Source organism: Odontesthes bonariensis, chromosome 4 (assembly GCF_027942865.1).
Source record: "Odontesthes bonariensis isolate fOdoBon6 chromosome 4, fOdoBon6.hap1, whole genome shotgun sequence".
NCBI classification, from domain to species: Eukaryota; Metazoa; Chordata; class Actinopteri; order Atheriniformes; family Atherinopsidae; genus Odontesthes; species Odontesthes bonariensis.
In genome coordinates this window covers 21480215-21552303 of record NC_134509.1, presented here as the reverse complement: position 1 = coordinate 21552303, position 72089 = coordinate 21480215, and the positions used below count along the sequence as shown (strand labels likewise).

Genomic DNA, 72089 nt, shown 5'->3' with positions numbered 1-72089 from the left:
ACTTCATCATATTATTATTAACAATATAACCATTAAAGGGAGTTTTTCAGTGTTTCCACAAGTTAAATCTTCTGTGCTCAAACTGCAGCCTCTTCACTGCTGACATCAGAGACACAGAAGTCAATGTGACAGGTGTCAGTGGGGAGAGACTTCTCTTTTCCCCTAAAAAAAACTCCTGGGTAGTGTTACACCTTGTGTTTTTACTGTGACAACAGGAACTGAGGCGTCAACGCTCAGACGACACATGGGAGAAGCTAGATTGTACTTGAGTTGTGACAGCGAGTTCCTTGTGCAACAGATGTAGCTGCATCACAGCAGATGTACAGTGAAGCCAAAAACACAACCGTCATCTGGTGACAGTTTAGATGCATTTTCTGTTTATTTGCTGTATCTGCTTGTATGTGTGAATGCAACAATACGAAACTAGAAACACATGGAGTTCATCTGATTGTCATGAGGTGAAAGGGTTCAATGATGGCTGACCGAGGAACTTCAGAAACTGGCTGTAAGTATGTAGATTCAATGGTGAAGTTGTTTATCCTCTGTTAAAACAGTTGTACAATGAACACAAACTGTGTTCTGGTTTATGTTTGTGTAACGTTACCGCAAATACTGATCATTAACAGTGTTCTAGGCATGAAAACATAACAGAAAATTTTGTTTGAGACGCAGAGATTTGTGATTGTGGATGATCAAGAAGATGAACATGTGTAATCTAGAATGAACTGGCCTTCGTGGGGTTTATATGCAGATATATTAATGATTTAACTAAATTTGGTGTTTAGGCAGATAAATCTTTATCTATACAAGTTCAATATACTCTTCATATAAACTTTAATGGGAAGAGATTATTTTCAGAGGCAGGATAATCATGAACTACTGAAAAAGGAATAGAATAGAGACTCGGGCATCTTAACTCCATGCGCATGTCATGATGTTTCCAAAAACCTTTTCCCCTGCACAGTTTTACAAGTTTGATTGCACTGATGTGTGCTGCGTGCTGTGTAGACCGTGCAGACCGAAGTGCAGACCGAGCAGTCCCCTGCTTCCGAGCAGTAAACGCAGTAACAGGCGTGGCTGTCGGCAGGTGGCAGCACGCAGTGATATGAAGGGAGAGAAAATAGCACCAAGCGATTGTGAGGTCTGACTTTTTCTGGATGAACGATTTTGTGATGCAAATGTATTACTCTTTTGAACGCAGATTGTTTTGAGAAGCAAAACGCTTTATTTTTTAAGCCCCAGCCAACTAGCCGGACTACCTTAGTCAATGCCAAAACGAGGCTGGAACTCGGCTCACAGGACGCAGCAGGGGGTAAGAAAATGTTCAGAAATGATATTACTCGTATGGAATGTCATACAGCTTCATGTTAAAAGAGGCGAACTATCCCTTTAAAACCAGTTACACAACAACTATTGCTTACCGGGACTTAAACATAGCATTTCAGAAGATACATACATCCATCAGCCCGGCAGTACACAGCTGTGGGATTCTATTAAAAACAGACATGAATGGAAATTACTGCATGGGTGCGGTAATACTACTGAAAACCACTGGCACTGATAGATCATCGCTGTCTAACATGCAAAGAAAGAAAATCAAAAGACATAAACAACATCTAGACACACATCCACCTCCTTTGGGCTTATATTCTCTTTGGAAATCATGGTCAGTGAGGGACAGTCTGACTTGTTATCAGCACACAGTTCAAAATCCACCATCAGGGATGAGTGCGTTATTGGGCTCTGAGGTCCCCAGCAAAACACTTGTCAAGTTTAGATCTGATGTTTTTTTTTTTGAGACTCTTTGATTTGCAGCTTAAAAGTTTCACTATTTGAGTGTTTTTTTTTTTTTTTTAAATGACAGCTTCTTCTAGTTACACACATTCGGCGTTGCAGAGCAACTCCAGGAATAAAAGCACGAATGAACTGGATCAAACGTGCTTGCTGGCATCCTCAGTCGGAGGGGCTGACGTTAGACATCCACGCCGATGGGAAGGAACCGGGTTTACGGGCGGTGTGGGCAGCTGCTCACTCAGCAGGTAGGAGCAGTGAAACCACATGGAACAGGTGTGTGTGCCGGGCAGAAAGGGAGCTGATGAGCAGTAGCAGGTGGGGGAAGAAGTTCCAGGCGTTAGCTTTGAAGGTGCAGTCAGACACAGCCAGGGCATTTTTAACATTGTGACCTCTCACACTGCCATCTTTCATGGGCAAATGATAAATCAAAATCAAAGCTAAGATATATTTATCCATAAGATCCTGCTGTTAAAGCCGTTTTTACAGTCACATCAAAAACAAGTTTCCCCACCACATTTAGGATGATTTACAATTCAAAATACATTCAATTATTATATAATCTTCACACTTAACTTCTCACAGTGTTTCTAAAAGGGGAAGATACTTTTCTAATAATCTGGAATGGTGCACTGAGACATTTGTGTGACATTTGTTTGCTTGGGTTGAGTCAACATTTCAGATTCGACCACCTAAGCACCAAAAAAATCTGAACTAAACAGAGCTTAGGATATTTAAAGTCTTTCTATAGTATTAACCCTGACAACATAAAGATGTGTGATGAAGAGGAAATATGAAGTCTCAGGTTGAACAGATTCTTGAATTACTTTTTTTTGTCTTCCTCACTCAAATGTCTGCCGTGGTATCAAGGTTCCACAATCACCACGATTGGCTCCAACACTAGCTATGATGATACAGAATACTGCCAGTAGGTGGAAGATGTAAGGCGCACGGCATCTGCCTTCAGCGGAAGAATGTGACAACAGTCTTGCAGTGTTCAAATTGAACAATGACAAACACCCGAATGACTCAAAATTCATGCTAAATGGTTTGAAAATGCATTTGTTAAACATGAAGAGACATGCCCTTTTCTCAACAACTATCATCAACTCCAAGTAATCATGTGAAGAACTAGAATTACAAAAATATATAGAAATGGAAAAACTTCCATGACATAAACAAGCCTACTTCCAGTGGTTTGGTTTGGATATAATGGGGGCAACGAGGAAATGTGTCAGCAGCATTAGTCACACTCTGAAGCTTCAGACTGCTCTGAAGATCAAACTGAGGCACCGCTGATTGACTGCAAAGGCTGTCATCCACTCCCAAAGAAATGGGTTTGTGATTGCGAAATTCCTGGTTTCCTCTGCAACGGCTGACGGAGACATTCCGCGTAAAACCCACAGAGATCTCAAGGTGGGGGAAGGGCAGATGATCCGATCAAGATGCACGGAAACATCGCTGCATTTACAGCTTTGCTTGAATCCGGTGAGAGGCAGCGACGGTCTTAATACTTTCTCTTCTCTTGTAAAAAAAAAGGCCCCCCAAAAAAAAAGAAAGAAAAGAAGAACTTTAAAGCTGAAACAAACAACAGAGGAGCAGCTGCAGTCAATTTCCTGCAACATGCTGTTTTTATCACAAGGTCTTTTCAGATGCACCAACTGAACTGATGTTGGGAATGACCATGAATCCAAACAAGCCATTCCCCGCTGCACTTGGCTTAATGAGGAGCTACATGTGGGAATGTTAGCTCTCATCACACACCTTTTCCCCCTGGGCTTTTGCAGTATAATACGGAGGATACAGCATATTCTTTTTTGATCATTTCCCCTCCCTTGAGGCCAAAAATACAGAAATTAATCTCAATCATAGCGCGGTAACACACAGGGAAGAGAGATGTCCAGCTGACATATCAAGCCTCTGACATTTGAAATGGGTTCATCATCACGTATGCAGATCTTCTTCACTTCATTCTGCAGTCATTAAAAAAAAAATGGGACAGTGAAGCTTTTTGTAATCATCTGTTCAATGTGCTTTCAAAACAGGGTTCATTTTCCTATAACCAGATGACACTGCAAACATCCCAGCATCATTTTTTCAAAAGGCATCCTGTTTTGAAATAACTTTGTGCAACAAAGGAAACCGAGCAATGACAAACAACAACATGCTCCTCACATGGCTCCGTTTTTCCCGCTAGAGGACTTTATATTGAGTCCAGACTCCTCTTTTTATGACATCTGAAGAACTTGTTGTTTAGGTTTTGATGGTAAAACAAGAATATCTGCGCTTATTGAGAGCGTTTGTGTGCATCAAATGTCCCTGGACCTCATTAGCTGGTGTCCTTATTAAGAGTCTCCTTGCTATACCCTGGAGAAGCCTGGTGAGAGTCCTCCCATGCCTCCCCCCCACCTCCTCCCCGTCTCTCACTCATTCCCTCTGTTTCTCTGACGTGCCCCTTGAACTTCCCTCAGTCTCCAGCCTCACATCAAAGCTTTGATAGAAGCTTCCTCTTTCCTCTTCTCAAGGTGAAGTGCTGGGTACATCTGCAAGTACGTGCTTTTAAGACTGAGATGGCCAAACCGTGTGTTTTGGGGCCCGTTTTAAGCCATTACTTCCGTCAGTGTTGTGATGAACACGGTGCTTCTTTTGTCTCTGTTGCATGTTTGAAATCGTCCAATGTCAGCTTTCCAGGCACCACATCGTTCTCACCCCGTTGCTCCGTTTGGAGCTGGAGAGCCGGGAGCCCTGTTAACAGCAGAAAAAAAGATTTTGTTTTCCTTGTTTAAAGAGATTTGTTATAAATATGAATTTAAATGGATATTTCCCAGAGATCATGAATACAAAACTTTGGTAAATGTGTCAGATGGTTCCATCTGGTTAGGAAGCAAACATGAAGCTAACTTTTAAAATGTTGGTGCATAGAAATACATCATGGTCATTTTCGGGGTAATGGCTGTAATAAGCGGTCTCCAACCTGAGACAAAACGTTTGAGAAAAAGACATACAACCAGTTGTCTTGACCAATATAAAAGGGGTAAACTTTGGAAGATTTGGAATTCTCTGCAGCTGTTGTTACATTTCTTCCAGTTTATTCTATGGAAGCGGAAACAGCTGATCGAGTCATGATCAGTATAAGTTGCATATTTGCTTCATCAGAGCTGATTCAGGAACGATATTTCCAGCTCCTCTAATGCACCCCAACTCTTTCGGAAAAGGCATACATGTGATGGAAACACATGCAGCTTAAGGATCTAATGAAATAAATATCACGAGTTCAGTTGTTTTCATTCAAGTTTTAAGTTGCTTTTTTAATTCAATCTTGTGCAGTATTTTGGTCAACATGTTTGGGTTTATTGTGCCCCATAATTAACCTGATTAGTCCTGTTGATGTTGTAATTTATGAGAGTTTTTACAGGTCTGACCAGTGAGGAGCAGAGACACAGGAATAAAGGAAACGGATTTATTCAAAAGGGGTAACAAAAGGCACTGAAGTAAAAAAAAGGTTGAGAACTCAGATAAGTCCGGGAAGTCCTTCCAGGTGAGTATCCAGTAAAAGGAGAAAACAAAGAACTGACCCGGTGCTGTACAAAAACAAATGTAGGATCTGTGACAGTGGCTTCAGGTAAATGTAACAGCTGAGACGTCTGTTGAACAATAAGAGATTACACAAGGACTCTCAAGAAATTCAAAAGCTCAAAAAATACACTAAAAGGCCGAAGTTGTACCACGTGTGGATATTCAACAATCTGGCGATGAGAAAGCAGAGACTGGAGCTCAGCACACAGCAGCCTAAACAGGTGAGTTGAGTGAGCAATCGGCCACCACCAGGAAGTCCGTGACAGAGCGCCGGGAACACAGGAAGAACTCAAAAAATAAAAGCATGACGACAAAACATATCCTCACAGCTGATGGACAGGAACTGTGTATTTTTTTCCCATGACACCCATCACACCTTTGTGTCTGCAGGTGTGACTCTTTACCCACCAAACCAGAAAAATGACATTTGTAACTCGCATTATTATTATTGTTACTTACTTATTACTCGATCTTATTACTCTTAATTATTACTCGACCCTATGAGAGGATCTACCAGTATTTATGACTTAAACTAGTTGTTTTTTTTAATCCCTAAAGTTAACCAAACAGCTCATTTCTCCATCTAAAGAAACCCAAATGTTAAAAATTTCATAGCGTAGGTCTCTCATCAGCTGTAACAGACAATTCCACCAGTTTTATCCCAAAGATTACCAATGAAAAGAAAGTAAAAACGCATGAAAACATCTTTCAAATCTTTTCAAAAAGTGATGGCGAGCAGTGAGCTCTGATACAGCTGCTGGACTCATCTGATCAGTAGAAAGATACAATACAAGGCAAGTTTATTTGTAGAGCACAATTCAAAGTGCTTTCCAACTACATAAAATCACAAGAAGGCAAATAAAATCATTAAAACATAAAAAATAATCATTAATTAATCAAATTAAAAGCAAAGAGTGCAGATAAAACACTTTCAGGTGTCATATGCACAGCTAAACAGAACTGTTTTCAGCCTGGATTTAAACATTGTCAGAGTTGAGGCCTGTCTCACATCTTCTGGAAGGCTGTTCCAGATGTAAGGAGCATAAAACTGAAACGCAGCCTCACCTGGTTTAGTCCTGACTCTGGGCACCAGCAGCAGACCCCTCCCTGAGGTTCTCAGAGTCCCAGTCGGTTCATATGGCTCTAACATGTCAGAGATGTACTTTGGTGCTAGACCATGAAGAGACTTGTTCACAAGCAGAGCTGTTTTAAAGTCTATTCTCTGAGCGACAGGAAGCCAGTGCAGAGACCTGAGCACTGGACTAATATGGTCTTATTTCCTGGTTCTAGTCAGGACTCGAGCAGCAGCGTTCTGGATGTACTGCAGCTGTCTTACAGCCTGTTTAGAGCCCAGTGAGCAGGCCGTTACAGTAGTCTAACCGGATTAGTCTTTCTAGGTCTGGTTTAGACTCTATTTCTTTGATTCTGACAATGTTTTTTAGATGGTCAAAAGCTTCTAATGCGTAGCAACACAAAGCTAATTTGGTTTGACAAAATAGTGACCAGTCTAATGCCAAAGTACAAAATACATAGCGTTTTGACATTTGAGTTGTTTTAAAAGGAGAGTTCTGTCAGTTCCTTTAGTCAGAATTTGTCCCTGATTCTCCAAACTGAGAGCACTCTGACCGCTGTTCTCCACAGATAAGACATTAATGACTTATAAGTCCCTCGTATCCCTGTAAGGCATTCCTTAATATTCCAACCGTTCTTCACATATAACGAATGTGTTGTTTTTGAATATATAATCAGATTTGGTGGTGGAGCTACACACGTGCCCTGTGATGTTTCAAATCGATTTGAATTCTGAAAGAATTTAAGGTTACAAAAACGTCAAGATGTTGATTGAAACAAACACAGTTGTTACATACTGCATAAAAACATCTTTTTCCAGGACCACTGGGTGAACATCCCTGCCCTCTTGACACTTTAATCAGAGCAGAATGGGGGTAAGACTGTTAATCAAGACATAATTCAGCTCATAAGATGGAAGAAAAACCTGTGTAGGTGCAAGATATACTGTATCTTGAACCTATATATAACTATATATACTATAAGATGAACTAGGGCGGCCATGGCTCAGTGGTTAGAGTGGGTCGTCCAATAACTGGAAGTTCCTGCACCTGAAAAAACAATAATTAAAAATAAGTATATTATATATATATATATATATATATGTTTACATTTCTCCTTATTTGTTGTAATAGAACTTTTTCATAATAACTTATAATGTAACCTAATAACTGTCAGTATCACTGAATACAGCAGGAAATATAACAAACGTCAGTACTTTCAATACAAAAGTGGTCATTAGATAAGTAAGGATCAGGCTTTTTTATTTGGATTTTGGGATTAATTTCTCTAATACAAATGCGGGAGCGAAAAGGTCAACAGATACGGACCCAACCAGATGTTAGGCTGATGTTCTAACAAAGGTTTGGAGCCATTTCCTGACTAATAAGGTGAAGCATGAAGCAACTATTCAAGGAACACATTTTATTCATCAATCTATTTTTGTTCAACAAATGTTTTTTGTTCCATCGCTGAGTTTTGCATATGTTCCTTATTTTTCTTTCTAATTGAGTTTATTTCCTTTCCCCTGAGTTGAGAAATCTATAAACTTCAGTGACCCAGAGAACTCACCACAACAAAACTTAACTAAATGGAAATGGGCCTTATTAGCTTGTTTTTTGGGTGTTTGAGACACACAGACTCGACTATGGTCACCTTTGGCTTTGCAGCATTCTTATAATTGGTTGTAATATTCTCCAAACGTTGCAAATGTCTTCACAAGCTGGTGATGCTCTTTTTTCTTTTCTTTCGTTTGTTTGGGTTTATCTTGTTGAGGCGCAGTACGCAGAGCTTTCAGGGCCACCAAAGAAAGCAGAAAATAACTGAATCAAATCGAAAAATCTAACTCAAATCTCAACCTAGAAACGGGACACCACGTATGGCAACAAACACACGTTCCATGGCAGTGCTTTGCAGGAAATAATGTTAATAAAACATGTGCTGCTCTGCACATATTTTATCTTCTTAATATGAGCTAAAACAGCTCTTTTAGCTCTTTTAACTGCAACCGCCTGCATTTATACTTGCGAGGCAGAAATGCCAACCTCATGTCAGTGCAGCAGAAATAGGTCAAGCACACACACACACATGCACGCACACATAAGAACATAGATAGATGAATTACTCATTCTCTTTCATGGCCTTTGTAGATGGAGGAAGCGGATGCCAATGCTAAAAGATCAAAACCCCCTCTGTGTGAGAAACAAGTGTCCTCCCTCCCAGCAGCCGTGCAGGATGGAGGAAGAGTCGCTCAACAGGTTCACGTCACTCCTCTAACTCTGCAGCTTTTCACCGCCCGGCCTTGTTTGCTCCGTCCTGCCAGGTATCTGTTTTTGGATCCTTTCATTGTTGAAAAGTCTGGGCTATCCGTGCATCATTTTGAAGCTTCCTGTGTCTGTAGAAAAAAAAAAAACAATCAAAGAGAAAAATCAATGTATCCTCAAGCAATGTAAAAGTCAATAGCTTTCATAGGATCTATATTTAGAGCGGGGTGATGTAGTGATTCTCTGTTCTGCCCAGCTGCAGTTTGTCAGATGAAGCCATTTTTACACTGTTTATTCCTCATTCATTATTTCCATTCTTTCTTCTTTGTGAATCAGAGCTCTGTCAATGCTTTTCCTATTTTTCCATTAAACAGGAATGTGTATGTATAGACCATGATGTGTTTATGCGTGGGAGGTGCCGGTGGAGCAACTCTGCTCATGGACTGTGAATAGCTCATGCACCAATTATCATCTCATGAACCTGCACAGGTTCATTTCTACCCACATTTCACAAGCTATATTATATCCTGGACTTATCTAATATTAGTATCACCTAATCTTGATTAATAATCTTACTTCATTTTGCTCTGCAGTTAGAATACATCATGCAGATGAGTCTGTATAATATATACAGAGAGCAATTCTATTGTTTGGGGGGTAAATTGTTTCTTTTGAAGGAAGAAAATCCAATCCAAAGCATTATCGCACCACCTGTGAGGTTTGGCAGGTATACATTGCAGCTCCCCCAATACTCACCAAATTAAATGCATTAACCTATCTCTACGGATCACTCCAGGAAAAGGGAATCCTTTGCAATAACGCGAGGCCTTAAGGCCACATAATGCTGCTGGCTATCTATTTCAAGCTGCAGATTTCCTCCCATCCATCATATGCGGAATATCACATATCATTTCCCTCGTATCACCATCCAGTTACAGCAGAACAGACATGGTGGGAGAAAAAAAAAGAAGAAGAGGAAAATCATCTAAAAACTTTCATCTGCAGAAGTCTCTTTGATAGGAAGAGGTCCAGGGAGGGTAGTCTCCTTCCAAATTATACTTTAGATCTGAAGCCAGTTTATAATTTCTTAGTAATAAGTGTGTCAAATTTTTGAATTTCAGCCAAGTCAGCCCCGGGGCCGTGTAAATCTGTGCAGCTTTTTAGGTTGTGTCCACACACAGAAACGCCACAAATCAGTATGTATTCCTATGCCTTATAGATTTTCATATCTGGTTCAGACTGCACAGTTTTCAGTGTCACTGGATCATTGTATCATGCACACTACACAGCGTGCTTCTCCTGTGATTGGGTGATAATTGGTGGTAGAGGGTCACACATTAACCTCCAACACGGGAAGTTCCAGCTGTCATACAGACAAGTTGCTCTCTTGTCATTAACTCCTGGTGACTCAACATGTTTTGTTCACCTAATTGTTGATTATTACTTTCTATTTCTTACCTTGTGGTCTGTCTTTAGTCTGATTCTTGCCTAAATCTGTTGTGTTTCACGAGTCTAAGAAGGCTGAACCTTCTTCACCATGCTCTCCGTAATGCTTGTTGTACTCCTCTTCCGAGTTTCCCTCACTATGTCACTATGTGCTTTAATTGGCTGCGACTTGTCCCTGACAGCTCATTCACCGACTCCTTTCCCGTCATATGCTCGGCCCCAGATCTGGACTACGTGTGGGCCGTGACCTCCAAAATCCGTCTGTGACATGAAAATCAGGCTTAAAATCCTGTGTTTTTGTAAAAGAACCAGGATTGACGAGATGGTAAAACACTACAGCGTTGTTTGCCAATTGCCAGAGAAGTGAAGAAGAAGAAATATTTTCAGAGTTTAGTTTTCACTGGACTACATCCAGCTTATTATCACATGCAAGCCAAGCACACATCTGACACCACCATTATCAGTCAAGAGAACATGCAAAAAAAACAACAACTCCTGACTGTAGTGTCAGTAGCCAAGTCTGTAGCTCATAACTTCTGGACAACTCTGCAGTGATGAAGAACATCATAACTTTGCATCAACCAGTTCTTTATTCCCATTTCTGAGACACTGAAAACAATTCACATATGTGACTTGTATTAGAACCTGGGGGCAAAGAAAGAAACTTTAATTAAAGTGGTCAAACTGTGGTAAAATCCCCAAAGATATTTCTATTTTACAAGACCAGTCCTGCGATATTAATGGCTGATTTGAATCTGCAGAAAAACACCTGCATACACCGTATGTAACCGATGAAATAAGAAGCTTGCACGTTAGAGTGGAGATTAGCCGAAGCTAAATCCAAGGTCTAGTGAGGTGAAAATCTATGGGACAGCGTTCGATAAGTTCAAGCTGGTCACTGACTACTGACTGGTGAGCAATGCATTTCATTTTCAAAATTATAGAAAGCAACAGAAGGTAAATGCATTTTTACTCTGGTATGATTTAACTTCCTTGGGGGCAGACTCAGATTAGCTTATATGCAAATTTTAGGAACAAAGATGTGTTTTTAGGGGATTAATAACAGCTTCCGAGGGGCTTTAATGACAGAGTAATCACCTCTGTGCCCTGCAGCATACACTTGCATTACAAGTACATCATAATTAAGATTCCCACAAGACCACCTTCTTAATGGGAAAGGCTTTACCTGAAACATTAAATCTGTATGGAGCATATTTGAATTTTCTTACATTTAATTTGGGTAAAATTTCAACAAATTACTAGCCTGGCTGACGCGTCCACATCTCAATGAGATGGTGGTCTGGGAACTAGGTGTGCATTTTCTCGTATTTGAGGCGTGGTTTACGAATGCCTAGAGCCGTTTATTGGGCGCTACGAATGTCTATCAAATGGCGTCTGGTTCTTCCCATGCTGCTTTGCTCACAATTCATAACCAATTGTATCACTTATACCAGATGACGTATGTAGAGCAACAGAAATTTGACGAAGAAGAAGGCAATGAAATCTTTCAACGCCAAACATTGCTCTTTTTTTAAAGTAAACTTGCGTTCTAAGCTACTTAAAACACTTTCTAAGGCTGCATCGAACGGTAACGTTGTGTCCGCTGCCATGTTGGATTAACACTTTACAAGCTTCGGTGTCGCGCATAGACGTCGTCATTGTCTTGCTGCCCCCCCCCGTTCTGTGATTGGTTCCCTAACTCAGGCAAAAATAAGGGCGGTGGTTTCCAGGCTGCCTTTGCAGTGTGAATGAAATCGCGCGCAAAGCAGCATGGGAATTCCCAGGCTAACAAATTACAAAATTAAATTGATTTGAAATTAGCTACACAGAATCATGTAATTAATGACTTTGCAACTCTGCAAAAAAATGTTGTTAACCAAGTTTTTCTTGATAAAATGTTAAGAAAAATGGTTTTAAACAGCTGAATGTGCCGGATACAAATCTTTGCTGCTTCATCTTAATATAGTTCCAAGCTGCAGTCATTTGTGGTCCTTCGCTGCTAATAGTATCCCCTAAATGAGCTCCCATTTCCTCATCTCATCTGAGCGCAGCATGACCCACAGATAGGCCCTTGTAAATTCTCCCCCCATCTGGCTCCTTTTAAGTCTATGTCAGACTGTCCATAATCGCTCCGTCGAAATGGCATCCCGTCACCACCGCTTGTTATGAGGTAGCACAGATCAGGAGGCTGAGACATACCAGAGTCAGAGCAGTCTACCTACCCTGCCAGCCCCCATCTTGTAACATGAGGAAATGAGTTTGTGTCAGGACTATTTTGGAGTTGCTTTGAAGTCTTATTTTACCCACTTTGCCTCCAGGGGGACAGCACAGAAAGCAAAGGGGGGTTGGGTGGTACAAGGTGGGGAAATCTGCTGAAATGCCCTGATAACTCGAATGGTAGGGCTCTCCCTATCTCTTGCCTGGGTGGTCAGAGCACATAGAAATGCATCAACTATTAATTATGCTATGTATGTCACTGCATCACATGAGCATGATTGCACAGTGAGTTTTCATCTTTTCATGGCAGCTGTGATGCTGGTCTTCCTATTGGCATGCATAAACATGTCATTAGGACAGAGTTGCATCATCCTGAGGCCTTTTACTATTCATTTCTGTAAAGTTTACATTACTGTACTCATACTTTCTTAATCAATTGTGACTCTTGTGTGGCTTTAAGCCAAAAATGCTGAATTCTTACAAGTAACAGTGCAAGAAAAACCTCCTTAGGAAAGTTTCCAGGCCAGTGTTGCTGTTTAAATGATTTTTAAATTGTATTAAGGATATAAAAAGACAAACGGAATGGAAAAATTAAAGAGACACATGACATACTCACAACTTGAAGACATATTGCTATTATCGTGTTGTACAAATTCATAGATCAATAGGCAGCAGTTGTTCTGTCGATATGAGCCGGGAGCCGTGGACCCCTCAGTGGGGAGAAGGGGGAGGGTAGAAATCCTCAGGCAGCCAAAACAATGATTTTTATTGTCTCTCTGGCAAAGACAAATATGTATACACTCCAGGTATTATCTTGAAATCGGTTTACACACAGAGAGAGACATTTTCTTTTTATAAAAAAAAGCCTAGAAGAGTCCAGTCGGCAGTACTTTGACCTTGAACACACGTTGGATCAGCGATGGGGCTCGTCTCATAACTTTTATTTGCTGTTAAGCATTTGCAGTGACAACAATAAGAAACTGCCGAACACAACTTGAATTCACACATGCGCAGACGCACACATGCAGCCGCACGTACACACAACCCCTTTGGTGAAGATGGTGGATGCTTCCCACCCCCTGTGGCATCCGGAGCAATGTTCCTGGAGTGGGGACAGCAAGAAGGACATCCCGCAGGGCTGTTTTGGGCGCCATTGCCAGCTCCAGACAACTTCACTATCCCTGCCCTAGCAGGGGGCGATAATCACATCAGGTCCCCTTGACAAGAGGCATTGAATTCAGCTCCGGTCCCCTTAAGAGTCTGGCATCCAGCTGAACATGCTGCTGACGTTACAATGAGAAGGTTTGTTTTCATTTTTTTCCACTCTGTGACATCGCTGTATTTTCTCTCTTTTTTTTTTTTTTTTAAATGCTGCCTCCAAAATGCGTTTAGGAACAGTTTGGAAGTCCGTGCCACCAGGACGAAAATCTGAACCGACAGAATCGAACGTTACTATCATTGCCCAGTGTGAGAAGTGTTATTGTAATGGCGTCTGTCGGGGTTTGTCATGGTGAATTCCACACAATATCAAGCTTTTGTAAATTCTTCCCGGAGAATATTTTCTAAAGGTTTCGATTGGAAAATTATTACTTTTTTTAAAATCGATGTTGTCGGGAATTTCTGCTGATTAGTCTCTGTCTCTGCAGAATTAAAGAACTGACACACTGTCACTATATTGACTCTGGTTTATATTCAAGTTCGAACTCAAGCTGGGCGGTGGTCAGGAAAAAAAGGATGCTATCGCTTTAAGAGGTCCAGGTACTCTCCGACAAACGTTGAGTTTACCTCATTTCTTCTTGTTAGCATTAGTTTTATGATTGTTTTTTGTTTCTTTATTAGTCCTTCTATGTGATAGTTTTGTGAAAATAAATGTGCCACACATATTAACTGGTACCTCTGTCCTTCCAAGGAGTTTTAAGAGGCTTTGTTTACATTTTGTGAACGCCCTTCATTCATATGTCTCTTTTTGGAGAATTGGGTCCACTCATCCAGACCTAAAAAGACAAGGACTGAGCAAAGGCATCTTTTTGTCTTCTGAAATCTATAAATACTTATGACAACCTCAGTGGACTCTTATAAGCTCCTTTGTGGGTCCACAGAGCTCCCCTGCTACCCAGGGAGCTTGGCTTCCAGCAGCTATGCCCCATTCATCACCTGCTTTCAATAGGCTCCACCAAGCCGCCTCCAGCTAGAAGGCCAGGTAGGGTGCCGGGTGGTGTACAATGTTTGGGGGATTAGCAATGAAAGCTTATAGGACCCTCTGTCCCGGGTCCACCATTCACTCCTAGCAGGGGAGGAGAGATCCAGCAGCGGCCAAGGTCAGCATCTCCATCTCGGCAGGAGGTATCTGGGAGAGAACCCTGGGAACGAGCCGTCTGGTTTGTGCTAACCGTAAGCTACTAGGCTAGCAGCACAGCGGGTGTCCACCAAACATTCATCAGTTTGTGCTGTGGATGGCGTGGCTGACAATAGGATAATGAACCGCTTTTACTTTCCTGAAACTTCCCCTTTCTTCCTCTCTCTTCTCTCTGTCTTTTGTTGTCTTTTGCTCTGTTCCAGTCTCATTCTGTGGGATTTGGTTTCCCTTCCTTGAACTGAACAGTATGCTGAGTTGGCAGAATTATAAACTGGTACAATAGCCTTTTTAGTGCGGCAGAAATTTTTCGAGGGAAGGATGTGGGTGAGTGGCTTTGGGGAAACAATGACAATGGCCATGTCAGAATGGAAAGTAAAATGTCTTCCTCAAAAGTTTCTCTCAAGTTACCGTGGTTTCATACAAACCTGACAAACTGCAGTTTTCTGGAACTGTGTGCATATGTGTGTGGATGACAATATGCTGCACTGGCTTTTAATCGATTTCAGTCAGAAGCCCCATGCTGGATTTGCTCTCCGCTTTCTTAATGTTATGTGACGGAGTAGTGATTATGGCCATCGTTTTAAGCTGATTTGGCATCCTGTGGTGCGAGACATTGGACTGAGGAATCCTGATGGGGCAGCTGGTTGTAGACTCACGGATTGTGGCGGGATGGCCCGTACATTCACAGGGATCGCAGGCTGGTCAGATTAGCTTAGCCTGCTCGGGTCTGAGGAGGGCAAAACAAGCAACGAAGTAACGATGATGTGAAATGAATCATCGTCTTGTGCCAGTCGGAAGGCAAGAAAGCAAACATGACCCACCACCCCACCCTTCTACAAACACACCCCTGTTGGGATATTGGCAAGTTGTCATGACGACAGGGATGTTCTGCTGATGAAGTCTCGCTCAGCGCTGTCCAATCAGATCGTGGAGCTACAACCGCAGCGTGAACAGGGGAGGACGCACCTTTTCCAGTTGCACAATGCTGGGAGAGGATAGGCGAAACCCCGGACCACCAACGGTATATTGGCAATCTGAGGGGAGGCTGTCAATGGGCCGCCATGGTTCGACAATGCACAAACAGCGGGGGTCGTGGAAACAGGGGCTGCCAGGTAGGGGGTCTCTATCCTGTCTGATGATGTTAACGCTGTTACTGTTGTATTGTTTATCAATACAAAGTATAAATGAATTATTTATTTTCTTTGTTGCCATGCAGTTGTTGAAAATTGCTGTTATAAATGGGCTTATATGATGTTTGTGAATGATGGACTTAGCTATCGGACTGCTCCAGGTGCACTTCAGCAAATTGGCAAATAACTCCTGCAGGTGGTTTTTTAAAAACATGCGACGGTCACATAAATACAGCAAGAAAAAAGGGGAGTTTGTTGAATAGGGAGGAAATGTCATGTAGCATTAACTTTAATGCAATTTTGCATTCATTTCACGGCGGGCTGTGGACCAAGAGTAGAAGACGCTAATATGGAGAAACAGCAGGAAGCAACGTGAGCGAAAAACTCTCCTGGTGTTAGTTTGATTCAGGCCTTTTATTTCAAACCGCAGGGAGCATTTTTCTGCTCATTTTGTCGCTGGTTGACCCAAAAACAAGCAGGGGATGTTTGTATCTCTGAGAAAGATGGAGGGCTTGGTGGGGGTGCACTCTGTGTTTTTTCCTTTTTTTTTTTTTTTTAGCAAGCACTGCAGGTAGCCATTACGGTCATCTTTCCATTAAGCTTATGATTTCAAACCAACCAAACTGCAGCTGACCACAATTACCATTCTTTTTCTATACAAATCCTGACCCATCCTTGTGATGGTTATGATTTCTTTTTATAGTTCATTTAAGCGCCAACCCTCTGCCCTCTTTTTAAACCCTCTTTCACTCAGCTCCAGTCCCTCTATCGTGGGTTCTCTGTGGGACATCCATTGACTGAGTGGCAGATTTGAGAATCAAATGAAGATTGTCAGCATGATAAAAAACACCTTTATTGGCTCCTGGCTGGATATCAACATGTTTGTCCCTGAAATTTTCACTTCAGGAGGATATTTCTGCAAATGGTGGCTTCACAGTGAGGCAGTCAGCCCAGCTGGATGGGTTTGGGCTCCTCAATGCTGGTTATAAGACAAGGTTAAAATTCTTTATTTAACCCTGTTGACTATTTTCTTGTCACATTCAGTTATTTTTGGGTAATTCAGATAACAGGTTCTTAGTTTCACTTAGGGGAGAAATTTAAATGGATGAAGTCGTCCTCACTTTTACTTGGTACAACAGAAACATTAAGCCATGTCACTGCAAAGCAAGAATTTCACATAGTAGTAGATGCACTATCCATCCATCCATCCATCCATCCATTATCTTCCCCTGGTCCGGGGATCGGGTCGCAGGGGCAGCAGCTTGAGCAAAGAGATCCAGACGTCCCTGTCCCCGGCCACTTCCTCCAGCTCTTCTGGGGGGACCCCGAGGCGTTCCCAGGCCAGATGCACTAGTTTCTATGAATTTTAGAGCGTGAGAAGAGGTTCTATTGTATATTGAAAGTTAATTTTCCCTTGTTTCTCTTTTAGATAAAAGCATGTTTATCCATCTGTAAGACAAAGCAGTAAATCTGGAGTCATGACTTGAAAGTTAACTCAGACACAGTCACTTTTTCCCTCCCTGTCAGCAATATCTGTGAGCCGTTCAAATGAACATTCTCTTCTGTATGAGGCCTGGTCTGCATATGTTTGATATGCCATTTTGAAGCCTATTGGCTGTAGCCGATACTGTACGTCTCCGCCTGATAATGGGAAGCTGGACTCAGGCTACAGGCTGATTACTGGATTATTATGTCAATTGCACTGGTAATCAGCACTCCCTGCAGCACAGGAGAGTCAAACAAATCATGGCTAAGATGGAAATAGTGGGATCAACTGCTGATTGTAACCTTGAGAGCTCAGATAGGGACTCAAAAATTAATGGCTTTCCTCCATGTTTTTCCATTGTTTTGAAGTACTGTATCAACATGGATTTAGGGCTTTTTTTTTTAATGAACACATATTCATACTTCACATCTGCCAGCATGAGCTTCTTGACTGGAGCTTCTCAGTGGGTGTGAATTTTATTTTACTTCAGAAATGGTCATTTGGTTCATATGAAACCAGCCAACCCAGTAAAAAGTTGCTTATTCATGGTTACTTCTGAGGTGGAGGAAAGGGATTTTCCCATTTCTCTGAAGTTCAACACCAAAAGAGTTCTGGAGAGTCTGCGGACAATGATGTCAGGTTTTTGCTTTTGTGATGCAGATGAGTAACATTTTGAAGACTGGGGTCAGATGTGGTGAGCTCTCCAGCATCCTGTTTACTTCTGACCTTGAGGTTTGGGGCAGCATTATGTTGGCCATAAGCTGTACATGTAATTCATGCAGGTTAAGCACTTTTGTGGAAATGTTACCGATTATTAGATTTTTGTTTAAAGTCTCTGGTGTCATAAAGCCAGACTTGATTAAGATGTCAGCAGAGCAACGCTGTGGTTCATTCACAGGCATTTTGTACTCAAATCCCACCAACTTCCAGATTAATCACAACTTCAAACATTCCAAGAAAGATGGAGAAGAGGCTGATGTTTCAAGAGGTTGAAATCAATTACCAGAGACACATGTGTCAGTAAATGTCATCTTGAGGCTGATTGGACCACCCAGACGTAACCCATTTAAAGCCATGCGGTTTCCATTGAAGAAGTTCCAGAGTTGCACCCCAAAGGTCATTCCCCCTGCTCACCAACCCCAAAGATCCAGATCCTCTGATCTACGGCTGGGGTCCCCTTCCGCAAATTACTGCGTTTGAAAAGAACCCGAGCATGGACGAAGGAGAAACAAGGCCCCCAGACTGCTCCAGAGAAAATGTCATTGCTGCCAGTTAGCCCGCCTTCCTCCCAAGAGTGAAGCAGAAGTAGAACAAACCATCTGATGACAACCAGACACTTTTCCGTTCACTCAGACCTTGGGCTGTGAAAATGTCTATTATGGTCATGTAAAAATGGGGGATTTCACAAATTAATTGGCCGTCATTTGTCAGCGCAGAGTAGAGAAAACCGTCTCTGTGAGAAACTGTCAGCCAAGGACAATGAATGCATCCCATTTCTTACCCACCTTCATACGTTTGATTTAATAGAGACAGACGTGGACCACAGACTGAGCTGCAGCAGCAATGCGGCCAGGTTGTAAACACACAGACATGAAGAGGAAGAGCGGGATTACAAACAGGTTTGATCTCCTTGGGGCTGTCCAGACCGGCTGACAGGGGAGGAGTGGTGATTTAGGCTGCTTTTATTCACCGCTCGTCCGTCAACCACTTCGCTCTCGCCGGCAGCGTTGTCATTTGGGCTGTCCAGATACAACTGAAGTCCGGCATTGAAAGCACTACAATGAAGCAAGAGACGGGCAAACAGGCAGACAAACATACCTGGAGGCTGAAGTGTTGGGAAACAGCTGAGACCCACCAATTTGTTAACAGCACAATTTTCAATGGAGTTATAGCATCAACACCCCCCCCACACACACACACACATTTATCTTTCTGTTTTGCTTTCTCCATTGTTCATTATTTTTGAAGCACTGAAAGCGACGCTGGATTAACTTCTTCATCCAGACTGGTCAGAATTATCTTTAATGCCAAACAAATCAAATTGAATTCCTATTGCGATTTTCTCTTTTCAAATAAATCAAACAGTTGTTTTAATTTCAGTGGAATTGAGTTGCATTTATCTTTATCTGGCAATAATATAAAATCCTCTTTGTTCATATACTGCTTGTTTAGGAATGAGCCCGAATAGGCAGATTACGGGATAACGATGGTGGGCCTTTCTTCCAGTGATGAGCCCAAATGTGAGGATGACACGGTCTGAAGATGAAGAGGCGTCCTCCCCAGCCAATTTAGACAGGAGAATTAAAGGTCTCGCCTCGTTAGAAAGTGAATCACGTCCTTCGCGTTAATGTGTGACTTCCAGTTTAATTTCCGGCTATGAGGCAGATGTCTCCTCTGAAAAGATTCATTGTAAAAAAAATGTGACCTCCAGTCTCCTTTAAAGAACTTGTAAAAAGGAGAGTTTGGTGGTGATGTGAGGTTGAAATACATTTTCATTCTTATTTAGAATTGAGCTAAAACTCACTTTTAATGGTTTTCATTCGTAAAAAGCAGAATATATATTTATACATATCAATTAGATTCCACATCTGGTTTGATATCACAACAAATGCCCTCTGACAATGTCGCAGAAGATATTTGACGGAGCCATTTCTCAAACGCGAAACTAATTATCCGAGCCTCTGACAGATTTACGTCTGCAGGCACAACCGCGATGGACCTCTGAAGACTGAGTAGAAAGAAATGAGAAACAATAATGTCCTGCCAGTCAGTGCAGACACACTGACTGGAAGACGTGCGCACACAAACACATGGGAATGCACAAGCGCACATCAAATGAAGCCGGAACATCTGTCAGACACCGGCCCAGTGGTTTGAGGAGTTGAGGAGGGGTCTGGTGAATGCTCTGCTACTCATTTATTTTGCATTGCTGCCCATTGGTTTTAATTATGGTTGGCTCTTTCAAGTTAGGAATAGGCATGCTTCAAAAACACTGATGTCCTTTTTGTGTTTTACCATTGTTTCTGTGGGGATTTTTCACATGGGGCAAGTGTTTGTGTTCACGTGTGTGCCTCTGCCTGCCTCCCTTTTCACCCATCTGTCTATTTGCATTTGAACACACACTTCTGTAATTGATGAGCATTTCTGTGTGTGTGTGTGCATGTTAGCGTGTGCTCTGCCGCCTGCGTATGTGCAGAACCGGACTGCCTCATTTTCCCGGCACAGCTGCAATAGGATTGGATTGATGTGTAACCCAAGCCGGCACTTTAAAGGCCGAGAGGCCCGGACAGACGTGGTCTTGCTAGTAGACCAGATGGGGCTTTATGATGAAAAGAGCATAATCCCCATCCAGGCTTCACTTCCATCACTTGTGAACTACAAAGCCATTCACAGCATTTTATTGCAAGAAATAATCTCTTTTTTTCCAGCAGTCCTAAACAGAGCATGTTTTTTTACGTTTCTCTCCTCATTTTGCTTTATTTCTATCTTCATCTTCCTCTTCTTGCATCCGTCTTTTCTCCACCCCTTCTTATCTCCCCCATCTCCCTTTTACTGCCCATCCCATCCCCACCCAGTCCCTCTTTGCTCTTGAAGACTTGCAAATGTGGCATTAGCTAATATTCTGAGAGCCAGGCAAGCGATCTCTTTTTATCTGCCAGAGCCCTTCTGATTGAGCTACAGTGTGTGCATTGGATATGAGTGCTGTGCCTGGGCCGGCGAGCCCTGAGCCTCTGATTGGTATTCAATATACATGTCACTGCAGGACATGCTAGTTTAGGGATATTGGTTTACTCCGTTTCTTTTGCTCTCTTGCTCTGAGTCTGTATGTCTCCCTCATCCTCTCCTAATTCCTGCCACTGAAGATGTCTTTCTTTGCCTCATAAAGAAGAGAGCAAATTGTACACAGGGTCAATTAATGGGCTGAGCCAGGCATGTACTGTAATGTCGACGGCATACTTTTCCATTTTTCTTTCATCATCAGTCCATGAAATGAGTCCACTGCTGCGTAAAGGACTACAGCCTGTATTATAGAGACCTCACAGAAAACAGCTTTGTTGCCTTCCTCCTGCACTGCAAACCTTACTGTGGAGCATTAATAAGGCATACGTCTCTCAGATCATCACAGCTGTAGATTAAATCATGAAACAGGATAACCGTTTTTCATATGGCACACTTTTCACATGCATCTCTGCGTAGTGTAGCTGCAGCTAAAGTGTTGGCTGCTGTTGAGAGTTTATCCAACACAGTCTCACTGCAGTACATGAAACTGGCCCAAGATCTTTCTGGTGTTACTAATTCTCTTGATTTTCACTATTTTTCCACGTTCATGGACACAAAATCAACTCCTTATAGATGTAGAGACTCACAGTTATGTGTCACAAAGGAGTGTGAGTCACGTGACTGTCAGCCTGGAGAACGGGATCTGTTTTATGTGTGGTTGTGTGAAGTACTTGTGGTTGTGGGTAGTCAGTATCTTACCAGCTGCAGACATCGCTCTCAGTTTGGAGAATCTTGGAAGAATTCTGACAGTGGAACTAAACTAAGACCTACTTGGAATGTGAACACGGAAAAGTGAATTTTTTGCCATCTAAAACAGCTGAAAACCAGAATGTCTCGAATGTTTTTTTTTTTCACACAGTTCACAGCCTCTCAAATTCGGACATTATATGTATTTAATCTAGTACATTTTTTTTTACAGGAACAAATCATCCTTTCCTCAGCATTGTAGGAAGAAACTTATCGAGGCAACTTTTATGTCAGTTTTAGATTATGGAGACATTTGATATAGACATCCACCGAATGGCGTCTATCATTCAGCCCTGAGATTTATTACAGGCGACAGCGACAACACACATCAGTCAGTGGGGTTACATGGCACTGAAGGAATCGGATTGATGGCTAAATTACAATAAGAGTTATTAAGTGCATGTAGACACCTTAGTCTGACTAAAAATTGGATCGGATCGGGTTACTCGCAGTCGAATTAAGACCCCGAGATAACTCGGTTGAAAGTCACACTAAACCTGCTTGTAGGCGCTGAAGCACGTGGTGAATTAGACTTTGCGTTCTGCGCATGCGCGAGATTTTTTCCTGGGGTCGTGAATCGGAAGTCAGAAGAGACGATATTACTGTCGACGAAATGTAGAGGGACGTAGCTTCATCTTGCTCTTCGTTCTCCATCTTTCTCGAATGCCTGAGTTTGTTGTTGTTGGTGGTGAAGAGGTCAACAGGAAGTGGCTCTATTAGGAATAGTTGAAATGGGTACAGCGCAACTATAGCTATAATCAAATTAATCTCATCATGTAGACCCACTGACTGTGAGCTGTACTCTAAAGTTGAATGGACATCTCTGTCCAACAGGCGTGATAGGCACTGGTATTTATTTATTTTTAAAGCTCTCTCTGGTCTCCTGCCATCTTATATTAACTATTCAGTATCTTTTAATACAAGTCTTTATCATACATGCTCAAAGGGCTGGCTCACACTGAAAGTTCCCTCTGTTTGCACTGAATTTGGAAAGTCCAAATTTTTTTTGTCTCGGCTATATTGTAAATGAGGTTTCATCAATATATCCCCGAGTTTAAATAAAGGTTATTTATATATATATATATATATATATATATATATATTACTACATCTTCATCTACTGGATTCCTCAACCTCTCACCCCATCATGGAGAATAAACCCAGTCACACTTTACCCCAACTTCATAGCTACAGGTAAACATAACAACAATGAGAACTTTTCATACGTCTCAACTCCTTTGCCAGTAAAGTAAAGTACATTTTGACGGACTTCACTATCTCTCATTCTTTTTACTTCACGTGATTCTGTTTTTCTTCTATACAAACAAACCTCATTCTTTCAGTTATTTGTTTTTCTGCTTCTGAGGGCTTTCCTGTGAGCGTGGAGATAGATTAGTGAGTTTGGACTTGCTCCTACACGAGTTGAAGGCTGCATCAAAACTGCCATGGCAGATGTAGCATGGCTTAAGACAAGCTAGCAATGATATCCTCTCTGGGACTCACTGGCAGGCAGTGACGTCCACCAGAGCACCTGTGCGTCAGTGGTGGATTTGCTTCTGTGATTTCCAGGAACCAATCCTATCCAGAAAGGGGAGGAATAAATATAATTCATACATGTATGTATGTATGTTTTAAGTCACTGGACATCAAAGGAACTGGGAGAAAACTTATCGTTGGGGGTATTTCAGTGATGGGAACATACTGCGTCTTAGTTTTGAGGATCACCAGACTACTGAACACATAGATCTGTTTCCACATGAAACTTCCTTTTCTACTCTCCCTTTAGAAGAGAGAAAAACAGAGCAGGGTGGTGTTGTCGGTGAGTCAATACTGCACTCCTGCCCAAGACACACTCGCTCCTCTCCTGCTGAAGTCTAAGGGCCTATCTGTTGGTTCCTTCTTGTGGGCCTCGTTCCAGGTTTGCCTTGGCCCCGCTCCAGATGTGGGAAGTGAAGTGTAAACAGTTTACAGATCTGCTGTGGCTGGGGAGGGCCAAAGGCTTTTGCTGGGAGGAATGTAACCTGAACACCACTGCACAGGCAGGCAGCACTGCAAGATGGAGCATTCATGCATATTGTGTCGGGACCTTACAGGAAAGTGACCCGGCAGTTCACGGAAGAACCGGCTGGTGAGAATGGCAGCAGTGATCATGTGAGGGGTTTCTGGCAGAAGCAAAGGAGGCCACTTGGCTTTTACTCTCTATGCAATCACCCTTGACACATTATGGTTTATTATGGGGCTAATCTCTGGTTTATATAATGTATACAAGCATGTTACAGATTGCACAAATCAAATTTGACACATTTTTCAATCCTCTCTCTGACTTTCTGCCATACTTGATATATTTTGTACTCAAACAGAGTGTGGTTACATAATTCCATGAATTCAAATGCACGACCTAACATCTCTTCCTCTTAACTCAAACCATAAAAACAACTCCCTTCTTGCACTGCTGTAATACCGCTACATGTCATAGATGACAGCATATTTGGAACTGGTGTACATTTTTGTTGTACTTTGCAGAACTTGGCTAAAAGCAAAGCCACACTGTGAAGAGACACAACAACCCAGTGTTGGAATTAGATGTGCACAGGGAAAGCGTGGCCAGTATCGGAACAGCATAGGCTGGAAAATGCTGAATTTGAGTCTTGAGGATGGGTCAAACACTAGAAACATTTAAAAACTTGCACCTTTCATACATTTTACCAGTGTTTTTTTCTTTTATGAGACCATCCAACACAGTCTCATTCCAAATTCATGATATACTGCTGCTTAGTCAGGAGCCCTTCACAATACTTTTCAACCCCAGACGTACCATCCCTTTGCTTACAGGGAACTGCTCTATAACTGCATAATGTCAGTTATCCTTCTGCACTGGTAAATGATGAACAACAATTCTGTTGTGCTGACACAGTAACACGTACCTTAAGACTATCCTGTTTTTTTCGCTTCCTTCGCTCTTCTAACGTATCTCTTCGTTAGAGATTGAAATAACTTATTTAAGGCTTAAAAACATCATGTTTTGGCATTAAAGTATACAATTAAATTAATGTTATTGCTCTAAGCTTGGCCGATATTTTCCATGGTGCCATGGCGACGTACCCAGTGACTGTTACATTACCAGTTTTGGGAGGCCAAAAGTGATGCAACGGGTTCCTGGCCGGTTACATCCCACCTTTCCGACAATTCCTTTAATAGCCTATTTAAGCCTATTTTTTTTACCCCAAACATTTTGCAATCATGATATGCCAGCGCAAATGCGCCCTAAAGTTTGTCAGAGAGCAGTTTTCCCTTGTTTTGCGTCTGAATAAGTAAGTGGAACAGTTTCCGGTGCATCTCCACATTAAAACACACAGATTGGTCAGATAATGAAAACAGCAGATGACATCCTTTACAGCCTCAGATTTTACGTGACTTTAAAGCAGAGGAACTCCACAACCTCACAAACCAACTTCAATAATCTATTATCAAAATCCCCTGAAATTTAAAATATCAAAATATGGGTATTAATGTAAATTGGACGAAAAGCAGAAATGCAGTGTCAGTGACCTGTCACAGCAGCCAGCTGGAGCGGTGCTCTCCACAGAGCGTCTTTTGTACGCTGGCATCATGTGCAACATTAATAGTTGCAATTACAGACATCAATGACAGCGGTCCAGTTACATACCTGAAATCACTGACTAATTCCAGCAGGAAAAAGACTGTATCACATCTATACACGTCTTAAAACATGTAAAATGCATAAACAGAAAGAAGGGACTCACATGTTGAGTAACGCACATTTCCTTATATGGAAAGCTGGTGGGATGTCGGTTGCAACCGTTCCTGACCAAACATCAGTATGTGACGAGCTGGAAGTGATAAAAGGCTAGAACATGACAAGTTTCTTTAAATTCAACTTCGGAGGGCTCTATCAGATAATCAAACATTACAAATATCTGAACGATAAGTAAAGTAAGGATGAGTAATATAAACTTATTTTATTAAATTGGTAGACAGCTCCTTTAGAGGTAATGGCCCTGCTCTGTGGAGTATGTAGTAATGGATACTTGTTTAGTGAAAGAAGGGTTGCTGTTGCTAAAGTCAGACTGAATCCTTTTGTTGGGAGGGAGTCAGGATGGGTGTGTAGCTTACACATTTGGACTATTTATGTTATAGTTATAGTGCTATAATTCTTAGAATATTCTATAGTTTAGCAACGTGAAGCTCTTGAGTTTGATTCCTGAATATGCCATTTCTGTTTTAATATTCTGAGAGATTCTAAGAAATGTCAGGGAAGCAAGGTTTTACAAGGTTATGTACTGATGTCACCACACTGATGTATGATTGGATATATACGGGGGTTAAAGTTGTGTCACAGCAGCATCAGCAGTGTTCAGATACCTTGAGGTTTGTCAGTCATCCTGTGAACATGTTGGTTGCATGTACGAGCTGCATGTTTTTAAGTTTGTGCATATTTCTGGTGTTCAGCATTGTTCTTGCTTAGCATCACCTGGTGTCACATGATGTGGGTGTGCTGTTTCTGTTGCCTGTGAATGAATGCAGCAGAGCCTGCTGTTGCTCTAAACCTCAGCACAGGGAAATGAGGTGCTTTGAGGAAGCAGACACATATCTCCAAGGACACATACCACCCAGCAGATCAAAGGAGCTAGAGGACGTGTTTGATGGGGAAACCACACTGGTTTTCAAAGCATTGTAGTCCTGCATCTCACCATCCCATCAAGGCCCATGATAGAAATTCTAATACGTCCGCCTGTCAGTTAATTGAAGCTCCGTTCTGTCCCTCTGGGGATAGCTGGATGGTCTTTAGAGAGCATCTTTGTCCTGCTGCACGGTTGCCATTAATTAATATTCCTCAATCGTCACCTCAGGAACAATATTCAGTGTTTGTGTTTGTGTCTTGTCACCAACCTCTTCTCTTATGAAAACGCACTGATGTTTGACAGAGCAAAAGATCACAGCTGTCCGGATATTCACTCATATCGGCCTACCTTTGGGGAAGATGCGTGTTTGCTGAGGATACGTTTGATTGTCAGTGTTGTTGCATTTGATCATGAGATGGAGGATTCAGAGTCTGTAATATTGTTCGTCTCCATCAGAACATACAGTGGAGGTAAGCAAGATGTTTGAAGGTGACTATAGTTGGCAAAACAGTGTATAATTCACTGTTGATTGAAGAATTCACACACACTCTTCCTGTCAATCCAGAGCCCTCCTCCCCAGAGAGAGGCAATCTTCCAGACAGACAGGAAGTCAGTCTTGTCTGCGCGTGAAGCTCTTCGATGGGAGGAAATGACGAGGGATGGCAGCTGATCTGAGCTCTGCCATGTGTCTGCTTATGGCTGATGTGGTGTACTGTTTAAAATACACACTTGAGCTTTGCAAAAATATACACTGCTCAGCAAAACATCTTTGCATCAGAGCTATCATGTCAAAGATTGTATTAGACATGAACAAACTCGTATGTTTAGCCAGTGAGGGGGATGATGATGATGATGATGCACTCGGCTGACAGTCTTGACAAATCATTTCTTAAACCCTGACAAATGGTATTAAGTGATATCATAGCATGTCTGCAGCTGTGTCCGCCTGAAACACTTGTGAACTCTGTAAATGTATACGATGCTCTAGTAATAGATACTGGCTCTTGTTTGGGGTCTAAAGAGCACTCGGAGCTCTTGGAAAGATCACCGCGGTTCATTGCCATGGTGCAGTGTTTCTATAGTGCCTCGCTGTGTCTCTGTGACCTCCTATCTCCAGACCAAATGACCAGTTAGGGCATTGAAAGGGAAATTGCGTACATTCCTCCATAATCATAAGAGGTATTTACATATGCTCTCTAAATAATTATGTGGTCCAGCCGGGAGCATCCAATGAATTTTTCACAAAAGCACTTTCTGTTATTTACATTCCTAAAATGTAATGTGGTTTACTTATGCAGCTGGATGGCCCAAATCAAAGCATTCATTCCCAGAGACCAAGTGCAGGCAGAAGGAGAAGGAGAGAGACAGGAGGGGGGCTAAGGAGAAGAAGTTCAAAGCCTGCGAGGTCAAGCTTGGGGGTCACTCTCTCAGTACTTTTTCACAGCCTGCGTGAATACATAACCGACAATTGACTTTCTATTCGGGAGGGGCTTCATGAAATATGCAGTTTAATAATAACGGTTATCATGGGTCCTATTTTTGTTTCCACCTTGTGTTTTAGTCCAGAATCATCTAAAGTAAGCTGTGTATTAAATAATGATGGAGCCGCTGCTGCTGCCCATTTCCTTCTGGCTCCTTGTTGTGCCCCTAAATTACAAAATAACAGCCAACCATCTCCCTCTACCTCTCACTCACTCACAAAGCCCCTCCCTGCTCTTATTGGATCAAAGCTTTGACCTGTTTTGCTCGGTGACCTTTCCTGCTCCCTCTGGTGCCTCCTGAGTAGCGACCTTTGCCGGGGCACCTGGGAATTACCTTGACGGTGGCGTTGTCGGCGGCTGTCACCGAGCCCTTGTCTGTTTGATGTCACCTCTGACACGAGCCTCTGTAGCATTCGTCAGAGAGATCTGACGCCCTCGCTGGGCTGTGAATAATGGAATATATCTGCCTCTCTTCGACAAACGTTGTCACCTGTGCTCCCCCATGATGAAATATTCCCATGCTTACCTCCAGGGGTGATGTGCTCTTGCTGTCTGTTTCAGAGAACAAAGCGATGCGTTAGTGGCCAGCCATGGGAGAGAGCTGTCAACAAGGTGGCTCAGCTGGCAGTGCCCAGGGTTCCCACAGGACCGACCGCTGTCTGAAGTGGACAGTCACGAATGCTGAGGGATGACAAGGGATGGCTGGAGGAGCCAAGGAGTCTTCACTCTGAGCAGGCTCAATGGACGCCAGTCAACAGTGAGAGACACCAAGTGATGTTCAGTGTTCTCTCTTTTCCCATTTGTTCAGATTTGTCACCGAGCCCCCACGAGACTCATTACAAGCTTGTGTTTGCATTTCTTCTTGAATCAGTGTCATTGTTTCCGTTTCATTCTGATTTCTCATATTGATTCCATAGTGTTCCCTTTCACAGTGAGTCTGCTTCCGAATAGTTATCAATATCTTGGTTTCTGTTACATTCCACTAATGCTCCAGAAATACAAACCCAATTCCAGATAAAGTTAAGACGGCATGTATGCAATGATTTTGCAAATATCATAAACAACCATCTTATAAACAATCTTTACCACGGAACTAAGAAAACATGTCAGAAGTGAGTTATGTTACTACTTTATGGAGAATATTAATTTATCTTGAATTTGATGGCAGCAATAAGTCTCAGAGAAGTTGGCACAGGGGAAACAAAAGGCTGGAAAAGTAAGTGATGCTAAAAGGAAACAGCTGGAGGAACATGTTGCAACTAATTAGGTTAATTGGCAACAGGTCAGTAACATGATTGGGTAGAAAAATAGCACCATAGAAAGGCAGAGTGCCAGATGGGCAAAACAGCTTCTACAAATTGTGCAGCAGTTTGAGAATAATGTTCCTCAGTGTAACATTGTGAAAAGTTTGAATACTCCATCATCTACAGAACGTGATTTCATCAAAAGATTCAGAGAATCTGGAGACGGCTCTACGAGCAAGGGACACATTGGAGAATCAATACTGGATACAGTGATGTTCAGGCCCTCAGGCCACAGCATAAAAACAGACATGATTTTGTCATGGAAATCACTGCATGGGCTCAGGAACACTTCCAGAAATCATTGTCTGTGGACATGGTTCAGCGTGCCATCCACAAATGCAGGTTAAAGCACGATCATGCAGTGTGAACACTGATCCAGAAATCGACTTCTCCGACTTCTCCGACCAAAGCTTATTTAAAATGGAGGCAAAGTGGGAAACTGTTCAGTGGTCAGACAAATTCTGTAAATGGTGAATGCTGTGTCCTCTGGACTGACGACAAGAGGGACCATCTAGCTTGTTATAAATGCTAGGTTCCAAAGTCTGTATCTCTGATGGTATGGGGGTGCGTTGGTGCCGAGAGAATTGGCAATTTGCACATCTGGAAACTGGACTTAAGACATTGTCAATGTTAAAAGGTATAATTAAAGTTTTAGAATCCATTCAGACAATGTATTTTTCAGGGAAGGCCTTGCACATCTCAGCAAGACAATATTAATATTATATTGCATCTACTACAACAGCATGGCTTTGTAATAGAAGGGTCCGGGTGCTGGACTGATCTGCCTGCAGCCAGTAAGTCAAGAAGACCCGGGACTGTTGAGCAGCTAGAATCCTGTATCACACAAGAATGGGACAACATTCCTCTCACAAAAGTCCAACAACTGGTCTCCTCAGTTCCCAGATGTTCACAGGCTGTTGTTACTCGATAGAGATAGAGACTACTTCTCAACTTTGCAAATCACGTTAGACCTGGCAAAGACTCAAAGAGGTGACTCTCCAGCTGTTCAGTCTGAGGTGACAAACAATAAACTGATGTGACTGACTGTTGTCTTCCTAGATATATGATATTCCCAGAGATGAACGTAATTCGAGGAGCGGAGCGTGCAAAATATAGTCGGAGCGAATTTTAATCAAATGGCTGGAGCGATTGCTCCGTGCCGCTCCAGTTCCCCTCCGATACCGCACACCACGAGTCTAGGGCAGCACAAATCCACCCAGAATTCACCTGTGCCTTCAACAATTGGCAAAACAGTTAGCCCACACTTCAAAAATCGTTTGTTGAGTCATGCAACAAAACCGCTACACATAGGCTACGCTACGCAGTGTGTCCCCGGATGAATTGCTTCTTCTTTAACTCTTTGTGTCTTTTACAGATGAAATAAAGGATTTATACCATGCAGCAGACGTTGTAAGAGGGTCTAGTTTTAGGCAAACCATGATGTTTTCATGACCAGAACCAAGAAGCTTTTAATGCCTAAACCTAACCAGTTGGTAGAGATGCCTAAACCTGACCAAACACTGATCCAAGCATATTTCTACACAAAATTAAGTGTAGAGAAAACTGAGTATGATGGAAGATTAACGTGAGCGAATGTGTAAGAGTTCAACATTTTCATATGTCAGTATGACTGCGACTATTGTTTCTATGGACTGCAAGTGCTGCAGCACAGATGATTGAATGGATAGATAGATGGATGATGTGGCGTTGTTTTAGAAGGAGAAGGATTTGTGTTCTGCAGCCGTGAGAAGCCGCGAGCTGCGGTTTGGCCTGACGCGTTGCTGTTTCCGAAGCTTCCGTCACTCCTCGCATTAGCCGACCGAAACAAAGACCACAGCCAGCTGGCTGATGATGTGACATTTTATCTCATGTATTCAGTTTAAATCAAAATGCCCCTGAGGTTCATTCACATGCTGTAAGGAAGGGTTCTCTCACAGTCCATTTTATCAGTGATTACAAATACACCACAGATGCATATACAGTAAATCACCGTGCAGGAAATAATGATCATTGCTGCGTGGCCACAATGGTTTCCATCAAAGCCACTTTTCTCATGGAGCACACGTGTGTGTCAGGCATCATCTGCTGTGGATTACTGTGGTCTGGGAATGTCTGTGGGCTGATCCGGGCCCCCACCACTTTGTCACCATGTGTCACTCTCACATCTTAGTTCTGTATCAACATTAAGCACCAGCAGTGTCCAGAAACAGGGCCGAGCTCTCTGCCGAGTGTTGTTGATGGTGCATCAGTCTTCCTCACATACAGCCCTATTTTTTCTCTTTGCTAATTTTTTTCCTAAACCCTCCTATATCTTCATTAATTTATTTTCCCCTCTGCCCACTACCTATCTCTGCAGCACTTGCATCCCCCTCTCTCTCTCTCATTCTGCCCCCCTCTAAGCTGGTTGGAAATGCATTCCTTATTCCTTGAATGCACAAAGAAATGCTGGCTGCTCTGGTGTCAGCATTTCTTAAAATGAGCTGCTGCCACCGCTGCTCCAGCTGAAGCCCCCCCCTTGGAGAGAGAAAGCAAGATGAGAGTAGGAGGAAAATCCGCTAAATCCGCCAAACTCTGGAATGTATTTTCATTAAAGCAAGTTTGTTTGAAGAGATTGGGATGGTGGAGGAGAGAGAGATAGAGTATCAGAAGTGATCAGACCCAACAGTGCTAAAAGTATTAAAGAAGCAGTGGATAAGGATATTTTTCATGAGGCGCAGACTTTACTTGGCTGCAGGAGTTCACCACAAGGCTAAAGAAAAAGTGCCTCAAATCCATTTTTTTTATGCTTGTGACCAGGTGAGAAATGGTATTTCTCTGTGTCTGCAAGTTCATGTTTGTGAACGTGTGTGGGGGTGTGTCATCTACCACCAGCTAAAACCATTGTCCCAACAGATCGCCCATTATCCGCTCCACACTCGTCTACAATTGTTTCTCACCCTGGTCAGTATCCAGGAGAGGTAATTACAAACCGAGGAAAGACGGGACTTCCTGGAAGAGGCTTATCAGAACCCAGACACCATCCACTGTCTTAAATGTGGCAGATAAACTGGGATTGACAACACAGAGCTACATTACCCCCGTCAACCTGTGCACAACATGCTTTTCGCTCTTTACTTGCTCGTATGGCCTCAGATTAATGTATGCCAACCCACTTGGCATGTTATTCCTCCATTAAATGACAGACCAAGAGGCTCATTCAATGATAAACGTCCTCCTGTGGCTGTGTCAATAAGCATGTCTCCTGATTTCCTTGAGTGCAATGGTCAGTTTTAACCAAAAATATAGTTTTCTAAACCTAAACTAATCATTGTGTTTCCTCAACCTACCCAGACAAATATGGACACACTTTATAAAAATCCCACAGAATAAAATCAATCTTTGAAAAGGAATTAGAGGTGCAACTGCTCTCCCAAAGATCAGGTTCACACTTCAAGATTTTAAGCTCCTGAGGCAACTGGCAGGTTGATCGGCTGTCCTCGGTGAGTTGTAAGACTCACGCACATGTCCAGTTCTCCAAGCAAACATGTAGGAAGGTAGATAAGAAGCTACCGCTTGTGTTCTCACAAAGGTTTCAGGTTTTTTGGGGCTGTCATTGTCTTTAAAAATGTGTGACTTTAGACCACATAAATGATGGATGAACGTCCACTGTTGGACTTCTTTACTGCACCAGCCAGGAATCTCTGTTGTCATTTCACCATAGGGCAGAAACATCAGCTCTTTCATTATAGCACAAGCCTTTCTGTATATGTTTCAGCACTTTGTTATCGGTCTCAAATAACTCCCTCAGGGTGTATATTATCACCCAACAGCCTGAAACTAGGAAGAAATGTATCAATCAATATCATTCTGTGGTTTTGGTAATCCCTGCCTGTGTGTAATAGGCTGCTGAGATCCACTTTTTCAACAAGCTGACTCAGTCAGTTGAGCACACCCACCAGGCCTTTTTCCCTGCTCCTCCCGGGGTGGTGGATGCACATGGGGACCACCCCTGGATTAAAAAGGCCTTTTGCTTACTTGATGAGAGGAAATGCACTCTTACTTGGCTTAAAATGTACACAAACACATAAAGAGAGCAACACATGTGCATGATTACACACACATGAAAGGAACATCTTGTGGCAGAATATGAACCTAATTGATGACACAAAAGAGAATTCACAAGTTTAAATAGCTGTCCATCACCTAATTTGTTCACACAAAGTAGCACATTGACACAGAAATACAATAAACACAGAGGTGGTTCCAACACGTGGTGTGTGTGTGGGCTTCTCCGGCCACTGGTGGTAGTGGGGTGCAAGCTGATATCTTCATGTGGTGATCCTGCTGCAATGTGCGGGCCAGATGAGGTCGACCGTACATTCAGTAACGCCGCATACAGTAACTCCCAGCAACCCCGCAGAGAAGTAACGTGTCAATCTCCGTCTCCTGGCTGTTGCCAGGGGTTGCGAGAGGGTGATGACGAGTGCTTGAAGGCTGGTGCAGAGAGGGGGCGGGCTTAAAGGATAAGACCGGTTTTTTGACATTGGGCCCTTGATTTCACATTATAACATGATGTTCTACTCACCCCTGCTTGTTGTTTGTCATTTGGAGCTGTTCCGAAGATATTCGCGAGGCGTCTGGCTGCTCTCTTGAGATATTCGGCCATGAAACGGTTTCCTATGGGCAAGCTCATACAGGCACAAACTATGCTGTTTATAATTTATTAATTACTCTACACTAGCACTGATAACGTGGAGGTGCGTCGCTTACTTAAAAAAATCCGGGTTATTGTAATTTTGATTTTTTTGTCGTAAAGTGGGTGTTACTGACGTCATCGTCGTGCTACTGCCACAGACAGCCCACAGACCTGCTGCCTATTTATTCATTCGGCTAAAATTCAAAATTAGTAACCCGGATTTTTTTAAGTAAGCGACGCACCTCCACGTTATCAGTGCTGGTGTAGAGTAATTAATAAATTATAAACAGCATAGTTTGTACCTGTATGAGCTTGCCCATAGGAAACCGTTTCATGGCCGAATATCTCAAGAGAGCAGCCGGACGCCTCGCGAATATCTTCGGAACAGCTCCAAATGACCAACAACAAGCAGGGGTGAGTAGAACATCATGTTATAATGTGAAATCAAGGGCCCAATGTCAAAAAACCGGTCTTATCCTTTAAAGATGGAGGGGAATGGGCCAGTGGAGAAATGTAGGGATGAAGGAGAGTGAGGAGTGAAAGATGAGGAAGGAGAAGGATAAAAATGAGAAGAAAACAAAAGGACAGGGAGGAAAATCAAAGTGAGGGGATGGTGGGTGTTTCTCCTTTCTCCTTTTATTGTTGTTGCTTTGGAAAATAGCTTTAGACTCTGTTCTTGGCTGATAGCACTGCCACTGGCACACGAACACACATTATACATGCACGCACACTCAGAGACGCACACACGCTTCTTTTGCTTGTTCTGCATGGCAATCACCATGGTAACAAAATGTACAGCACACAGTCGAGGTGGGATATTTTTAAGTTTCAAAGGAATGGAAACAACAATAGAGACGACAAAGGAAGGAAGAGACGAGAACTGTAGAGAGAAGGAATGAGAGTGAAGCCAATGAAAGTGCAAGCAGATGGATGTGTGTGTGTCTCCAAGGTCACAGCCCAGAGCCATCTGTGTAGGGAAAGGGGAGAATAAAGAGACAGGAGAGTCGGAGCTGTTGAACTGCAAAAATAAAAAAAATCCCGATACTTTCAATGAATGGAAAGTGTGCTAAAAAGGTAAAAAAACAAATAAACAAACAAAAACCCCACAGCTTACCCTTCCCTTAATGAGGACTTCTTCTAAACAACTGTACACACTAATGTTGTGAGTTGTCAGGAAATTCGGTCTGTACTTAATAATTTCATTGTCTGAAGATTGCAAATCAGAAATAACTACGATCTGGATAGAGTGAACTGACCCTTTAAAACACGATCAAAATGAGGGACTTGTGCCCAGGGGCGTGTCTACAAAGTTTTTGATTGGGGGGGGGGCAATATTTTAAGAAATGATAATGTCTATCATAACTAAAGTGGTTATTCTATCTCACAATGAAAGCTACATTTGACAAAACCCATGGCCGATGGTATTTTTAGGCCGCGGTTTGTAACCACTGGTGTGCTACGACTTTTTTACTACCCTGATAACTGAAAAAGGATTTGTCATGAGCCCAACTAGAAGCTTGGCTATACGTCTACGAGCTTGGCACGGCCGTTGCATGAGGTGATATGGCTTTTACATTCCATTCATTGAATGGAAACTGTGACGGATACATTATTATCCCAGTGAGCAATTAGCAAGATCGTGTTGCAGTAATGATGTAGAAATAACACAGAATTTTCCAGGTTAAAATGCACTGGCGCGGTGACACTGACGTGAGTACAGATGTTTACAGCTGCAGGTGCGGTCAGCAGCCTCCGCAAGCGTTTTCTATTCTTACTTTAGCTTCCTGACATTAGCTACCCGAGCATTGTCCGACTCTGTAATGTTTGATTATTTTAGGGTGACTTAGCATTTCGTAATATTCAGTGTGAAGAGAGGTGACTTTCACAAACCAAACTTAATTTAATTTAATGTCCTTTCATTGCTTTGAGCTGCAAAACTGCTTCTCGCCGTTCACTGGACGCACCTCGCCACGGTAGCATCTTTAACTCCAAACTTGATTAAATGTACGTACTTAAATTAGGAGGAGGTGGAGGTTGGAGGCGGATGGCGACGCTGAGAGTGCAGAATGTGCTGCGTTCACTTGCACTCGGGCTCCTGAGCTTCACTCGTGTTAACGTCACTTAACATTGGATGTTTGTTTGAATTTGGTTGCCTCGGCTTGAAGGGGGCCAGTCAGATTGATGGGATGATTAGTGTCTGTCGACCCCCCCCCAGGCCACCCTGTTGGCCCCGTCCTTGCTTGTGCCACATTTTACGTATAATACATTTTACACATGCTGCTTCTCATATATTCAAATATTCAGGTGCAATGGGCTAAATTCAAACATATGTATCTGTGTGTGTTTGTGAGTTTGCTTGTGTGTGTCTCCCCCCCAACAACTGCTCATCCCTCCTGCCTGGGTGTAGATTTAGCAAGGACAGCTGAGTTAATTTCAGAAGTTGAAGCGGGTTCGTAGGTCAGAGGCCGGTGTAGGTGGCCTCTCGTACTTGGACCACCATCCAGCAGGTGCCAAATAAATCTGAGTCTTGCTGAGTGGTTTGGCCGGCACGTCATCCTTCCCTCCCTCACACTCTGTCTCTTTTCCCCTTGTTTACACACACACAAAAACACACTCATGCATATCCAAGTCAAGAAAAACCCATAAAGCCACATCTGGCCCAGATTTCCTCACTGGACCTGAACAACACTGTCACCTTGAAAACCCCAATTTATTTGTGGGCATCACTCCAGATTGGTTTTCCTTTTTCAGTTCTGGTCTCTCAAAATTTGGTATATCATTAGCTTATTTAGACTGTAAAGAGATTTAGATGTTTCAAATAGCACACAATGTGGCTTATGTACATGCATGTAGGCATGTACGCAATTATGTATGTGCAGCCTCATCATGCTGTTCTACTTTCATCTTTATATAGACTATATAAAATTGTACTTTCCTTAATAAAGTGCAGCCCACTCCTGGTGGGTTCCTATGTTTATTTAAAAATGCAATGAGGTTATATGAAGAAGGGTTACCTGTTCTGTGTGTGCTCAGTTTGTTTTAACATTCTTCTGCTTTGCTGCATCCATGAAATGTTCAGCACATGCCTCAGCATGACGATTCTGCTCTGTTTTCTATGGCGTGATCTTTGTGCCACCAGGTTGAGCGCGCAGTGACACTGATTTGAGGGCACAGATCTATCTGAAGGAACAATAATTTTAGGCGTGTGCGTATGAATCTCACACACGCTCGCTCATAGGTGCTCGGACACGCGCTCAACTCTGACAAACTGCTCGCTCGAACAGCTCTGCTCGCGCTCGGCTCTATCTCTCCGCTCGCTCGCGGCTCTGTCTCTGCGCTCGCAACTCTGTTAGTTATATGTAAATGAGCCACGCCACCAGCCAATCACTGCAGAGTCTGCAGTGCAGACTCAATTGAACTTCTACCATCACCCTAAAGGAATTAAACTAGATGTTATATTTTTTTGTCAAACCAGTAACCATTACAGATTAAACCAATAACACAATTGATCAGTTTAAAGTTTAAAAGTTTAAAAAACTCACTGTGGGTCAGCTGCTATAGTTCATAACTTACTAGGTAAAAACAACCACTTCAATACTTCAAACATTTAATTTCCTAAACTGCTGTAGTTTTATTTTTCGACCGTTTTAGATTTTGATCAAATCAAATTTATTTGTAGCACATTTCATGTACAAAACAATTCTTTTCATTAAATAAAAGCATTGCAGCAGGGAGTGGAAGAAACATTAAAAATACATAAAAGAATATAAAGAGAAACAAATAAAAAAAGTTGATGTTAGGTTTCTTTCTCCAAAATATTTGTGACACCCTACAACAGTAATCAGTAGGCTAACTAGCTAGCACCCAACTACACCAGTTTTAACATGATTACTACAATTCTTCCTCCTTATTTTTTTATTATTTATCACACAAATACCAGTCTGTGATTGGCTGGTGGCGTGGCTCATTTACATATAACTAACAGAGTTGCGAGCGCAGAGACAGAGCCGCGAGCGAGATGAGTGAAGCTGACACCCCACCCACGTGAAAAATTCAGCACTAACCGATCAATCTATTTGCTTGAATTTTTCACGTGGGTGGGGTGTCAGCTTCACTCAGCTCCGAGAGATAGCAGAGAGATAGAGCCGAGCGCGAGCAGAGTGCCGTTCGAGCGAGCAGTTTGTCAGAGTTGAGCGCGTGTCCGAGCACCTATGAGCGAGCGTGTGTGAGATTCATACGCACACGCCTAAAATTATTGTTCCTTCAGATAGATCTGTGCCCTCAAATCAGTGTCACTGCGCGCTCAACCTGGTGGCACAAAGATCACGCCATAGTTTTCATGCTGCTGAAAGCCTGTGAATGCAGCTTTCACTGCGCTGTAAAGCCGAGGTAGCTATGGTTACCTACGAGTCCATCTGACTGAGGTGAGCGCAACCACCGCTGTGAGCTAAATCCTTTTGGCTAGTTTTCCCTCTCACATATTTTCACAACTTGAAGTCTCCAAAGTAACTCAGAAGTTTAGCTGTTGGCTGCGATCAGAGTTATGGAAATTAGCCGAACACCGAGCACATTGATAGGACACTGGAAAAAAACAAAACAGGATTATGGTGTTTGTTTGACCAAATCTGGCGTTTTAAGACACATATTAACATGTTAGTCCAACTAAAAATCAAGTTTCTGAAAAGTGGACAAAAACCCACATATTGTGCTGAGGGAATCATTCTGCATGGATACGCTCAGTTACACTTAAATGGGCGTTGGTGTGCTGTATATGCTCCATCTTTTTGCATTTTTTTTCATCTTGAACATAAAATTTGGGTTTGTTTCATATAGGATCATCTTTACACCCCTTTTAAAGTCCTCTTTTATTTTACATAATGGATTTTAATTAGTACCCTGCCTCTCGCCCATTGACTGCTGGGATAGGCTCCAGGCCCCCCACGACCCGACCGACGGATTCAGCGGGTATAGAAAATGGATGGATGGATTTTATTTAGGCTCAGACAGTCTCATAACTCAAGCTTGCATAGCGCAGTATTTAGCATTTCTACATTTTCTGGCAATAGTTTCCTCTAATGACTGTGGAGCTTTGTCAGTATTTACAAGATTTGCAATGAATTCATCTACAGAGGAGATGAGTGATTTGAAACTGTGTATTTACCTTCTTTGGATTTGGAGAAATAGTTTTTTAATAATTTAGACTATACTATGCTTATAGTTATTCTGTAAGAAAGTGAAGAGGATGGAAAGGTTTTTGATGCTACTGGATATGGAAATAACAACAGGAAGAAGTTTGAAAGTTTGAAATGTTGAATTTTCTGACTAGAGATAAATACAACAACCGTATTTTCTGGACTATAAATCTGGACTCCGGGGGTATAAATCGCATCAGTCAAAAAATACGTCATGAAGAGGAAAAAAAAACATATATAAATCGCACCGGACCATAAATCACAGTTATTTAGAAATTTATTTCACAAAATCCAAGAACAAGAACAGACCTCGTCCATGTTTATAATATGATCCGGTGCACGTTGCGCTCAGTTACCTGCTTTTCAATGAACCCACGGAAACTGTCGACCTCGGCCTGGAAGTCTGCCGGCAGTTCCTGACACACCGGTGTCCCTGCTCTCATAGAGAGGCGTTTGCGTTGCATGAAGCGATAACACCAAGAAGTTCCGCCTGCAAAGTCATTTATATTCATCTCCTTGGCAAGTACCATGTCGTTGAGACGTAACCGCACCGTTGACAAGCCTCTCCCGGCAGTACGTTGTTCAAGCACCCACCTGTGGACTCTTCCTCCAGCTGCGGCCATCTTGCTTTCAGCCCGCGATTAGCTTTCTTTGTTGGCATATAGACAACTTTACGCGACAAACCCTGGGCGGCGCCATTACTCTCCACAATGCACTTCATTTCCGCCGGAAGTAGTTTGCGCTGCGTTTGCCAATGTAAACAGATGATGCTAGCTTGACAGCCCACTCGTAGATCGCTAATAATGTCCTTATGTAACGGGTTGGCTGTTGATTCCACTTCCACAGTGACTGCCAATCATATTTATCTTTATTCGTGTATCAAGGACGCTCACTGGTTGTCAGGGCTCTCCTCAGCACGTAAATATGGGCTGTGATGTAGGCGCAGCCAGTGCACGAGGATTGAGCCCATGGTAGGTTTGTTACACAAAGCACAGCGTTATACTGAAACTGTATTTAATGCGGTTAGCATTATTATTATTATATATTATGCTCAGTAAGATGACGACAGCATTGCATTTGACTAAATGTGTTTTTATTTTGTAATGTTAATGTAATGGTTGTTAGCGATCTTGGCTCGAAGGCTAAGCTAAACTTGCTAACTTTCTCTCATGAAGCTGTGCCGAACGAGTGCTGCGCTGTGACCGTGAGCTGACCAGTCGTATTTCTTATCGTTATTCAGGCAATAAAAGTCCAGTCCTGTTTACATAATGTAATATAACGTTGAATATATTGTTGTACAAAATTGAAAATAAAGGTTGATGTAATTTCATGAGTGCCCTAACTTCCTTAGAGTGTTACAATTTCTTTTAACACAGTTCATTCATAGTAAACTCATACTTTACATTAATAACACTGGATTAATTAATTGTTTTGAGGAAATTAAACAAATGGCTTCAACTAGAAAGATCATGTATTTAATCCTAAAAGGTATTAAAAAGTGAAATACAAAACGACCCCACAAAATTACATCACTATAATAATAATTTACAATATTAACTGTTAAACATATACTATGCACACAGCAGTGGCGGCTGCTGACTTTTAAAACAGGGGAAGACCATATTACGCTTGGTTAAAAGCATGTCAACTACATTTGGTGTTGCTAACTGCTTAGCTGCGAGCATACACGCCCCCTCCTGAAGCCGGGCGTCCTCAGCTCGGAAGCCTGGCTGTTAGTGGCGGCTTCATAACATGATTTCCTCAGTGAACGGCGGCGATTTCAGAACAAATCACTTCATTAAGCTACAGGACAACATGTTGTAGTTATGAAAGTAAATGCAGTATTGGGCATATCTTGTGTTTTGTGAAGAACTGTTTTATCGTCAATTTAACATTGAAGATGTAGAGATTTCGCCAGAGAATGGGAGAGGCTGCCTCCCGTGTTGTCTCTGAATAGCCGCGGCTGGCACACAGGCAATATTCTAAACCTCATGAGGCATTCTGATCAGTGGACTTCTCAGGTTAACTAGGCCAGCACAGATGGTCAATATGTTGTCCAGTTTACGTGCCATGATGGGAACGGTCTGGGATAAAATCTTAAAGATCTTCAGTCTCTGGATTGCTCTTTCCACATGTATGCGGACATTTGTCAAAGCACTCTCTATCTAACCACTCGTTCAAGTGCTTTCTTGAGTTTGTACAGCCAACTACTGCACATGTCGTTCCCGAACCAATTTTTCTCTTAAGGTTTTCCATCCTTTTTCTCACTGCGTCGATATTGGAGCTAGCTAGCAAAACAAACCGGGGCCCGCCAGACCGGAAGTGGAGAGCATCGACGGGAGGAGTTTAGGAAGTAAAGCGGAAACGGGTCAAAAACTTGTCACGGCTGCAGATAACAATGTTTACTCCTTGGTTCATGTCAGTCAGTAAGAATTAACATTTAAAAACATGTTAAATCATATATATTTTGATATGTAAATCACACCGGACTAAGTCAAACCAGCCAAACTATGAAAAAAGTGTGACTTATACTCCGGAAAATACGGTAAGAGAAATGATCACAATTTCATTTACACATATTCACCAAGTTAAATGTATGATAATGGGGCATTTCCAACAATACAATTTAATAAGAAATATACCAAAAAAAAATCGATCCCAACAATTGATTCAGTTGTATTTTGAATAAGAAATATTCAATAAATGACGTGGAGATTGTTAATATTTAAGTAATCACACTGATTGATACTAATGTGTTGGGGAAGGTTTAAAGAAGTAAAGATTTTAGACTTGGACTTTAACGTGCTTATTGGGATGTTGTCATTTGAAATTGACTTTGGTGGAGGATGTGCTCTCTTAGTGCTCTTGTTTTATGATTAAAGTAAGGGGGGTATAGTGCTAATTACATCTGTGATGAGAGATTTTATGTCATTTCTTTTAGTGTTAAAGCTCTAGAAGGGATTTTTACTCAGAACTGTACAGATTAAAACTTGCCCAAACAAACTGAGCGTAAATTGCAGAAGTCAAATTCTTTATCCAAGAGTTTTCAAACTTAATCAAAAGTCTCTCTGTCTGTGGTATGAAAACTCTATTTATATGAAAAAGAAACTAGCAGTGTGGTGGTGCTTCTGCACACATGCACAGTTCCTGTCTAAGAGCCTGTAAGCAGCAAACAGTCACTATTCCTTATTCGATCACGAGGCCTCATACTGAGCTCAAAGCATTGAGAGCAAGCCGACCTTCTGAAGATCTGGGCTGACATGACAGAAACATGGCACCAGGGTCTCCTCGGGTCTCCAGCTTGTTTGTGTCATCGAGCTGGGGACTGTTGTCGTGAGCACTTTTTTTGGAGTTGTGATCCAAACTAGAGACGACAGACCAACATTGTGTGCAGCTGCAGATAGGGCAGGTTGAGCTGTGTGTATGCGTGACTTTTACCATGACGATTTGCCTTAAAAGATAATTTGATGATCTGTGTGTTTTGCTGCCAGGTTACCCCCCCCCTCCCTCATCCCCTCCTCCTGCAGTTCCTTTAGTACCATGATAACTTATTAATTTCTGTCAACTGGTTTTCCCTGCCATTTAGAGATACTACCAAATCACATTATGCCTGTCATGGATTATGCGCACGGGCAATATATCTCCTTGAAGAAGAAAGGAAAAAAAAGATCAAAGATGTTCCTACAATCACCTCTGAGTGGATATGGAAAATGTTTGTGCGTATGTGTGCATTTTCCAGCCCACATATGTTTAATGGGGAATGCAGAAAACACACAAAATACATCATAATCAGCGTCCTCCCTCTTTTAAAAACATCAGGAACATTAATCACAGAATGCTGTATGGGTTTCTCTGGAGTGAGGAATGTTTAAAGGTCATCCGTGCAAATGTGTGAGCTGTGGACAGAATGAGGTGCACGTCTCAGGTTGTACCTGAGACAAATGATAATAACAGAATCTGAGAGGCCGCAGGGCCACCTTCCCATACTCGCTCGTAGCTGTGAGTGTGTGCATTTGTGCCTGTGTAGCAGAGGATTTGAAGCTGTCACTTTGTAATTACTTCAGGAAATACGGGCTTGGAGAGAATTGACTGAAGTCTGCTAGTCGGACAGCGCTGGGAGAAAATGAGAAGTGACAGGCCAGCGTGGGACGTAAATAACTTTTAACCCCTTCTCTCCCTCCCTCTCTTCGTCATGGAAACGTGGATGTTTCTTCAAGGATTTTGAAAGTGTGAGTGAGGGAGAGATGAGCCGAAATGAGCGAATATCCCTCGCTTTCATCTTTAGTAAAAATCTCTGACATCCTCTCTCACTTGCTTTGATGAAAGTCTTTGTCTGTTTTATCCTCTTACATGAGGTGTGTGTATTATAGCCTGCGTGCCCCGGTGTGTTGTGTTCACGCAAATGCAACACTGGCATGCACTGATGTACTTTCCTCACCAGGATGTGTGTAGGTGGCATGAGAAATCTTGCTTTGTTTGCATACATGTGTGAGTGTGTTTGAGAGTCCGTCGGGTGTTGCAGGGCCTGAATTTTCCATTCCGGTTCCTCGCCAGGAACAAAAAGTTCAGGAGTTTGTGTTCTTCCCAGTGGCCGCTTGGCTTCATTTTGTTGTGCAGCGCACACTTCGCTGTCCTGTGTTCCTTGAGCTCCGGGCCGGCTGTTACTGAGCAAGCAGCGCTGTTGTTACAGCATGTGTGTGCATGCCAGAGTGAGTCCTTCACTGATCACTGGAGAAGCCCTTCCACAAGGGTAGAGACTGATGATATGTCTCCAAGCATCTTCTACGCCCCGAACATGTACAATTACACACAGACACAGGGATTTATAGTATATATTTTCAAGCTTTAGAATTCTGCCTCTGGCTATATACCACCAGTATCTTTCTCCTTTTTCTCTCTTCTCTCACATCCTCCACCACTCAGCCTGGCTTGACTCCAGCTATAGATTGTTAATTATGGCTTGTACGTGATGCACAGTTTCGCCTCCAAATACTACAGCAGTGTTCTTTGGCAGACATCAAAGTGTCGGTGTTTCATTCCATGGGGATTAGTGATGGTAGTGTGATAATGCCCCTGCCTGCTTGCTGAATTAAACGCCCATGGCTGGGTGCAGGTACTGGCAATCAAATGAACACACAGGCAGCCTTACACAGTGCATACAATCAAACAATGGGAATAGACATTGGTTTGACAGATACAGACGTGTTATAAATACAACAAGACTCACAGGCTCATTATAGGGAAATACACCATGATTAAACAGTGGACAAAACATCCAAGCAAACTCTGATCCCTTTCATCTGATCCCTCCCAGACAAAGAAAGAAGCATTACAGTGGTCAGTGCGTCCACAGAGAGTCGCAGTACACTGACTGTCCTTCACTCATCTCTCACGTCACACCCCCATGGCAAATTGGATTTTTAAACAGCTCGTTTTTGATCATTCCCCCGCACTCATAATTGACAGTGGTTTTCTCTCTAACGCCGTCTGTTTTCTTCTCCTTGTTTCTTTCTGTCTGGCCAGCAAACTAAATGAAAAAAGAACTGGTAGCAACATGAAAAAAAGTAGTTTAAAAGACCAGTCCCTATAGCAACTCTCACCATGATTCATACAAAGGACAAATGACAAGTGTTTAAAGGGGTGCGGGGCGTTAATGTTCAGTTTTTTTGTTTTCTCTCGTCGACTGAGAAGGTCTCGGGAGACGGCCACAGAAACAGCCATGAAAGGAAAATTACAGACAGACAGAGCGAGAGGCTGAGGGAGGCAGAGCGATAGATGCTCGTCCTTGGTGATCAATGCGTGTGCTATTGTCTGTTTTGTTTCTTTGTCCACAAGGACGAATGCGGAGGAGAGGAGGCAAGTGATGCATATGAACAGTGTTTGAGGCCCTTAAACCGAAGACCTGACCTTAAGCTGGGTGATGATGGATCTGTGCGTGTAGGTGTGTGTCTGTCCTGCTTAAACTGCCACTATGATGAATGCGTTGGTCATTGTGACCTAAACCATAACTCGAGTTCAACTTATCTGTTTTGCTCCTAAACAGTATTTGATGTTTTGTAACACTTGTAATAATGGTCCTTTCTTAGGTTTTGATGAGACATGCAGATGCCTGTGCACACTCACTCACTTCCTGTCCCGTTCAGCTCTTCCTGTTTTTTTTAAAAACACCACTCATGCAACACGTAGGTTCTGAACTTGCACAACTGCCTGAAACAACACAAAGCATCAGGGACTCAAACTTTATCACACATTATCATTTGAATGTTGTCATGTTGTAATGTTGCCAAGCAGCCCAGTCTCACAAGAAAATGTGTTATAAGTTGGTTCACATTTCCAGAACATAGCAATGTTTCAATGAAGGCTCAGAAATTGTGAAACAGTCACAATTTTCTGTGCCCGTTGTTTCGCAGGGTTCAGGCCACGTGATGCAAACCTGTAATTTATAAAAGCCTGGTTATTTGTTTTATATCCCTTATCCTAATCAGAGATTTAATAACATCTAAACCCAGCAATGTGTTTTTTATGCCTAATCCCAGCTAACTGTAGAAACAATATTCGACCTCAGCCTCGGTTCTCTTGCATGACGGTCCAAACGCAGCCATCCATCCTCAGCCTCCTCACAGTATCTTTGAACAGGTAATAGCTGTGTGTGATCGCATTTGAAGCAAAGCAAAATGTAAACATGAACAAAACTGTTATTAAAAAATGGTATGTAATGTTTTTGCAACATTAAAAATGCAGCAATACGCCACTTTTTATCACATGTGTGACGTTTCATGCAATGCAGAACATAAGCAGCGATTTTTCAGAGCCAGAAAATTTTGTGATTTTACACTATTTGAATAATTATTGTGTATCTGCTATATTTTGTACAGCTCCTGCTGTTCTTTACTGCAAAGCAGTTTCCATAAGTTCACATTTGCGACAACAAATGCTTTGTCAGAGGGAAGGTTCGGGGGTGTAGGTCCCCGACCTTCAAATCCTGTCCTTCACAACCTTTTCCTCAATCGCTCAATTGGCTTTTCTTCTTCCACGATGATCTACTTTTCTACTTTGCTCGCACTTGCATACAGTTTTGGTTCTGAGTTAACAGTACGTGATCAGGATTAAAGCTACATGCTAAATACATTACATGATTAGGGTTAGAACAATAAACATTATCACATACATTTCATTCAGTTTCAGACGCAGTTCCCTTCACATGACCTGATTCTATCTGGCACTAAACTTCTTCTACTTCTTTCGGCCTCTCCCGTTATCAGGGGTCGCCACAGCGAGTCTTGCATCATTGGCTTGGCACATGTTTTACGCCGGATGCCCTTCCTGACGCAGCCCTCACCATTTATCCGGGCTTGGGACCGGCACCAGAAATTCTCTACCTAGCACAAAACAATTCCCCCTGAAAAATGTTGTCATCTCCCAATTTTGAAGTCTGGATTGTGAAACTGCTATTTGATGTGTGAGCAAACGTTCATATTTTACAACTTCTGGTGAGACTGTTCTGTACTTAAGTACCTTAAAAACAAAATGCACATGTGTCTAAATGTGATTATCCTGTCACAGAACCTTAAAGTGCAAGTGAACAGGGATGCGTGGAAAATATTCCAGCGACATCAAAGAAGTCATCTAACCTTCTTATTTATCCAAGGTAAAATTGCATTAATAAGATATGTAATGACTAGTGATGCGAATCATAAAAGAACAAGTTAATCGGGTTAAACTCCTGCTTAAAGAAGGAGATAAAATGAGAGAGAGAGCCTGTCAGGTCTACTCAGAGTTACAGTGGAAGTCTCACCTGTATAATGGGGTTACTTCTGCTCCTCACACTGTAATCCTCTCCCGTGTTTGTTGTCATGATTTGTCTGACAAACGTCTTTAATATGCACACTGTCATTCTTTGTAATTCCTCTCTTACTGACAAAGTGAACCGGTGTGTAGAAAGTGGGAAACAGATGTGTTTATATACTGTAAACAGCATAAATGAGCACACTCCTGTGCAATAACTAATAGATGTTAAATGAAAATTGCACCATCACTCAACAATTCCATTATTTCTTTGTTGACAAGTAGAGAATTCCCTCATATAAACATCCAAAAGCAAATATTTCAATCATACAGGCCTTGAAGTAGAAGGTTAACAAAGAAACGAAAATAAACCATCCTGTCATCACTGACACACAAGTTAATGAAACCTTTGATCAATGAGGTAAGTTTGAGAACACCTGAGACCCCCAAATATCTCTAATTAGTCCGACTGTGTGAATATAAGAAGTGTCTACATGCACAGCAGCATTATGGCTCCACATAAGACATTACTGGCATGCAAACTATAGTGCTTATACGTAGCGCCACTGTTCAGAGTAAATCTTCCAAAAATGACGGTGTGCTACATCTACAGTGTAGCTCTGACAGACAAACGTGCTGCAGATTTGGCACAAGTCTGAAGCAGGTGTCGATCGCTGCTGGCAGCTGGACGGCTGTTTTTGTTTGCCTAAAGTGACATGAGGAGACCGAGAAGGGGGCCCTTTCTTTGCTTTCTTTGAATCCAACCCCTCGTTTGACATACACAGTGCTGTGTAAAAGTCTTGATCCACCCCTTAATATCTTTACATTTTTCTTTCAAGCAGCCAGACTTTTGAAGTGGTTTTTACAAACAGTTCTCCAGACTTTCTGAGGGTCTTTCAAAGTTTTCCTTTGAACTTTGACTGCTTTTTCACTCATTTTTAATCCAGTGCTTGTACTGTGTTTTGTTCAATCTACTTAACACTGTTCTATGATTCATTCAAGCAGAATAAACGCTCCTAACTCAAGGGATGAACCAGTGTTGACACATTACAGGAAACTAAACAAAGAAGCCATTTTAAATTGGATCTTTAGGCACTTTGTTACCAGCAGCCTGTCACAAAGATGCATCATTTGTTCCCATTTCTTTAGCTGCATCTATGAAAAACAGCAAAGATAACACAGTTTGACAGACAGAAAATAGGATTTCTGCAGCAACAAGGTGATTCCCAAAGAGCTGTTAGCTCTTTTAGAAAACTTGGCATATCTCAGCATGGTGTGCAGTGTGTCCTTAAAACATTTGAGGAAACTGGACAAGTGGAGGACAAAAGAAGAAGTGTCAGGCCTAAAGAACTATCTGCAGCAGATGAACAATATCTGAAAGTGATGTCCTTAAGAAAGAGGAAAAAATCCAGCAAAGACCTGACACAGGAGCTGAGAGATGCATCTGGACCTTCAGCTGATCCATCTGCTGTTGGCCCAAGCCTCATCAGAAATGGGCTCCATGGAAGGGTGGCTGTCAAGAAGCTGTTCTTAAGGAAGGGAAACAGGGAGAAAAGGCTGAGCTGTGCCAAATGACACAAGAAGTGGACTGAAAATCAGTGGCAACAGGTCTGATGGAGGGATGAATCCTCCCCAGAGCCCGGACCTCAACATTACTGAAGCAGTGTGGGATCATGTTGGCAGAGAACGGAACAAAAGGCAGCCGACATCCAAAGAAGAGCTTTGGGATGTCCTTCAAGAAGCCTGGAGAACTATTCCTGAAGACTCCTTAAAGAAAGGACAGAAAGCTCGTCTGAGAGGGTTCAGGCTGTGTTGGAGGATAAAGGAGCTCAGACCAGATATTCACTTTAAAGCTGCTTAGAACTATACAAACTCTGTTTCTGCCTTATATGCTGTATTTTCATTTAAGTTTGCACATGTTTCAATAAATATCTGCACCTATTCCTTGTTCTCCTGGTAATATATAAGAAATGAGGGGTGGCTCAATTTAGCACAGTAATATTGGACATGGATGTACTCGCGTGTGTTGTACACTGTATAACTGTGTGTATAGTTGGTGTTCTGGACTAAAGAATAAGAAGCAAACATACAGATATACTCAGACAGAGACATGACCTTTATTTCTCCTTATGAACTAGCTTAACAGCACATGGTGGTAATGGAAAGAAAGGCACCGATAAGGATGGCTACAACAAGGCAAAGGGGGGAGTCTGGGAGAGATAGTGAAAGAGGCAACGATAAATAAAAAGAGCACACGGAACAAAGAGAAATCGCAGCAAAAACCCAAACTAAAATGAAAGAAAAGTGAGCTTTAGCACCCAGACAAATACCTCTCTCCACCTGTAATCACCTCCTGCAGGTCAGCTTCTGCCTTGCCTTGACTTGCCACAATCCTCCAGCTAACACTGAGCCAGGCCATCAAAAGGCTATCTCCTCTTCTACCTCCCCCTCTCTTTTTTCTCTTCTTTCTCTTTACACAGACAGAAAAGACCTTGATGTTTTTCCAATAATTGGCAGCAGAGGTTGACTTTTTTTTCCTCCACCCCCTCCCTCTTTTTCTGTTTATCTTTTTCTCCTTTTTTCTGCTCTTCCTCTTCCTTTAGAGATGAATAGTTGGCCCGGGATCAAAGGCAGACTCCAGCCGGCCACTCTGACCACCACAAAGGGGCGTTGGGCGCTGGCGTGGGGCCAGGTGCTACACATGGCCACATAGGGACAAGAGCTGCAGATGGGGCCGGCGGAGCCTCCACCCCCACTGCTGTATATGAGAGGTCAGTGGCTAAAGTATCAGAGCGTGTGCTTCCTGTAAGACGATCTTGTGCAACTGATTCCCTTTTGTTCCCATCTGTCTTTGTCTAATGCTTGTGTTTCTCTTAGTCGGTTTATTTACTTCCTGCAACTGCCCCGTCTGTGTTTCTTTCAACACTTATGGTGCACTCTTCTTCTGTTGCTCCGTGCACTTTCTTGCTGCCCCAGAGGGGCCAGTGCCTCTGTGAGGCACTGGCTGCCTGTGGAACAGAACCAGCTGAGATAAACATTTTGCCCCCACAGTTGGACCCATGTGTAAATGCAGCAGAAGACCCGACTCGAGTTTAGTCAAACACTTCCCCCTGCCTTCAACAGCCCTTGTTTAAATATATAAGTGCTACAGCCAAGTCCGATGTGGCTGAGGCCAGTACAAATAAATTTTTGTAGAGGACAGAAAAAGTGGGTTAGATTAAATAAATGAACAAGACCTCTTAGTACAAATATATATGCAGCAGCAGGCTGGCTTTTCAACTCCTTCCACTGACACGTTTGCAGATTTCTCTGGGATTGACCAAGATGACGTTACTGAGTCAGATTGGATTCTTGGGCTACGGTCGAATAGTTAAAAAACAAACTACCTCTTTTCCTTTACCTGATTAAAGAACATGAGGTTAAAGAGAGGTGTTAGGACAAATTAATAAGACTCTGACCACAATTCCACATAAACTGTGATCTTCAGTACCGAAACTACTGATGTTCAATAACTATTAGATCCATGTTGTTACACAGAGGCTACAGCAAATATATATCACACATAACTACCATAAGATATAATGTAATATGTTTCTTCATTATGAAAGAAAAAGGGAAAGATTTTGTTGTCACAGGCTGCTGTCCTCATATTTATCCACCTGAATCACAGTTAATACGACTGGATGTGGGATGGAATCATCTCCTTTCCCTCATAAGAGATGGTCAACACATTTTATTTTCTTTCGGCATATTCAACCCAAACACAGCTGCACTTTGTGCATTTTAATCATATAAAACTACTCTTAGTGCAACATAGTGTTTTAACATTTTAACTTTCACAAACCCATTGCAGGAAAATTAAAGCTCCTGTCACACTGGTACCACTATACCGATACTATCAATACCGATATCGGTATCGGTGAATCCCTAGCTTTTCCTACCTTATCTTGTCTTTAACTCAAATTAAATCGTGGCTGCTATGCTGCTAAATCAGGGTAATTTAACTCAAGTGAGGCGCCTTCTCAAAGAAAAAAGACTATTTGACCGATCTTGCTTTAAAGAGCAATTGTGAGTAGCTCCTGTCACTCCCATCATTTCAAAGTCAGAACCTCGGTTAAACTTTTCCAATACAGTTTTCAGTCATATTGCATTGGGGCAGTAATAAGGATATTATCCACCCAGACAATCTTCTTTGGATCCATATCGCTCGGAAACGCAAAACCTTCCTTCTTTCCCTCTTTCTCATAACTTTTATACTCATTTGGAAATCAATCAACTATGTAATTTAGTTGCTTCCTGTGTTTCCTTCTCAGGCCTTTCTTCCACAGTCTGTTCACTTTCCATGTTCAGACAAGTTTAACAGGAATACATGTGGCTGAGAGGGAGATAAGCTAAATTAGCATAGCACAGGGTTTTTGAATCGTACCAGAGTTTGAGACGTCTAGGAGGTAAAAGAGCAGACGTACATTTTTGTGAGAGAAAAAAAGACAACAGCAGTATTTTTCCATACGCTGCACGCTGTCATGCATGAATCCCCGGCTTCAGCCATATGTTTAAGATTAGATGTTCTCTTTTGTCAGTGGAGAACACAGTCAACAAAGTTCATCTGTTTCCCTGCTGTTCGTAGATCAATTAGGCTTTGTCTGCACTCTCCTCATGGGCTTAACTCGACTGAAAACCAATAAAACAACATTTACAGTAAGAGTTCTGCTATGAGTCAAATTTCTCTTAATATTACCTGATAGATTTAAGTTATTATTGCAACTGATGTGGGTTTTATGATTTCAGTGTCAGAGTTAAGTGGGCTAATGTTGAAATTTATATACAGCAAGAGTTTCTCATCATAAATCTATTTTCTGTTCTCATCTGTATTGGCGGATCATGTGAGAATGTCCAGCTGAGACACAGATGGGTCCTGAATGATATTAACTTCAGAGGCTCATCTCATTTGTCTAATTTGTGCCTCCTAATCTCCTCGCTCTCCTTCCTCCTTCCTGTGACCCAAAAATTGCTCGCAGCCAAATATTTTTGAAGGACATCTCAGTTCCTAAAATACACCTGGAGCTTGCCAGGGGAGCTATAAGTGAGAATATAATGATTTACTCTATGCGGAAGCCTTTCGCATCCACAACATCTTTCAGGGCGTGATGGCCTCATCATGATGAAACACATTGTAAACAGAGGTAAAAGTAAATGTTTACGTCATCACAAACACATTTAACGCTCACCTGTGAGAAATAATGAAATACTGCATTATGCTGCAATAAAATATGTTTAGATGATGCAGGCATGTCTCATGTTATATCTAACTGATTTAAAATGACTACTCTGGAGCAAAAATGTCTCATTTGCTTAAAATGCCCGTTACCTTGTCTCCTCTGTGTGCATCTCTGGTGGAAGGGTCTGAAACATGAGGGCAGAAATCGAAGGGAGGAACTGAGTGTGTCCAAACTGGGAAATGGGATAAGGGGAAAGAACCTCTATACCAGCAAGATATGTGATTTTATCAGCAGAGGAAAGTAGGTTATAGGTAATACCTGGTACATAGATTTAGCTTTTAGTATGCTAAGAGCTGTTTATGTTGTCAGATGTCGTGGAAAGTGTTTTTAAGACCCAGAAAGGCCTCAAAAAATGTTCATTTTCACCTGATTTGATGGTCTAAAATGTAACAATTTAGTGTCTGAATGTTCAGAAGATGTGTAGCTTGTGTAAAATTTGCTCAGTATTTCCCTCTGACACTGTGCAGCTAAATACATATCAGAATATGTATTTTAACGTCTCCTATTGGAGCAAACCCAGATACAAATCCCCTAAAGAGTCATATCATCATGGCACTTAAGTGGGCTTTTTTTTTTATTTCCAAACCTTGTCTGATGAAATCAAGGTCCTATTGTGTTTAATAGATGACAAAAAATGTCAAATAAGTCCAGTATTTCCTTCTGGAAGCATGAGGTGAAATAAAAGATCAGAGCTCACCAGTGTTACAAGATCTCACGAGATCAGCAAGAAACCTGATCTGACTGCTGTCTGCAGCCATTTATTGGTGTGATCTCATTTGAATGTGAATAACATGTTTGTGGAACTGAAGTGAAAAGTTTTGAGCAACATAATGTAACGTGCAAGGGTGGAGGTGAGGAGGGAGGACTCAGGTGCAGACAGGGAGTTGAGCCAGGAGGCAACTTAAACGGTTTATTCTGAATAGAAATGAATATCACAGCCAAACTGGAAATACCAAAAAGCTAAGCTAGTAAAAACAACAAACACCTACAGAAAATAACAAAATCAAATTGTACATTACAAGGAACAGGACCAAGACGAACAGGACCAAGACGAACAGGACCAAGACGAACAGGACCAAGACGAACAGGACCAAGACGAATAGGACCAAGACGAACAGGACCAAGACGAACAGGACCAAGACGAACAGGACCAAGACGAACAGGACAAAGACGAACAGGACAAAGACGAATAGGACCAAGACGAACAGGACCAAGACGAACAGGACCAAGACGAACAGGACCAAGACGAACAGGACCAAGACGAACATGACCAATACGAACAGGACCAAAACAAACAGGACCAAGAGGAACAGGACCAAGAGGAACAGGACCAAGACGAACAGGACCAAGATGAACTGGACCAAGACGAACATGACTAAGACAAACATGACCAAGACGAACAGGACTAAAACAAACAGGACCAAAACAAACAGGACCAAAACAAACAGGACCAAGACAAACAGGACCAAAACAAACAGGACCAAGAGGAACAGGACCAAGAGGAACAGGACCAAGAGGAACAGGACCAAGACGAACAGGACCAAGATGAACAGGACCAAGATGAACTGGACCAAGACGAACAGGACCAAGACGAACAGGACCAAGAAGAACAGGACCAAGACGAACAGGACCAAGATGAACAGGACCAAGATGAACTGGACCAAGACGAACAGGACCAAAAGGAAAAGGACCAAGACGAACAGGACCAAGATTAACTGGACCAAGACGAACAGGACCAAGACGAACAGGACCAAGATGAACATGACCAAGACGAACAGGACCAAGAGGAACAGGACCAAGACAAACAGGACCAAGATGAACTGAACCAAGAGGAACAGGACCAAGATGAACTGGACCATGACGAACAGGACCAAGATGAACATGACCAAGACGAACAGGACCAAGAGGAACAGGACCAAGATGTACTGGACCAAGAGGAACAGGACCAATACGAACAGGACCAAGATGAACAGGAACAAGAGGAACAGGACCAAGACGAACAGGACCAAGACGAACAGGACCAAGACGACAAAAGACAAAGAATGAAAACTAAATACTGTGGTGAGAGTGATTAGTGAGAAGGTAGAGCTGAGGATAATGAACACAGGTGAAGGGAGTGGAGCTGACGATTGGCAGGAGGGAACTGAGGAAATGTCAAAGCTAAACTAAGAGACTAACCAGAGACAAACCAGAAAAAACAGTACACAGTAACTAAATCTTATCGTGGAAGAGGTGCTTCAGAAACTTGGGGGAAGAAGGTTGGTTGACCAGTTACTAAAACAGATCACTAACAGGAAAAGTGTTGAGCCGTTAACTTTTGGCCATTGGCCACCGCTGTTTGTACAGCTTACTGTCAGATGCCAAAACCATAAAAGATGACACACACACACTTTGAACCCCTGCGTGTCGTCACTGCGTACGGCTTCTGCTTAAATGAATGAGCCGCCCCTGGTTTGGGTGATAACCCCTACAGTGGGGAGGTTAATAAAACCAACTAAATGAAACAAGATAACAAACTTAATGCGACCACTGTGAAGAAAAAGCAGTTAGATTCTACTGAGATAATAGGCTACTTAACACGGAAAGCTAAGCAATTAAAAAAGCTGGGAAAATGATAATGAAGTCACCTAAATAGGGTCAACTCATTGGTTGTTTAGCTTCAGAGGTAACATATTAGCTGTTAGAAAATTATGAGCAAAACAGGCTGATGTTGTTTTTCTGTAATAATGGCCATTATTTTCACTTTTATGTGTTCCTCCTACAGAGAAAATAGGCCTGATCTCTCCCTTTGTGGTTGCTCCAACTGTTCACTTCCACCACCCACACAACACATTTTCCCAGGCAACAATGTTCCTCCAAAGTTTACACACAATAAATAACGATATGCCCAAAGCAGTTAGCAGTGGCCCCGCTCTCCGTTTCCTGGCTGGAGTTGAAATGAAATGGTAATTTTGACTTGAGGAGGATTTCAAAGGGATGGCCTTTACTTTTCATCTTGGTGCATACCACGAGCTCGCCGACACATTCACGCTGGGAATTGAGAAATAAAAAAAAAGAATAGAGAAAAAAGCTGAATTTTAAGTTTTTCTATGAAGTTCCCTCTTTATTTTTTCTGCCATCTCCCCACAGAAAGAGAGATGTAACGTTGCAGAGATCTCTCCCCAGATGGACAGCATTTATATAAACAACCACCCCCGGTTCAGGGAACATTTGATTGATGTGTCATTGTCCAAGGATCGTTTCCAGGCATTTGAATAGATAATTCAGTATTTGATGTAGACATTTTTCCTCAAAAGGGCCAAGGGTCGGATGTGGGGGTAGAGCAGGGGTGTCCTTTATCTCCCCTGCTATTTTTGCATCCAAGGCTCCAACCAGCCTGTCTGCTTTTCACAGGGGAGATTGACTGACACTTGAATCATTCTGCTCAGGATTATCGTGCGGGTTTCTCAAACTTCATCAGAGAGTTGCCTGAAAACTCTGTTATGCAAATACCTTTGTCTCAAGCAAAAGACTAAAACAGTGTATAGATGTGTCTTCTGCCTGTTTGTTTTCTACAGTCCAACAGTGAGATTGGAGCAAGACCAAAGGTGAAGCAGAAGAATTGGATAGAAACTTCATTATCTCTGCTACAGGGAGTTAAAAATGGAATTCAACCACAAGGTGTGCTACACCTCAGCAACACATACTCCTACGTAGCATCTTACAGTACATAAAATCCACTCTGAGACTCCCTCATAAAAGTGTTCTTCATGCTGAGCCAGTTAGCACAGAAACATTAAGAGTATGGTTTCCTGTGTTTAGCCAATCACATTCCATCGTCAGTCAGTCATTAGGGAAGAGTTCAAAAGCTGGGTTTGTGAAAAAAAATTAAATAAATGTAGTGATGTCTTCATTATCTCCCAGCTCCATGGCTTGGGAAAAAAGCCAGGATTAATTAATGCTGATTAGACGTCAGTGCGTGTGGCTGACTGTGCATTCGGATCTCACAGAGAAGGAGAGGATGAGGTCACTCACAGACAATGATATGAAATCAGTGTCAAGTGGTCCTCCGTGGTGGGTTTAGCTGTTTGGGAGGCAGATGAGGAATGTAGTTGAAGCACCATGACGATTTCTGCCTCTGTGCATAGTAACCGGAGACCTTTCTGGTTGTTGCTCTGGTGCCTTTGAGAGTCGTTCTCATAATTTATGCTAAAAAACCTTCTCACAGGGATGATAAGAACAAGCTGTGGTCATAAAAAAAAATTGGTTATTTGGTTGGGTTTGCTCATCGATGTTTGCCGTGCAATGCAACTTGATTTGTTTTTACACAGAACTGAACAGAAGTAGATTATCTGTCAGTGGGGTTACATGACACTGTAAAGAATCGGATTAATGGCTAAATTACAATAAGACTGAGTTATTAAGTTCATGTAGACACCTTGGTCTGATTAAAAATTGGATTGGATCGGGTTACTCGCAGTCGGATTAAGACCCCGAGCTAATTCAGTTGAAAGTCAAATTAAACCTGCTTGTAGACGGTGAAGCACGTGGTGTATTCTCTTCTGCGCATGCTCGAGATTTTTTCCCGGGGTCGTGACCCGGAAGTCAAAGGAGACGATATTACTGTTATTGTCGCCGCCGTCGGAAAGAAACAAACAACGCGATGGAGAATGCGCCGTTGTGCATCGCGTTTGTGCAACAAGCAGCTCATCACAGACTAAATGTAGAGGGACGTAGCTTCATCTTGCTCTTCGTTCTCCATCTTTCTCCAATGCCTGAGTTTGTTGTTGTTGTTGTTGAAGAGGTCAACAGGAAGTGGCTCTATTAGCAATAGTTGAAATGGGTACAGCGCCACCTATCATACCGGGGTATGACATGCTTTGTGCCTATGATTCCACTCATTTAGCGCCATATATCCAAGGATAATTATCCTTGTTCAAATAAGGAGCTTAATCCAACTATAGCTTTAATCGAATTAATCTCATCATGTAGACCCACTGACTGTGAGCTGTAGTCTCACTACTGGAAATAACTGAAGGTAAAATATACAGGTGGCACGAGAAGATGCAGTGTTTTCCTTACATCATGTGAAAGATGACAGAGGAAGCTGCCAATTTATTCGCAATGACGAATACTTTTACAATAATATCAAAACTACATGTTTATGGACATATATGCAACATCTCGGAAAGAAATTGAGGAGATTAGGCAGCAAAAAACACACTACACCTCGTCGTGGTCTCGGTTTCTTTTCAAAAATGGGAATTACAAAACAAAAATGAGTGATTATTCATTTCTTGTCTTAAACCCACCAATCAAAATTGAAACAAAGGTTTTTTGGGGGGTTTTTCGTGGTTAAAAGTTCATCATTTGAAATTCTGAACTAAGTCTGCAGTCACAGAATGAACTAGTTCACATTCATTTCTCACTTTTTCACGACCTTCTCTGAATCCTCGTCTTTAACATAGTGTAATGAAGAGCTAAAGAACTGGAACATGAGTCCTAAGGCGGTTTGAACAGATGCATCTACACCAAAAAATGTTGGTGAATAGCATTCTTGATTTGATTGGTTTTGCACATGGTTGAAAGCACAGCCAGCAGAGGCCCAGTGACACTGCTTCAGTCTCCAATTAACATCACACGAACGGTAACTTCAGCAGCAAGCAAGTGAAAAAAAATCAACTTGAAAATATCCAGCACCTTCAACACGTAATTAGCCTAAAAGAAACTGAGAAATGAGAGCAGCAGCTGTCTAACAAAACCACTCTATAATAATCAAATCATAGTTAAAGGGGAAGTTCGATTTTTTTTCTTTTAAACCTTGTCCTTATTTCTGGCATAAAATACGTTCATCTACTCACCAATAACAGTTTGGTGAAAGTCGGCGTCCTTCGGAAGATATTTAGATCACTGGAGATCTGTGTATATCCATATAACGGGAGAGAACAGGGCAGAGACAATACAGCCTCTAAATAAGGCATTATCTGTCTTTATTTCACCAATACTTTAAGACCAATGAATGAATGAATGCGTACTATTGCACTGTTAGCTCAGAGCTGCTGTTTTGTTGTTATTGGGGGCTATCCAGGGGGGCTTTCTACACACGCGTCTACTGGGATGACATCATCAACCCGCGCCGCTGCAGCACAGCTCATTCACTCCATGCTCTGTGACAGTCGGCTAACTTCACACGGAGTTTTGTGCAACATGGCAGGATATTTATCAGATTTTGACGATGACTTTCACTACAATGAACGTCCTTACCGGAGTGAATGAGCTGTGCTGCAGTGGCGTGCTTCGATGACGTCATCCCACTAGACACGTGTGTAGAAACCCTGCGATAGCCCCCAATAACAACAACAACACGGCAGCTAACACATAAAGGGGAAGTTTTGTTTAAAAAACAAAAACTTCCCCTTTAAGGTTACATGTAAAAACGTTAATCCAACTAAAACCATACAGAATCAAAGCCCTCAAAGCTGGACCAAGTTTTAAAAAAGGTTTAAAACAACCAAACTTCTTCTTTAATGGCAGTGCAGGACGCAGGTGAGGACAGAGTAAATTTGCAGCTGTCTGTGTTAAAGTTCAGCTTATATTACAGGTGCTCTCCTCTGACTGTCTGCAGTGCAAAACTTTCTATTACATCCCTCAAATTAATGTGCGAGGCCTCGTTCTTTTTTCACTCCTTTAAAGCTGTCTTCTAAAACATCCACACCACCTTGTGACAGTTTCTGTCATGTCTGCTGTCATTGTCCTACTGTTGTAGCATTAGTTGTATTTACGGTATGTGTGACGGGTGCAGAAATCATTGCGGGTTCTGTGGGCTTCACCGGAGCGTGCACCCATGGCTCAGTTTAACCGGACACATTCCAGAACATTGTTAGAGCCATGAGAAAGAGCTGCATTTGTCAGTTAAAATTTACTTTAACACATTCATGCACAAAGCTGGTGTATTTTTAGCCTTTAACACATTTTATATCTCAACTGCTTGCAGCAATGCAGAGTTAAGAGATCATGCTTATTTCACATATTTCTATGAGGCTGTTTAAAAATCTGGATGTTGTTTTCAATTGGTTTCTCAGTCGGTTAGTCACTCATCCAGTCTAAAGTAGCAATATGTATGTATGTATGCTGGAGGTATTTCCAGAAAAAAAAAATTTAGAGGACCTCCATGGTGCCTACAGGTTAACTGTTAATAGGTTTGTTGATCTCCAGAAGCCTTTTCTACTGCCATCTTGGTCTTTTATGGAGCTACATGTAGCTAAAGTTGAACAGGAGGGCGGAGTATCTTTGAAATCTACTATTTATTTATCTATGAAATTATTCTCAGAAGGCCCACCAGAACTTCTGTCATAGCTGTAACAGACAGTTTGACTTTGCCTACTTCAAAAACACAAGATGTACATCTTAACTCAACACATGTACTGAGCTAAATTCTCCTCTTCTGAAATGTTTACCACCATCGCCGAGAAACTTGCCGTCAGATCTCTAAAACGGTGTCTGTCTCCATTTTTGTGTCAAATGTAAACAAGCCCGAAGGTCAACCCTGGGTTATATTTGTCTTTAATGCATGATTTTTATCGCTCTGTTGCCTTTGTAGCCAAAATGATTATGACAATAGAGGTAGTTGAGACAGAAGCTGAAATGACAGGCAGAGAGAGGGCAGAGCACCGTAACCTTCACACCACTCGCAGTATGAGAGGATGCTTTGTTTAGATTTTCCCAGATCAAAGGCTGCAATGCAAATTCCTGCAGCTTCCACGCCACCATTTGATGTTTCGGGAGCCAAATTATTGTGGTGATTACAGTAGCAGTACACAACCGATGAAGCAGTCCAAACAAGGTCCTTATTGTGGCTCTCAATTAGTGGTGTGACATCTCAGCACCCAACGTCTGAGAGGCATCCTACAATAAGAGAGGCTGTTTGGGCTGATAAAGTGATTTGGCTTGTTTGGGCCCTTTCATCTTCACTGACAGTGGGGTATTTGAAGCTTCTGGGTATTCTCTCTGCACATCCTCACACCTCCTCTTTATTGTGACAATAGCGCCACTGTGTTCAGCGTTTCAAAGAGGCTATAGGCCTACAGCTCTGTGAACAACAAGCTATCATGATTTGGATGCTTAATGAAAGGAAATGAATAAAGTTATAGTAAAATGCAGGCCCGTAAGTACGCATTCAATTAGAAAACTATATCATCAACAAACCCTATTTTTTTTTTTAGAATGGATTGAAAATCTTCTAAAATGCAGTAAAAAGTTATATTTGTTAATTAATTTGAACGTTTAATGGAGACAAGTCTGAGGAAATTATTTAAAGTACTCACCGACCATTTCAATTGTATTTAAAATAGAAATACATATACATTTATGTATATATATTTCTAATTGTGCTCCATCAGCTTCCCTTTAATGACTCTTTTTAACGCTTTGGGAACTGAGGATGCTGATTGTTGCAGTTTTTCTGAGGAATCTGTGTTCATTCCTGCTGAATCCAAGATTTCAGCTGCTCAACAGTCCCTGGTTGTTGTTGTCTGGTTCTCCTCTTCATGATGGTCCATACATTTTCAACAGGAGACAGATGTGGACAGATGTGGGCTGCAGGCAGCCCAGTCGAGCTCACACACTCTGTGTGTATGAAGCCACGCTGCTGGAGGTCCTGCAGAATGAGGTCTGGCATCGTCCTGCTGAAATAACCACGGACCTCCCGGGAAAAGACGTCACCTTGATGGCAGCATCTGTCTCTCCAGAACTCCAACATCCACCTCTGCATCAGTGGCACCTTCACACAGATGAAGCCATCCCTGCCATGGACCCTTTCTGCAGCCCCACACCATCACAGACGCTGGCTTTAAACCTTTCTCTGAGAACAGCCTGGATGCTCTTTCTCATCTTTGTAGAAGCAGACGTCAGTTTTTCCCAGAAGCAGCTGAAACGTGGACTCATCTGCCCACAGAACACGTGTCCACTGTCTTTCTGTCCACCTGAGATGAGCTGGTGTCCAGAGAACTCATGTGGCTGTATTGATCATGGTGGCATGATGACGGTTTCTCATGCAGTGCTGCCTCTCTTTACACACTGAGATTTCCCCAGACTCCCTGAATCTTTTCACAAAATATTCTCCTCTCTACATGTTAAGACCAAAGTTTTTTACAATCTTGCATTGAGAATTTTTTGTGGAACTTGTTGTTGCTTCTGTGACAAATTTGGCACAAACTGGTGAGCATCCACCCATCCTCGGTGGATGCTCCTTTTTTTACCCAATCCTGACACCTTCACCTGTCACCAGTTAATTCACTGGTTGTGGAATCTTACAGAATAATGTAACTTATATATTCTATACATTTTCTCTTGTTTCAGCATCAGACTTCAAGTTAGCTTATATTTTCTAAATACAATTAAAAACACTGAAAATCATTTATTTGGACTTGTGGCTGTTAAATAAAGGTTAAAACAAAGTAACAAATTACAGTTTTTATTTTCTGTCAATTGGATTCTTACATAATTGTCTCAAATTTCTTTACGTCCATCTTTTCTCTGAGCAGCTTCACTTGAAATGTCATGATGACGATCTGAACATTCACAAACACGGTCATCTGTGAAGTTGTCAACGGCCACAGGCATCATTATTTCATGTTATTTTTGTTGTTGTTTGTTTGCGTCTTATTGAAAAGCACGGGGAGTTTAAAGGGTAACTTTGCCTATGGGAAGGACGGAGAACCAGAGCTGTATGTCTGATAACACTCTGCATTCTGCAGGCATCAGAGACTGACGTCTCGCATTTGATTGTCTCTTTCATGTTCCTGTCCTGCCTTTAAAGCAGCAGCGAAACCGGGGTGGAGGTGAAGCGATGGCGAGTGGATTGCCGAGGTTTACAGAGACGCAGATTTTTACGCGTCTCTGTCAAGGTGACAGCTGTTTGTTTTCAGGTGCTTGAGGCTCTCTTATATGTAACAGCAAACCGTGTCTAATATAATTAGCATCAAGACAGAAATCTTTGACTGTAGACGAGAACTCTATCATCCAAGAAAGTAAGAATGTTGTGTGAAATGTCAAAAACAGATCGATTTGTATATCTGGAACCTGCATTAAATCTAAAAGAAGATTACAATTCAAATATCGAAGCTGTGAGTGTGTGTGGAAACACAACATAAGTGTACACATACATACAGATATATGTACTGCATATGCTCAGTTTAGGGCATATTTACCACTGTGATGCATTAGCTCCTCTTTAAATGGTGATATATTCTTATAAAAATCTCCTTTTCTGTGCTGGAGAGCATATTTGTGTGCGTTTGAAGTCGCCACCAATTAAAAAACCAACCCTGGCGCTTTGTTTGGAGCCGCTTAGGTTTGAAACTATCTCATTTAGCGAGCAGTTTAGCTTGGCGGTGAGTTTCTACGCCACACTCCCAGCTCATAATGTAAGAATATCTCCACCTAATTAATTATTCAAATAGTGCTGCATTTGCTGTACCTCAGCATTGGAAAGAGAGTCAAAAACTATTTTCCTTTAACTTTTCGCCCTGCTAATAAAAGCAAAATCTCATGAGAAGACAGTAAGTTATGCTCTACCGGCTTAGTTGCTGTGTGCACTGTTCATCTCAGATGAAGTGGTTCCCTCCTCACGCTAAAGAGGTGGAAAAAGGAGCTGCTTTATTGTATCGATCGTCAAACATGTTGATCAGGCATTTAAATAAGACCCTCCTACAACAAGGCTCTGTAAGCACTCAGATCTTCGCTGAGAAAGATGTAGTTTAGATGGTCAGTATTAATTATTGCTTTCACAGATGTGAGTTAGACATCCTGCGCATTAATGCATCTCAATTCCATAACTGATGCTGGCTGTTGAACTGCACGCCGATAACGAGCCAGATGGTCCCTCTCCTCTTTAGCCCGAAGGACCCCACATCCACCATTTCCAAAATTAATTTTAAATTTTGATTCATCAGGTTTTCCACCTCACCTCAGTACATCTTGAGTGAGCTCAGGCTCAGAGACGGCAGCTGTGTCTCTGGATAGTTTCTTCGCATAGCAGAGTTTTAACTTAATTTGTGGAGTCAGTTATGGGCTGTGTTCACTGACAGTGTCTTTCAGAAGTCTTTCTAAGCCCATGCAGTGATTTCCACAACAGAACTGTGTCTGCTTTTAATGCGGGGCTCCCCGAAGACCAAATAATCACTGCCATTTAGCTCTGCTTTTCAGCTCCGTCCCCCGTGTACAGAGATTTCTTTGATTCTCTGAATCGTTTCATGATATTATGAACTGTGGATGATTAAATCCTCAAATTCCTTGGAGTTTATGTTAAGAAATATTATTAATAAACTGTTTGTCTTTATAGCGTTTTAAAGAGTGGTGAACTTTTTCCAGAAACACTTGTCCTGCCAGGGATGTTCTTCATAGTTATTCATAGAAGAAAAAACATCTTCAGTCTTTGCTTGGTGACTGATTGCTAATCAGCCTCACCTCACCAAAAACCACACCCTGCCACCACATTAGAGTATATAAATGATCTCCAAATCAATACTCTGCAGTTTTGTTTATATTTCCCACAACATAAAAGCCTCGTTTTCCTTTTTTTTACACGCACAGGAAAGGACTTGGCTCATCGTTTTTGACCTGGAATAATCTGTATAAATAGTTAAAAATGGGTTGAAATTCAACATGAGCTTTATAAAGCCTTCCCATTTGTGTAGCGCACTATTTTGACAGGAAGAAGCTGTTCACTGCTGTGAGAAAAAGAGCCCTGGAATGCTCTCTCTCACTCAGAGAAACATATAACAGCATTAGATCTAGTTTAATCACACACGGGCTTGCGAACGGGCCCCTGTTTTCTGTTGGCGGTGAAAATGCTTTGCGTTTGTTGTTGGTTCAAGGCTCTTTAAAGGATGTGCTGGCATGTGTAGGGTTCTGGCAGAGAGGAAACTTGTGGTGGTGGGGGGTGAACTGTTATTGTTTGAAAAGCGTGTAAGCGGCCCTCACAATACCGCATCCACGGAAATGAAGCAAAGACGGAGTGAAAGGGAGAGAAAGAGGCAGAGAGAGAGAGCGGAGAAAAAAAAAAATCTTGAGAAGCTTTGACTGATGACTTAACAGGCGAAACTGAATTTGTCTTTTGCCGCGAGATGTCAGATGCCTTGCCAGTGAGAGAGAGAGATGGAAAAAGCACACCGCAGAATCTCTCCTGCATTTCTTTTGCCCTCTCTTTTCTCCTCCGGTTTAAGACGGCTTGCTGAATGCAACATCAAAGGCCTAACACTCAGAATGTACATTGTTGTTCCAGTAACCACATGAAACAGAGAGGGAGATGGAGGAAAGCTCAGAGATGGAGCAAGTTTCTTTTCTCTGTTTCCTTGTACTTAAATAGGGAGCAGTGGAGGGAATCAGTTTAGAAACGGTGGAAGATTAACTCTTTTATCTCTTTATTTCACACGTCCTCCACATCCACATCCCCCGCACGCTAACCGCTGTCAGGATCTTCCTGTCTGACCAACACCACAACAGAGCAGAGGTGACTCCTGTATTAGGACACATCCAACTCCTCCACAAACAGAGCTGATGAGAGCAGAAATGGAGCCGAGGAGGAGGTTTGTGTAGCTTCAGCACTGACTCATTGTCATTAAGACAGCCCTCTATAATCGGTGCTAAACTTAGAGGGAAACAAGCTCTTGCTCTGTCACAGACATTCCACACGTGGATAAAAGAAGAACATAACGAAACAGTCCCAAACTTGTGCCTCAATGCAGTGGAACAGGCTTTATTCCTGCCTGCCCTTATCTTTACACAGAGACCACCCAAGAGCAACAAGTCAGTTCTCACCTTTAGTCTGAGAGAGTGTGTGTGTGTGTGCACGCTTTCCACTTTAAAAGTGTACAGCTGTGTCTGTACACAAGTCCTCTGAGTGTGTGTGTGTGTGTGTGTGTGTGTGTGTGTGTGTGTGTGTGTGTGTGTGTGTGTGTGCATCTGTGAATGATTGTGCTTTCTCTCTATGTGTGTGCTTCTGCCTCCCACCATCTGGGCCCTGTTTGGAGAGATTTTCTGTAAAAATCACAGTCACGCCGTGGCAGGATTACCACTGTGAAAAGCAACACCTGGATGAAACTCAGAGCTCCTGCTCCTTTCCCTCAGATGCTCAAAGAAGTTTTTGGCTTCCCAGCTTGAGGCGCAGGATTTGTTTTTGACCTACATGAGCGTCCTAGGCCTCACGCTCCCTTCAACAAAAAAAAGCAAGAAAGCAAAGGGACGCATTTGAAATTCACACTCGGCTGCACGGAGTGAGGTTACCGTATCACTGCGTTACAATAGGTAAACATGCGCGTGTCTGCGTGTGCACGTGGGGGCTCGCACCAGGATTTGTGTTTATCCCACACAAACACCATATTTCTGTTTTTTTTTACGATGGAAAACCAGGACGGATGATTATCCGCTCTGAGATTTAAGCCTGTGAATGAAAGACTTCCGTAATCCCAGATGGAAATTGAGTCGGAGCATCTTCACTGAAGATTTCCCCATTAGAAAAAAATCCTAGTCTTGGATTAGCCACAATTAAAACTGTTTTGATGTTCCCACATATACTCGCCGCCAGTACTGATTTCATTCTGCATTTGAGCTGCGTTGTGCAGCTGAAGAAATGGCATGAACACAAGATTAAATACTGGACTTAAGACTTGAACTGCAGCCGTGCAGGTTGCATTTTTGCTTTCACTTCTTTAACTGCAGCCGTTTTGGCTCGGGGAAACCTCCCTGCAATCACACCAGAAACTGGAGTGAAACGTCCAAAGTGTGAATAGTTTCAGGTCAGCAGCTTTTATATTCTTTAGAAAGAGCAAAAGGTTCTTTATAAATCACAAAGCTGAGTAATTATTACTCAGTACAGGGTTTTATTCATCACATCAGCTAAAATGTTCAAAAGTTTACTCGCTGGTTACTAAATCTCTATTTTCTTTCATTGCTTTTCTGACTGCTTTGAAACTTCACTTCACACATCTACCCAGGAATGACTCAATGCTGCAGTAGTTTTCTTCACTCAGTGCATCTGTGCTGGTCTTTAACTCGAATTCACGGCTGAAAGACAAAGCAGGAGAAGAGCTCAAACGTCTATGGAAGAAATCTTTTGTATTTCAGCTGGACATCTGGTTTGAGTGTCCAAAGCATTTAGCATGTTTAGCCAAAGGGGCAGGACTCAGCAGCCAGTAACACAGGAAAAGGATATTTTGATACGATTTGTCACTACAGTGGTTTTCCTGACCTTAACCAAGTACTTTTTAATGTGTGACAGAAAGCATTTAGGACACGCTGAAGTAAAGGCATTTTAAAACATCGTTGGTTAATAAAAAAAAGTCAAACTTAGTTGTGTGGCTCCATCCTCCACCCGCTTGGACCTTCGGACAGCGTGGCCTTTTAAACGTGACACAACAGAAGTTTTGTTTTTCACTCTTACAAAAAAGAAACCCTTGAAAACGAAATAAATAGATCAGCTTTTTATGACTTTGGCCAATGTTTTTGTGAAAGTCCTGCAGAGTTCGTGAGTCTATAACAGTTCCCAAACTTCCTGAAAAGAGGTTTTTGTTCGTTGAATGTCAACATATGGTACCAGTAATAACATTGGACACAGCTACCCATTCACTGGTTTTGTATGTGACTGATAAACTCTGATGGTCTCATGTTACTGTTTCCCCATATCTCCCTCCAGATTCATTAATCTTAAAGGACAATTCTGTGTTTTTGTATCTGTCACTTTCTATTTTAGGAAAATGGTACTTTTTCTGTCTCTATTTGTATTTGTGTTGAACAGACACAGAAGTGCCATCAAACTTCTGATTTAAAGAAGGTAGAAAAGTGCATTTCCTAAACTGATCATGAAAGTTGAATCATATTCGTTATCTCATGTTCAACAGGACACCAAACCCTGATATAATTGTTTTATACACGAGTAGCGAACCGAATTTTGCACAAGAAAGAGAACGCCTATCAGTCACATGCTCCCTCAGATTACTGAGGGTCAGAAAGACCCGTTTCTAATTACTAAGGCAACAAAACATGAAAGCGGATGCATTTTAAAACCCTCAAAAAAGGTACAAATACTTGGAACATGCCACTAGGGGGCCTGAATCTGAGGCAAAGCTGCTATTAAACCGATTTAAAATGCTTTTGAGAATCTGACACTCTACTGCTCAGTAATAAATATACAGTCACGAAAAACATGATATGAGTGGGTCGTCTGTTGTAACCGTTGACCTCACTGAGGCTCACACTGAGCATAAATACAGTTGATCAAGGCAGAATCAGCTGCAACTGAGCTGTTTACGAAAAATGAACATTTGACAGAAACGTCTGTCACTGAGGAAAATATTGGAGTAAATGACTATTGTTCCTAACACCTGGTTGGGATGGTGGAAAGCCTTTCCGTGCAAAAGAACAGAGTGACACATTGTTTGTATTCAAGGCTGTGCTCTGAGAAAATATGCCAGAGCTCACAACCCACACGATTGTTTTATCAGATGTATCACTGCACTGCACCAGTTCAAAAGCTCCTCTTTTGTCCTTCTGGCCTGGTTCTCCTTCATTCCTCCTGTTTATATGCATGACTGTACATATTTTTCCAATCTCGTTGGTGTATTTCTTTCAGCAGTACAACAAACACTCACACGCAGACACACGCTCTCTGTCCGTGACCCCCATCCCCTCGACCTCACAGCCCCGTGCCACTGTTTACCATTTTCCTGGCCGCCCTCGCTCTCGACCCGCTGACCCTCTGCTTGGTGCCTGGCAGCGTCAGCCTCTCATGTCAATGACATCATTCGTCACAATGAGTCCGCTGCCACCTCGAGCTCCACTGTCCATTGTCCGCCTGGCTGTGAGCGGCCTTGTTCTCGCGGAGGATGGCGCTGGCGTGGCACGCTTCCTCTGTAAATGATGAAAGAGAGTGGGAGAGTCATGCTGAAAGCGAGGGCCTTGTTTGCCGACTGCACTGGACGCTGAGCTGATGGGAAGGCGCCTTTCTCCCTTGACAGTAACTTCTGTGATCTGTCGGATAAAAAAGAAGAAAGAATGCGTTTGATGTCCAGATTTGAATAAATACTTTGACGTTAATCGTTTTACAGCATTCATAATTGGCGATAGCATAGTTCTTTGTCTTTGTGTCAGTGTGTGTTCCAACATGGAGTCTCTGACCGTCACATTAATTGCTCGAATTTAAAGATTTTTTTGTTTTACATTCGGACCTGAGGCTAAACAAAAAAGTCAAGTGTGGCTCCCAAATCTCTTCCATTTGACATTTTCTAATCACGTGCCTCACTTTGGGGCAAACGTAAAGGCGCACGCATTAAATAACACAGTTACAACCTCTTTACAGAGCAGAAAGCTGAAGTACTTTGATAAGTCCACATCAAAGAACCAAAGCATATGAAAGGGAGAGTGCTGCGTCTTCGTCAGGCTTCACTTGTGATTAAATGTGCCGTTTCAGTCATCTTCACCTGTTGTTTCTGACACATGTGAGACACATACTGTATCTGCATTAAAAGATCAGTGTGTGCTTCCAGGAATTCCATGAGGATCCACATCTGGAGCGAGTTTTTCTGAATTCAGGGAATGAACAACAGCAGCTCAGATGTTGTGGTTTTCCCAAACACTCCGTCAGGTAGCCCGGAGAGCAGCTTCAATGTGGTGTACGTGCTGGCATCTGGTTGAGATACCACCGAGCTTCTAACCAGCTCTGATGTCCATTTTAACAGTGTGTTCTATTAGATGTTGATTTTTTTTTTATCATGTGTTTTACCCTAACAGACAAAGACGGTTCAGAGTCTTTTGTGATGTAAATTCCACATCCTATGGCCCGTGTCCTTTGAAGGATTGAAAAGGCTCAGACAGACCTCAGCAGAGAATTTTCTGAGGAATTCACTGTAGGTGTCATGGATACAAAGCTCGCCCCCCCTCCCTCCCTTGTTGGAAAAGGAAGAATTTTTCTTGCTGCCACACCATATGGAGAATTGCCCCAATTTCTCTCCCTTTATATCAAATGCGATTCTTTTCAAGTCAAAGCTTTTGTTATATATACCACATGTGATTTGGGCTCTTGTGCAGCAACACAAACTTTGTGACTTTTTTGATATCTTGGTGAGTACTGTCTGACAAGTTTCTGTCACTCACTCTTTTTCCTTTTTCTCTCCCCACCAGAAGCACATTTTCTATTCCATCGATTGATTAGCATACATCAAGCCCCTGTCGTCATGGCAAAGCTTTATTTGAATCTTCAGTGCTTTCCCTGTGTCTTTCAACCAGCAGCTGTCAGCCACATCAACACCAGACGTGCTCTGTGCCAGACAAAGTTAAATTGAAGCACACTCTAACACTATATATAGATAAAATGTCACTTCTATCAAAAGACGAGGCACCTTCGAAGTCGTCAATAGAACCCTTCATCACGGGCAAAATAACTTTGAAAGTGGAGAAGAGAGTGTAGAAGAAACGATGATTCTTTCTTCTCACTTTGTTCTTGAAAGAGGCAAAAAGCGAGATTATTCTAAAGTGGGTAGAAGCGTTTAAGTGGCTTGCTTTTTGATCTGCCTGTCCATCAACGAAAACGAATAGCACTTCCTGATGCTTCTGATCGTTAGTTGTCCTCAAAGTGTCTCTAAGCTTCTTTGTTATTGCTGAGTGCATCGATTAAAGGGAGAAATATCATTTATTCATTTTGCCATTGAGTGAAAGAAAGAAAGGATTCAAGAGCTTAGCGTTCATTTTCGTCAAACTCGGGAGGTGCAGTGATGAAGTCAGCTTTCTTTTGAGAGACGAGCAGAGTTGAGGTAAAAAGATGTGGAGGGAAAGTTTTTAGTCTGCAAATTTTGAAAGGCCTCAGATATCTTTGAGATGAAGTAAAAGGTGTTCAAACTTTATTAAACTTTTCTTTTTACAGCACGCTGCAGGATGATGGGGATGAGAAGGATTTTGTCTTACAAGGTGGAACTGATGGTATATAAACATAAAGGAAACCCAACAATGCTCATGCATATACAGTCATGTGAAAAGGAATATACACGCTGCATTAGTAGTAAGGTTTAACATGTCAGGAAATTATGTAGGGCTTAAAATTAGGTAAATGCTACCTGGTTTGATATGAAAATGGCTTAAAAAAAAACCGTCTCGCCCTGGCCAGGCGCTCGATGACTGCAACTAAAGCCGTGCAATCAGTTGTTGCCTCATCATGATGGCTCCTTGATGGGGCGGTCCATGAGGGGGGTCTTCTGGCACCACATCTTCTGGTAGCCTGGGCTGGTTCAGGTAGTAGGAGACCCTCGTTCATGGTAATATTGTGCAAATCTGGCATGCCTTCTCTGGGCTCCACGACAGGGGCACGGGTGCTTTGATGCGTATATGTGTGATCCGACATCCGATTATGTTTGGCAGTCCAGCCACAGCATGAAAGTCCCTCTTAATTTGTACTTGTTGGACAGCGGTGTATGGGAATCTGATGTACCGTGGGTGATAAACTGATGAGAGTTTTGATGACCAAGGGGAGCGCATGACTCACAGAGGACTGGGACGCACCCGATCTGTCTCCAATCTCCCTCTGAAAGGTTCCAGTGGCCAAAAATCCAAGGGTGGTGAGGACCTGGACATGTGGTAGAATTGGATTTGATTGGCGTGTGTCTCTCTGGAGGTGTGGCTCTAGCAAGCTGCATATTTGCAGCAGCACAGTCCTTGGGAATCTAAATCGCGATGTCAGCCATTTGTCTCTACACGGTCTCTTCCAAGAGCCTGACGCACTAAGGCATCCAAAAGTAGCAAGTCAGCCGCTGGTTACACTTCCCATTGACCTTGTTCTGTACAGACTCAAATGAACCTTCAATTAGTGCATCATTTAAGTCAAACAGAATAATGTCAGCATAATTATGGGGTATAATGTATATATTTATTTATGATTGCTTCAAAGTAATTAAATATACAATCCATTAGTCAAGCAAACTTGATTCGAATAACAGCGGACTATTTTACGAAACTCCTACGACAGGTCTGGATCACTCGTAAATTCTGTTCGTACCTGAAAGAAAACGTAAAATACGAAAAGATTGATGAATGTGAAAATTCTCTTAAATCACTCGTACGGACGATTTAAGAACAAATCTGTGCGTACAAACGGTTCTTGCATGAGGCCCAATGTCCTTTGGACAGACCAGACCAAAGTGGAGATGTTTGCTCATAATGCACAGCAGCACGTTTGGAGGAAACCAAACACAGCATATCAGCACAAACACCTCATACCAGCTGTCAAGCACGGTGGTGGAGGGCTGATGATCTGGGCTCGTTCTGCAGCCACAGGACCTGGGCACCTTGCAGTCATTGAGTCCACCATGAACTCCTCTGGATACCAAAGTGTTCTAGAGTCAGATGTGAGGCCGTCTGTCCGACAGCTAAAGCTGGGCTGAAACTGGCTCATCAACAGGACAAAGATCCCAAACACAGCAGCAGATCTACAACAGAATGTGTGAAGAAGAAAAGAATCAAGGTGTTGCAATGGTCCAGTCAAAGTCCAGACCTCAGCCTGACTGAGATGCTGTGGTGGGACCTTCAGAGAGCTGTGCAGAAACCAATGCTGCAAACCTCAATGAGCTGAAGCAGCGCTGGAAAGAAGAGTGGGCCAAGATTCCTCCACCACCATGAGAGAGACTGATAACGTCATCACGTTACATCGTGGACTTATTTTTTCACTCACTGCTTCTGCATTTTGGCTCAGTTTTGTATAAATAAATAAATAATGACACAGTGTGATATGTATTGTTGTTCATCTGAGGCTATATTTACATCATTTAAATAGTCTAGTTGCCCTTATTCAAGCTCTTATAATTACCGTGACCTGGATGACTGAGAATCTTCACCAACATGTCACTTCAA

General features: G+C 42.2%; 1 long non-coding RNA gene across 1 annotated transcript; it reads left to right on the top strand.

The window, feature by feature from the left end:
- Positions 1-13496: 13496 nt before the first annotated feature.
- On the top strand, positions 13497-49706 carry LOC142379336 (uncharacterized). The gene is made up of 3 exons (XR_012769675.1): positions 13497-13664; positions 28547-28742; positions 49545-49706. It is a non-coding gene; the product is annotated as an uncharacterized LOC142379336 (long non-coding RNA).
- The last annotated feature ends 22383 nt before the right edge of the window (positions 49707-72089 follow it).